A 64,292-nucleotide genomic window follows, 5' to 3' on the forward strand; every position below is an offset into this window, starting at 1 on the left:
GGACCATTTTGAGCTCATGTAGGTATTGCATAACACGAATACATCTTACACCTCTCTAGTTTGCAGTGGTGCAATTAGGTTACTGTCCCACTTAAAAACTGCTCTGGAAGCCAGTGTCCTGCATTGTTCTGTCTCATGATATTTCCATGGCTTTTTAAATCTCATCATAAATATTGAAGATTTTACCCTTCTCTGTGCCTCCTAATTCTTTTTCCCCTCTGCTGTTGGCCTTATAGTGACTGAAAGTTTTCTTTCACGTCTGAACAACATTCATATACCACTTCTGTTGTCCATAATTTATACTGCATATTTATGTGGTCTGGTATTATTCAGTTTTGCAATCTGAGATGCTGGAGTCCTACTCTTAGAGTCAGTCACACTTAGCTATATTGTAAAAGATCTGTTGTGAGGATACTGTGGTACTTTGCTAATGAGAGGTGGCAACACATTGCCAGGGAAGGGTTTTTTGAAGAGTTTCCTCATACCTACAGCAAGATGCTCCAACCTCTTCCGGCCTCTCTAGTCCTTATCAAAATAAAATGGTAAGTAGGTAGCTAGGGAGTAGTGATGGAAGCCATATTTTGAATTTTTTGTGAAATGAACATCAAAAAAAAATCATGACCCAAGTATGCAAATCCAAAAAGCATAACACTTAAACATCCCCATGATTTGTCAGGACGAAACAAGAGTGGGGCTGTTCTGCAAGAGAAGGTGAGCTAGGAGCCAAGAGCACACAGCAAGGCAGGCAGGACCATGACCGCATGACAAGGACCCCTTTGTGTGGCCTGGTATTATTTAGGTTTAGTGCCCTTTCCCACAGTGCCCAAACAAGATGAGCAGAGCAGGGTCGCTGGCAGCAATAAGCATCAGCCTCAACCAGTGAGTGCTGGACAAGTCTGTAGTGACGAGGCAGGTCCTAGCTTGAGCCAGTTAATCAGGCCAGCAAGGGAAGGTGAAGACCAGCAAGGCACAAGACAGGTGCAGGGCACCTGTGGCGTCACTCAGGCAAGGACCGAGGGCAAGGGCCTGAGCCCAAAGGCAGCCCCGGACAAGACTCCTGACAATCTAGCTGTTTTCACAGCAGCCTGATCCAGGGTTACCGAGCTGTGCCATATAAGAGCTTACCTCGAACACAGCTTCCTAGGATGGGAGGAAGAGCTTGCTGAGCCTGTTGGTGTACTCAGGTCCCTGGCAAGTTTCTGGAGACCATCACTTAAGGCCTTTCTCTTTTACCTTGTTGGTCCCCACACTCCACAGCTGACCTGATCGCTCTAAATTGGGGCCCTGTCACCATGGTCTGGCCCAGGAAGCACTGGGGATCCCCTCCCCTTCTCCGCAGCAGCACACAGCTGTCCTCTTCCAGCACTATCCAGCCTCTCATGCAGACCCCTTCTGTGACTGTCTGCATTCACATAGCTCTAGTCTCCTCTGGCACTTTGAAAGGGAGAAAGAGAGGAACATTCCTTGCTAGAGGAGAGGCAGAGGCAGACTGCTCTGAACCCAGTCCCTCTGCAACTCCAGTGCTGGAGTAGAGGAGCTAGGCAGATCCTCTTTCTGCAGCCCTGGGAGGACATTGTCAGCAGCACCACAACGTCAGTCTGGGCCATGCTGGTGATACCAAGAGGAACACAGGACTAGAACCTGAGATCCTGCTGGGTTGCAATAGTTTTGCATTTATTTGATATCATAGACATTTGGAATTGCAGTATAACCAGCATATCCCCTATCACTAGCACACAGAAGGTAGATATGTGAATCGGTACATAGGGTATACCCATGTAGTTTCCTCACTGAGTTCCAAACTATATCTCTGACTATGCTGAAAATCTACAGAAAAATAACGTCTAGCTCACCAATACACATCTGTGCTACTGAGGCCTGATAAGTTTTTGCCAGGTATCATTCAGAGAGTACTCTGTCCCTAGATGGAGTAGATAAACGCATTCCTCACAATTTATATTACTAGTTTGCCATTCTCTGGCCACATTTTTGCTGTGTAAGTTATCTTAATTTTGCAATCAACAACGGGAGAAGAGTTCTCAACCAAAACCAAAAATTAAATGCATAGAAATATGAAAAATTAGAGCTTCACAACATCTTTTTCTACTGGTGTTTATCATTACAGATAATACATAACGCTTGTGACACTTATGGAAGGAACACGGAAGATAAGACTGGTGTGTCCTAAGGGCAAGCAGACTACGTAGTCAGTGGAGTCTCCAGTGACTTAAGTTGTAACTAGCTAGATAACTTCTAAAAGGTAGTGCTGCCCTGCATACAAATTGTTTGAATGTATTATGAAGCATTTAAGGACATACTCATAGAAGGTTCAAAAGAGGAGGAAGACACGTGGGAGAGATGATGATTATAATATACAATAGCTGACTGCATTGGAGCAGTACACAACATGGCATTTACGGGCATTCGGGGAAGACCTCCCTCCAGCAAAGGTACAGAGGTTCAAAATGGGAATCAGCTAGTAGGATCAACTGGAGACATAGCTCATACCTCAGTCAGGCAGCAGAGCCATTCTTGCTGAGACCTTTTTAACAACCATTACGAACATTAATGTGCATCATCATTAATATGTTCAGCCTGCATACTTAAATGACCTACCACACAGGAGCTATATCATTACATTCCAAGTTACCTTCCTGTGGATTTTCAAATATGGATTACAAGGTTTGTCTCATTTATGGAGGAATTCCACCTTTGTAGAGGAGGCACATGCTTAAAAATACGCAGAGAGGAGCAGCATAGGCCATCCTGTCATTAAAACAATATGAGTTCTACTTTGGACACTGCTGCAGCAGACTCATTGTGTCCTTGTTCACCTCCTGCACTCTGGTTCACTAGTCTGTTTATAGTATGAGTTCTTCAGGGCGGGCACCAGTCTCTCACTAGGTATTTGTACACAGCTCAACGCAGATGGCCTGATGTCAGATAGCATAGAATAATAAATCAGAGCTGCTAGAAATCTTTCCAGTGGAAGATAGACTTCTATTCACCGATTTCAAAATGTTTGTATTTCTTTACTTTTGGAATTTGAATTTCTCAAGTTTACTCTTTTGTCTCTGAAGAGGAGTTAGAAACGTGAAGTACTTAAAATCTGAAAGCGTCTGATATTTTAGCCCCAAACTGGACTAAATAGTGCTTCACAACCCTGTTTGTACCTTTCACATTTGGGGATGCTTAGAGGCTGAAGAGGTCCCTATCACGAGTTATAGCATTCTCAAGACACAACTACAGATCTTCCCCAGCACAGCCTCTACTCAGACTCCTGTTAAAGGGCAATGTAACAACAGAGAAAACCAGAAAATTAATGGCTACCATATTTGCAGCCGTTGGCTACCGTATAGCAGCCTCAGCAGGGGAACACAATCCACCCCTTGAGATCAACTCTGTTGCAAATAAAAACAAAGTTTCCAGAATTACAGTACTGGAAGGGACCATAAGCCCCGGCTCCTACAATCGCAGACAACAATGTAAAAGACTCTTTAGTCCAGAAGGGTTCCCACAAACCACAGAATAATTCCCAACACCCTGTAACAAGCCTACGACCTGTGGTGCAAAAGACCAAAAGCCACGAAGGCTCTAGTGTGCCACAGGAAGAGGGCAGGAAAGATCTGGCTCACTACCAATATCTTTGGCCTCTGCAGAAGCCAGGCTCTTGGGATGTGAAAATTTAGTGACTTTTATCTTGGGTGGTATTTTTTCAATCTGTCAATTGTCAGTTAAATTAATTTTGACTTGTGCCAGATAGCTAAACCAGGCCCCCAAATAAGTCCAAACATTATGTATTTTATTAGGAAAAGAATGTGCGTCCCTATGACTATTTTCCAAAAGGAAAACAGTCTCAGCTTTGCTGTTTACTACTCTGTTGCTCCACAAAGGAACTGTGTATATGTGCACATTAAACACTGATACAGGTATTCATACTACATTAAAGGGTCCTTTCTTGTAAATAGTAAAAAGATAGCGCTTGTCAGCCTATGCTGCAAACTGTATTTGTGGAAACAAATCAGAAAATGTGTCTGAGACACAAACCTGTGATTTTCCTTTTCTATTTTAAAGTTCCCAATTTTGGAGTGAAGCTCATTTTGCCCTCTTGAAATGCCATACGAGCATCTGGTCGGCTTGGTGGTTAGTTTGCTTCTGTGCTTCCTACACAACAAATGACATCCATGGTTGCATATAACCTTAGCACGTATTTTTATTGCATTTGCAAAAGGAAGGCAACAACAACAACGAAAGTTTGGTTCCAGAGAGATATAGAGCCAATTTGGACTTGGCAGGCAAATGTTGCTTTAAAAGTGGCCTGACAGACCTCCCAAAATATAAAGAATGTGGCATCAGAATATGCTGAAATGGGAATTTTGGTTTGTTGCGAAATTAGAGTATATTATTTTCCCTTCATTGCAGTTTTGCTGTCTAGTATATAGACTGTTTTCTTAAAAAACTCTGAATCCTGCTGTTCTCAGTAGGAGTTGCATATTATGGCAGTGCTGTTGGAAGTCTTACTTAGAATGACTGAAATGTTTTTGCAGGGTGTCAACTTCCAAGTCATCATTAATGTTTACAGTCTCAATAGCAGCTTGCATTGCTATAGTAACCCTTAAAGGAACATTCCTAACAGAAAACTAAAATGAAAGGAAGACACATTTTTACCAAACATTCCTAACATAGGGATTGTTCTTGGGCTATTTTAGTAATTTATATTTTAAACAGAGGCACTGTAAAGAAAAAGAGGGCTTTTTACATTAGCAAATCAGTTTTATGTACTGCTGCATGACGGGATGTGACAGAACTTGGATAGATGCCCCTTTTGAGAAATATAACTTCTGTCAGCTCAGATTGAAACAAGTATGAGAAGGGGGTTAAGGAAAGTGAAGTTTCTCGCCAGCAAATTTTTTTGTGAGGAATTGTATGGCTATTAATACCCAAAATAAGTCTACGATGATCTTTTTGTATTTATCTCTAGACCAAGTTGTAGAAAAGAAAGGTATCTTCTAACTATTTAGTGCCATGCATTTGAGAGAGATCACTGATAGCAGTAGTCTATGCTCTATAGCCTAACTTCCTCAGCACGAGCCTCAGTATCTGTGGCAATCATCTTCCCAAGCATAAACAAGCTGTTTTAAACTTAGTATATTTTTATAGTTAGATTTATATAGATGAATTTGTTCCATGTTTCTCTAATATTTCTTAGTGTTCGTCAAAAATCTGGATTTATTTCACAAAGCAGTAGTCTGGCAACTTTCATTTACTAGGAAAATCCTGAACCCATTCAACAAACCATTTGCCTGCTAATAACAACAGTGTGTTCTTATCTTCCAGGCTGTTGGAATGCTACAGCTTGGGAAGGCTGATCAACTCTGAGCATTTTTAGATTTGTCAAATCACAAGCATTTTATGATGTTGCAAATGTCTTTCTTTTAACAGTGTTTGACATCAGCTATGACAAAAGGAAGCACAAAATGTAGTTTGCTTTGTAAAATACCAAACTTTTTGAAAAGCAACAAGCGGAAGCTTTTCATGAAAAAAACCTCTAGCAAACAGGAAGCCTAGAGGAATGAGCACAGTCCGAGAAATAGAGTCATATCCTGATTCTGACTGGTCTTACAAGCACCCTACAAGCTTTATTTAGTTTGAACTCACAGGATGGCTCTGCCCCAACTTTCCTACCAGTCTGAGTAAAGTTAAATGACATAGTCAAAGCCACAAAGTAAGTGAATATCAGAACTTCAAGAAGAGCTCAGGTGTCCAAGATGAAAACGTCTCAAATGAAACAGGAATCATTTTAGGCTTTAAAGCTCAGTGCCCTGAAGAGAAGCCAAAAATGTCTGTTTATTTCAGACTTTCTAGTTATAAAATGAGAATGATGTGACCTATGAAATGAAGCTGTGAACGCTCCATATTTAGTAAAGATCGTATTAAACTAGTTCTGTTTCTTATCTTCTTTACCCAGTACTATCAAGCCTGGGTCTTCAGGGCCCTGGGTAGGGGGCGGGTCTCACAAAATTGATATGAATTACAAGAGTAACAAGGAACACCATTTTTCCCTTATAGGCCAAGCAGCATGACAAAGCTGAGCCTCAGTTTTCTGAATACAGATCGGGAACATCTAATAGAAGTTTGCATAATGTTCCCTTATGTCCTCTTCTGCAAAATAAGAACAAAGATATTAACTCTGGGTGAAATATAAAAATATCTAGGGGGTGGTAAGGATAGGTCAATTTGAACAAAATATTATCAACCTAATTTTATAAATTTTAGAATAATTAAAATGACACATACAAGGGAAGATCTGGATCAGCGCAGATGTTCTCAAAATGCACACCTACAATTCACAGCTTGTGGCTACGTGTCCACTCATGAGAGTTGGCACCATGCTCACAGGTGATGAGTCAGTGCCAGAGACTGACAAACTAAAGAAACACAAAAAGAGAGAGGCAACAGTTTCACTGCATTCCTTATAGTGTGCTACTTACAAGGTGGACAAAGAAGATGAAAAATAGGAACTGCCATCAAAGGCATCAAAGCTACCAAAAGGGAAGTTTCTCACGGAACTCCTAGTAGGAAAAGCAGTTCTAGAAAATCTGGATGAAAGACAACCAGATATTCTTAGCATGGGAGGAAATTCTAGAAAGTTAGGGGAAAGAAAACAAGATGTTTTAAGGTATAAGAGCAGAAACAGTAATAAGAAATGCTAAGGAACAACAAGAAAAGCATGGCTGAGAGGAGAGCACATAAAGAGACTTGATTCTTCTCCTTAAATCATATATCACTTGATTGGCATCTAAATACCCTGAAAGTAATATTAATTTTCTACTAGTTACCACCTTTTCTACCTCAAGGGTGTTAATGGGATTATGAGTGTGGAAGAATATGATTTTCCCAGGGCTCTCTTAGCAAACACGCGAAAGTCAGTGTTCAAGCAGATTAATTTCAGGGTTTGCATAAGAAACTTGAGGTCTAAGCCCAGTTTGGATGTGAAGTTACTTTGTAGTATAAACTACACCTCTGAAGCCTAGTCTCTCTATGTAAAGTTCAAGCAATAAAAGCAATTTACTTATAAAGGGCTCTGTGAACACAAAATACAAATTAGATGCTCTATGCTAGGATAGAATTGGAGCGTATCACTTCACAGAAAGTAATCGGTATGTACTTCATTAGGTTATATTATGTGTTTTTGACTAGATCAGAAGTACAAGGTACATAGGATAGGAGAAATGAGATGATGAACAGATAAACAAAACTATTTAAATCAAAATTCTCCACAGGACTACATTGCATATTTCCACCCTCAAATTTTTTGGGGAAAGTATTTATGCTTCCTTTTGAGTATTCTTATATAAAAATGTCAGGGCTGGCCCTTAAGAATGAAATACTGCTCTAGGAAGTAATAGGTGAAACAGGATGACTTAACCTAGGCGGTAAAAGCTGTGTGAAAGTACACGAACACAGAAAGGCTGTAACCAAAGCAGTCTTCTTTACAGACAGTAGAAGAAATAATTGTGTTTATTTCTTCTCCTGGATGATTGTCCTCAAGAGTGTAGTTTCCTGACTCTGACTATTTCTGAGCTAAATACAAATCTGATGTAAGGAGCTCAAGTAGGTGTACCTGACACCTCTTTCAGGCACTAGTTTATACTTGTTTAGACTTCTTAGATGCATACTCATTTACCTGGCCAAATTCAAAGGTGAGGCTGAATTCTTAGTACTTGGATAAACTTACTTTATCTCAGATTTCCTCCTGCTCAATCTATTTAACAACTGCAGAGCCACTGTTTCAGAATGTAATAGAATCCACATTAGCAAGGATGTCTACACTTGATTATGATACATCTGTAAGTTTTACTACAGTATTGTAGATTTGTTCAGATCTAAACCGTCTACAATGTGTAATTTATGCTTACTCCCCTTTACAGATCATGAGGGTTAAGGACAAGCTGTGAGGCTGATACATAGATGCAGGGAATCGTAAAGCGTGCCAAAGACAGGTTTCAATAAACTAAAAAGCAGTAGGAGCATGTTTATAAAGCTATTCTGACACCTAAAACACCCAGGTGTATCTAGTGGGATTTGCAAACAGAACTAAGCAGGTCAGCCGCCAAACTCCAGCTGACAATCAGTACAAGTTAGGCTCCAGACGCAAAAAGAGGTTCACATGTTTGGATGCTAAGCATTATGAAGTCCAGAAGTCAGGCACCAACTGTGGACTCAAAAACCTTAGCCAGAATATATAACACACACAAACAGAAGAAGCTACAGAAAGTGAACAAGAAACACTGACGAGGAATGCACTTGAAATTCTCCCTCTCTTCTGGGCATAGCACCTCTCCAAGAAGAAATGCACCACCTAAAAATCCTTCCCTGTATGTAGGAATGTACGCATGCATGCATTGTCATCTGGGCCACAGATAATGGCCACGGAGAGAGGTCGCTGCCCTCCTTTTACAGAGTGGCCTCGTAGTTAGAGAAGTCGGCTTAGATACGGGCCTTTCTTCAACCTGAGTCAAACATAATACAGTATGTATTTATTTGACAAGGCAGGGGAATAGTACTCTTTCAGATGAGATGGTATTGCCCATCAGCATATTTTTTTTTCACACAGAATTCACAGTCATTGGTTGACCATAGCAGTGACCAAGCACTGAGTTAGAGCGATAGAAACATCACTGCTGCTTCAGCCAGAATCTGTTGGCCACTGAGCTGAGCAAAGCGCAGCAGAGCCATGTTATCAACACAGGAGCCGTGTAAGCTGCACGCCTTGCCCAGCTTACGTGACATAAGAACATGCCTACCCGCCGTGCCGGCATACATCCACAGTCAGTCCTGAGGCAAAACAGGACTGTAGATGAGGGGAGATATGAAAAACTGCTGAACAGCCCCACAATGTCTCCCTTGTTCTGGAAGCCTGCACTGGGCTGCTGGCTATGTCAGATGGGTAGAAACTCAGGGCTGGAGAGCTGCTGCACTATGATGGCAATGCATGAGCTTCCAGTGCTAAAATTTCCCATCTCCTCCCAAATATCCCTGCCTGAAACATGATAGAGGTTAAAGCAGTATGGGAAGTCATCATTTCTCAGCCAGATATTATCAGTGGTCATTTGCGAATTTGGAAAGGTTAGCTTAAATTGTTATCATATACCACTGAAGGCAATTTAAAATAACTTGTTTTACCTTGCATTGCAACCGGTTAAGGGCACACACACAGCGAGCTGTTGTGCCACAGCTGAGGGGCAACAGCTCTTACCTTTCTCTTACTCAATCGCTTATAAATGGCTGAACATATTTCCAGTTTAAATCCCTGTGGCAGTCTGACCCTGAGAGGACCAAACCTGGGCCTCAAAACACAGGCTTTGGATGAAATAATTATTCAAGTCTGTTCTTGATTCCAGGCATAACTATTTTCAAGACAGGTCTGAGGTCCATTGATGACCCAGTGTTTGGGTACTGAGGCTGTACCTGTGGACTTCATTTCTCAGAGCTTTATGGCTAGAGATATACTAATATGAACTACAGATTTTAATTTAAGATTTTAAATTAGCAAGGATGCTTATTGCTTCAGATATTCAGAGGACTTTATCTTTAACTGAATTTATAAAAAGAAGTGGTCAGCAAGTCCAAGTCACATGAGAAACTTGGCTGAGAAGTCCAAAGGCTGAAGTACAAATTCTTCCTTCATGTTTCCTTTGACATACTTTGCCTTTTCTCAGTTGACAGCAGTGAAGCTTCACTGAAAATCTGCCCTCTAGGCCAGTTTTCCATTAATTTCTATTCCCATATACTTCAAAGTGTGAATTCTCTGAGGACAACCCAAGCATCTGAATAACTATTTAGTTCCTTTCAGCCTTTTTTTACACTGAGACACAAATTTGCAAGTCCTTTAATATTCAGTCACTTATTGTGTGTCTGCAACATCTGTAACAGAGCATTGAAGCTTCCAGGAGCAGACAGTTTACCTTATGGCAAATTCCAAGGCAGTATTTAAAGTTCAAATGAAATTCCAGTATTCAAAGTGGGAGGTTTAAGAAAAAAAAAACAAGTCCTAGGTCTGTCAGTGAAAAGTTTAATTATGGACAAGATGACACATACACAGTAAAGCCCACAAAGGCAGCAACACCGCTGTGGAAGCACATTCCAATAAAATCTTAAAAGATTACTTTAATAATAAACCATGCATTCTTGAGCAAGCCATTGCAGGATTAGCTACCACATTGCTTTGCTGCAAGCAGATTTTTCACAAACTGTTATTGATACTGCTTTTAAGGGACTCATGTTTCTAAAGTTAAAGTTGATGTCTTCTGAAGGTCTCTGCACTTCAATGTTTTTATTTCATTCTGCTACCCCAGTTTCCACCCAGACTGGAATCCCAGTGATCCTAGTGACAGACTGTGGTTTCAGCAGAGTTAACATCCGGAAAAGTAATAGAAAAACTCACTGAGGTGAAGCTTTCCAGCTGCAACTGTGAGATAATTTTAGACCTGCTGAAAAATGACTTGTGTTTGTGAAGCGCTGAGACTGATATTGTTCTGCACAATAAGCAGTTAACGTAAAAAAAAAAAAAAACTTGGGTAGGGCACTGAACCTATGCCAGCAATAGTAAGATCAGACACAACAAATTTGAGAAAAAAAACTCATCATCCTGGAAAACATAGCACTCTCTCTGCTGTAATCTTTTAATAGTCACGCTTAAAGTCATAACAGTCACTGTCAATTTGATTCTGCTTTTACTGCAGTGAAATAAAAATGCTTTTACTTTTCATAAAGCATAAAGTATGCGCTTTAATTCTTTAATTTTTTCAGTGTAGTATAGAAGAAATAACTGAATTCCTGTGGGACTTTCCGCCTAGATTCCTCCTACCTTTAAAAAACAATCCCATTACATATGTTTAATGTAACATTTCTGAATTTTAGCATTTGGCCTAACAATGGGGGACATCAGGGGAGCTGTTTAGTTGAATTACAAAATAGATAGTGTAGTTCCTTAAGGCTTGAGAAGTTTTTTACCCTCTAAGAAAGCTGTAATGTTTTCCAGCTAGTTATTAACCATTTGTTAGTAATATAGTTTTTTTCCACAGAATATTAGTGATATCCCAAGTGCTCATAGATAGTGAAGTGCCTCTTGATATTTCTACACTAAATGTAGTTTTCATTGCACCTCCACAGGGCTGTTAAACTGTTCTCTGTTGACAAGTGAAAAGCATGTTCAATCTTCTAAAATTAAAAAATAAATAGTATAAATCATATATGTAACCATCACTGCCGCTAGTCAAGTACTTCAGAGAAAAGTGCCTAGGCTTTGTGTTAGGCAAAGCACAAATATTAATCGTGCTTACGCCAGCAACGGGCTGGACAGCTTTGAAATTGCTTTGTTACTACACCGTGCTTTAACGAGGCACAATCTCATCCTTTATTTTAGGCAGTCTGTTTAACTCACCTCCAAAAAGTACGCTGAGCCAGGTATTATTCTTTAAAATATATTCTGCCTCAGAACCAAGAAGTTCCAGTCCTGCAGGAAGGTCTTTAGTGCAAGGTATACAAAACAATGTAAAGTGCAATGCAAGCTCTACAAAACCAAAAATGTTAATCACGAATACAACAGTATTACAAATACTGACATGCGCTTAGCCAGCAATCTGTTAGTTGCAGCAAATACCTCTATACCTATGTAGCATGTACTTCCTTTTATGTCTACTAGGCTGATGTGTAAAAATATGTCTCTCGTGAAGCCATTTTGGTTAAATTTAGCACTTCTGAAACGAAAGACTGGAACAGGCAAATGAGTCACAACTATCAGCTTTTGCAACTATCGGCTTTTAGTCCCCTCACGAGCGAGGCTCCTACTGCTTTTGCTATTCCAGGCCTCAGTAGTCTGCCACAAAAAACGTGTACCACACCACAGGAAGAGAAGTATCATGTCATTCGGTAGGTTTGGATGTGACTGACTACCAAATGCATCCACTGGTTTTGAACTCGCAACTTTCTCACAGTGAAAACATTTTGTATTAAATATTTTTCCCTTACTTAAATACTTAAAAATGTATGCCAACGGTATTACAACTGAAGGAAAAAATGTTACTCCTGTCTCTCTTTTTACATTAGGTATCACTGTAGAGGGCAATATCACAGTTTTGAACAGAAATATTTTGGACTGTTATGAGAAAATAAATGTTAGGCTAAGTTTACAGCCTTGAAAAATAAGAAGTTCTGCTACAAGGACAAAAATGTGATTTTTTATCAGACGCTCTTTCATACCAGTTGGAAAACAGCTGTACAGCACTGGGAAACAAAACACGATAGATGTTTGAATAAAGATGAGTGGGAAGTACAAAGGTCAGGTCTGGATGTGACCCAGAACCTGAATTGCACCCACCCGATATTTTGGTTCAGCCAGCCACAGATTTGGGGGAGAGGGGGTGGTGTTTTGGTTTTGGTGTTTTTGCAAAAAACAGCTCTTCGCCTGGGCTTGCATTTTTTAACACCATCACCACATCCACGTTTATACAGACGAGTACACCCAGACACATGGGGGGGCCATGGTCTTAAGAGAGCGTTTCAGGCCCCTCTCAAGGATCCTTAAGAAGCGTAAAAACACCTGGGCGCTTGCGAGCTGCGGGCGCGGCAGGTCTCCGCGCACCCGCACGGCCCCTGCTGCCCCCCGCAGCCTCGCCCGGGCCCAGGTGCCGCTGTGCGGGCGCAGATGGGGCCCCGAGGGGGCTCTGCCCCAGCCCGGCCCCCCTCCCTCCGCAGGAGGAGCCGGAGCCGCGGCTCGGAAGGGGTTAAGGTTGTGAGCACCGACACGTTGAGGGGGAGTAGCCAAGACCAAGCAGCAAAAACATCATAGCACATTCCTGGGTAGTCCTCAGCTGCCAGCATCTGATTAAAACCATATCTCTCGCTGTGAGTGGCTAAATAATCTGAAGGCGAGAGTACAACTGAATATTTAACCGGGCCCTCGCTCCCAGCCAGGCTACCGGCTGCAGTCGTCGGATCATGCACGCCGCGGCACGGATCTAGCCCGTAAGTAGCTTTGCAAGCGGGGCTCGGATCTTGCAAAGCCCCGGGGGGAGGGTTCTGGGTCGGGCTGTCACCGGGGTAAGGGGAAGAGGGGCCGCAGGGGAGGCGCTTTTCCCCGGGGACGTGACACTGGCCGCCGGGGCCGCGGTGCGGGCTCACAGCGCCGGGGGCTCCTGCCGCGGCCGAGCTGCAGCTCCGTCTAACTCGGCCGCCCGGTCTCCCCGGGAGCCCTGCTCCTAAGGCCCTCGTTAGGCTGCGCTTCATCCCTCGAAGCAGTAAGATTTGCGGCTTTGGCAATGCTGGGCCGGGGGCAGCAGCCTGTAAACGCTTGGAGCCCGCTGGGAGCTGCTCTGCCCCAGCAGCCTGGGCTCTGCTGGCCGCGGTAGAAGGAGTGCGGTGGAGAGAGCAGAGATCGGTAGTGTTCTCCGTGCCTGAGCGGGCAACGTGTCCTGGCTGAGATGGGGTGGAAACTGCCTGCATCCTGCTCTGGGCTCTAACAGGGCCGGATCCCTGAGGAAGCTTGAGCTCAAAGCAAAATAAACATGCGTTTTTGTGTGTGTGAAGAGGAGGGGCTGAAGACAAGAAAATTATGTATATAAACACTAAATTTTACATAAATAATTGAGATGAAAGAACCTCTCCTGCAGGAGAAGAGGAAAGGGTTAGGATGCAGTGAAGCATGTTTCTCGTTTTGATGGAGCATTCTTCATTGATTTCATTTTACCTGCTGGTGAATCTCAAGATATGAGCTGTGTTCATAGTAAACAGGTTTAGCTAAAGAGTTCTAGGACTAATGGGAACACGTCCTCTCTCTTGTCAGAGAAACTCTAGAGCTTCTCAGCTGTTGATTTCAAGCCTCTAATGCTCATCCTGTGATGACAGTTAGGCTGGGTGTTGTTCCAAGGCAGTGCCTTTGCTCTGAGCAGTAAAAATAAAGGTGTTGTCACTACAGCTGGACCTCTCCAGAGCAGAGCTTCTCCAGAGGTCTGGTATAAGAACTCTACTCCTCAGTTCTCAAGTAATCTTAGCATGTTTTACTATGGAAGCGTATAACTGGCTAATAAGGTAGGATTAGCTTGAGTACTCCTTCCTGAGGAGGGGGAAGGGTAGGATTAGCTTGAGTACTTCTTGGGAGAAGGGGTAGAAATCCTTCTCATCTTCTCCTGATGAAGTTAGCTTGCCTTAAAAGGCTGTGTTTTAACTCAAAATTCTCCTGTAACTTCCAATCCATTTTGGACAGCCTTGTTTTTCTTTGCTTGTGGATCTGAGAGCATGCAAGCCTAAAGACTTGTATGCTACAGGCTGAGGAACGAGCATAGGTATGCTTAAGGATTGAAACTCCTGTGTAGATAGGTAAAACTGAGATACAGATTCAAGCAAAACAAGGTAATTATGACATTATGTATTCTAGCTGGTTGTGAAGTCTTGTCTGGCACTAGTAACTTGAAAACATGCCTTTGTGTCTGATAAGTCCTCAGATCAGCTTCCATCAGGTGATTATAGGACCTTCCCAGGAGGAAGGTGAGGCAGTACGTGACTGACTGGAAGGCCAAAGCAGAAGCCAAAACAAATCTCACCTAGCTGTGAAGGAAACTTTCTAGAGTGGTCCTCCACCATGTCTATTTAAAGAGTTACTATGGTCATGTTCAAATCAAATGGTTCTTGATGCCTGGTCAGGCTTCTAAACTTCCCTGAATGTCCTGAGAACTTGGTCAAGTCTAAAGCTGTCATTTCTGTCAATATAAACTCACTAGTGTTTGCCTTTGGGGGTGGAGAATCAAGTGATGAGAAAGATGTAAGCGCTAAATGAGCGTCAGGTGACTCCTCAGAGTAGAGGCTTGATTAGGAAGGCTCAGGGTGAAGTGGAGCCAATGACAGGTGTTCTGAGTCTTAAATAGACAAGTTAGCTCTGATAAGGAGGACCTAACAGTGTCTATGTGTAGTCTCACTCCAGATAGTAAGACCAGCAGAATGACAAGTGCTACTCTGCTAGTCTTGTGACTCATGATAACACTTCTCATCTATTGTGGTCTTACTTCAAACAAAGCTGTTGGCTGAGCACCAGCAGTTGTACACAGCACACTATCAGTTAGAAGGATGGGCCAGATGCCAAAAATCTGGCATCAGTTTCCTTCTGTGAAGGTAGAGATGGTTATCCACTCTAATAGGTGCCTTGTGTGAATTTTTTAGTATCTCTATACATCTGCAGTGCACTTCCTACTTTCTCAGTTAGAAGAGTAGTGCTTGTTTGAAGTACCTAGATAACCCAATTATTGGAGCCAATTGACCAATGGATGCTGTGGTTATACTTCTTACGTAAAGCTTTTACTTCATGGTCAATTATGGTAAGAAGCATTCTAAATGGATGAGTATGATATTAAATGCAGAGGATGGCAAAAAACCTCTTAGGCTTGGTCTTTGTGGAAAAAGCAATTAAAGATACTTGGTCTCAGGGTGGGGAGAATCATGGGTTGGTGTTTGGCCAGGATGTTCAGAATTAAAACTGCAGCCTGAGATGTGTAGTAAATAGTGCATAATATAGCACAGTCATTGTGCACTGTTGCCAGGCCTGCAGACTTTTTTTTGTTTTTTCCTATTGGTGCTGTTCTCACATGGTAGATGTCATACTACTGGGACCACTGTGTGGCCAGTAACCTAACTGCTAGGTTAACCTGGTTCTTGGGAATACTTATGAATTATATTCAGCATGGCTAGCTGTGTAAGCACTTCAAAAACATAGAATTGCTCTTACAACTAAGGGATTAAATTCAGCATCCAGAGAAAGCCAGCTTGTTTTGGGAACAGTACTAACAGAGCAATCCTGCCTGCTTTCTAGGTTTCCTCAAAAGAAATAATGAGGAAATAGCAAAAGAATCAAGGCCCTCCCTCCCTAGGGAGGAATACTAAGAGGTCTTAAGCTTCTGCTGTGCAACACAATTGGGCAGTAAGCTACTACTCTCTGCCTTAGGGATGATGGACTCTACAGAAATGTGACTTGGAGTTGTTAAAGGGATCAGGTAGAATATGTTGTCTAAGTTCCAGTAAGTGGTAAAACAAACCAACTTCAGGAAACTGGTTTTGAGGCTGTGCCTGAGTTCATCCAGTTTCTTTATGACCCTTAGACCCTTGAAGTATAGCTCACTAGTGGCAGGTCTGGTCAATAAACAAGATGTACCAGTTCAAACTAGATTAGCTTGTTCATACAAGCTGGCCAGCTGAGTGCTGAACAAAGCATCTTCTCCTGTCCAACTCTTGTCAGCCCAGGTCGATGGGGGGGCATAGAGCATTCCAGTTTCTGCTTTACTGAAGGGATGTGCCTTGCGTGTGCTATGGCATGCTTGAGGGTTAAGTTCCTCAGCTGCAATGCCCTCCAGGCTTTCTTAAGCTTCTAATAAAGCACTGTAGCTGGTACATGTCACCTTAAATCACAAAGCTTTCCCAACACTCTGGGGCCAGTTAAGGACAGTGTGTTGGCCTTGGAGCTGAATTTCCTGCCTCTCTGCCAGTTCATGTTGCATCCTTAAGCAATGAGATGAAAAGAAGTGAAATATTTGATGAGGATTATCTCTCGAAGAGAACCACTAGGTCAGAGAGACAGGATACCAGACCTTTACCCTGCTTTCAGGAGGCTTTGTGACAATATCAACTGGCAACTTGCTCCTCCAGCAGAATATACTGAACTCTCAATGCCCATGCATCACATGACTGCAAGTCTCCTCCTGCAAGAAGTCTATAATATACCTCTCCTGTAGCTGAAACACATAGAGATGAGGCTTTCTCCCTGGGGAGGGACAGGATAAGTAGGGAACACTAAGGATGTAACATTAATATTGCAAGCTACAGATCTAGCTTGCAGAGTAACTTCTGTGCTCCCAATAAACGGGGCTATTTGCCCTTTAAAGGGGGTACAAAGATTGCTGTGTAAGTAGGAAGTAGTTTTCTAGCGCTTTGAATGACAGATCTATCTGCAAACATGTAGCCTGGCCTGTGAAAGGTGAACTCTAAAGCAGGATGAAAGGCTGACACCTGGTCTTCTCCTTGCACCCTTCTGATGGGTTAGGACACCTCATAATCTAACATGAAGATCCTCATTCAGATGAAGAGTTGGAACGTTAGGGGAAGCGTTTTCAGGATTAATTCAGAGTCTGAATTTAGAAGCAATAATGTAAGCTTCCTGTAGTGCAAATCAGAAAGGCATGTGTAAGTACCACTACCTTCAGGTAAACCTACTGCAAAATAGTGATTTTTTTGCAGTAGAAATCTGACTGAGGTCAATAGGACAGCTACTGAACAAGCTGCTGTGTAGTTTTGAAAACTGTATGTTTAGATTTTTTTTTTTTTAACCTCTACTGTAGGTCTTTCTGTACCTCCTGCTTAGATTTGCCTCTTAGTTATCCATTGCCTGTCTTGCTGCATACACAAGAGAACTAAGACCCTTGTAATGACTAATCTTGAAGGCAAGAGTAACCCTTGTAACAAGCAGTGTGCTTCATACTACCAGACTGAGGACTGAATCTGCTGTAGAATTTATCTTTATAAAGCACAAATAGACTCATCAGTCTTCCAGTGATGTACCAGGAACATAACTCACATCTGCTGCATGAGTCAATCCTCGTTCTCTTGTGACCAAGGACTGCTACAACAGCTCGCGTAACCAAAAGTTAGCAGCAGCTGGGGGCTGGGTGGAAGTTTTCAAATATCACCGAAATGAATGCTTAAGGCCAGGTTTCTGGCTATTCATGGGATCATCAGGCTGGTTAAGCACTTTCTGAATAAACAGATAGCAGTATCTGACCCTATGGAAATGACTGTGATCTTAAGCTGGGTGAACTGAAGAATACAAGAAAATCCTGTTTCTCATGCAGATACACTTGTGAACAGGTGGAGAGGGCACTTAAAATTCAGCATAAACTATGCAGAACATGTACAATCTCTCCTAGTACAGTTTGCACACACCCAAACAGCAAAGAAGACTAACTCTGCCAGCACTGGACAGTTGACAGCATGCAGCTGAAATAACCTATGATAACAGCTTCAATATGTGTCAAGTTTCTGCTCTGAGGAAAGGGAGTTAAAAAGCACAGCTATTAGCACAGTAAAGGACTCTTGCCAACTAGTAAGAAGATCAGAAACAGTCTTCCTAGGCAGGAAAGAATTAGGAGTACAGTTGGAAGTGAAATGTTTGTGCTATTGTCTTTTTTTTTTTTTTAATTGGACGTTCTGCATCTCAGGAAAGCATTCACTGCATTGACAAACTGCTTTGCTTCCAGGTTGCTTGGTGTATCCAGTGAGTCTTGACAAATAGCACTGATAGAAAACTAAGCGGTAAGCACTGCAGACACCCTGCCTGAGATTCCCCACCCTGTGAGTAGTCAGGTGATGCTTTCCTGAGCAATAGTTAGAATAGACAACTGAACCTTGGCTCAGTAGCCCTGACTTGCAGGGCTTCAGCACTGGAAACTTGGAGTGGCATGAAGGAGCACTGCTTACATGTTGAAAAGCATGCCATCTTTCTGGAAGATTGATATGAGGAAACTTTTTGTGGAAGCTTCCTTGTAAGGACTGCAGAAATAGACTAGTGACCTTCTGTAAGGATTACCAACTAAATAAATCTGTAAGAAAGGTCAGTCTCTCTAAAAAAAGAGTTTAAGTTAATGCCATTGCTGATGTTAAGGGTGAAGGGATTTTTAATCTGTGGAGTGAATTCATAGTTTGGGATAGTAGGTGTTGAGCATGGGGGTTGGAAAGAGTACAATGAGACTTGTTGCAAGATGCTGCAGGGTTCCCAGAACAAGCTATCAGCTGAGATAGCTGAAAAAATTTTGTCTAAACTTCAATGTCCAAGGATGTCCAGAGGCTGAGCAAGGCTTTCCAAAGGACTATGACAGTGCTAGTTCCCTTCAATTTGAGATGAAGCCTTCTGTGGGCCAGATGGCAATAGCTTATGACAAACACTTTTTGAAGTGAGTACAGTAGTTGCCAAGTTATACCATAGCAAGTTGTTAACCAAACATGTCTTGTTAAACTGGCCATGAGTTCCACTGAGACCTCTACAGCTGTTGTAGGTACACTAGAACGCTGGCAGAAGTACCAGTCTGAATGCATCACTAGAACTGAAGTGGTTGCTCAGTTCCAGCTGCTAACTTAGTGTTTATGTCACTAATTCCAGTAATTCAAGTATGGAGAAAATGGCTTCAAGAACTTTAAGTTTGAATTTTTTTAGGTTTGTTCCTAAACCAGGAACCAAACAACACAGGAGACTAATGCACTGATATCATAAGAACCGACTGTTCTGTTCAGCTATCAAAATAACAATTGGCAGATTGAGTGACATGGTAAGATCTCTGGATAGAGGTTCACAGGCATGATCTTGTACCAACAGTGGTAAATGCTAACATCTCTCTAGCTGACATGATTAACTAGAGTATTAAAGATCCAACCCCTTCTGTAAGGTAGAGGGAAAGGAGCAGCACGAGGAAGGTATTCCCTGAGATGTCCATTACCACGCCGCTGTCCCACCAAGCGGATGAATATTGCCCCTCCCTGTTTCTCATTACTGATAGTCCAGCAGCCTTGACCTTATACAGCATGCCTAATTTTGCAGTGGGTAAGTAGAACTACAGCTGTAGTTTATTCCAGAAGGAAACTGTTGGCAAAGGAGCCCTTGACATAGGTCTGTCTTAATATCTCTGCAAAGTATTGCTCTGTTCTCCTCCAAGTGAAATGGCAGAACATTAAACAGGGCTTAAAGCAAGCTGCATGAAAGAAGTAGGAAACCTAACGGATGTAGGGGGAAGGAAAAAGAATATTTGAGCAGATCCCTAAGTAAAGTTCTAGTAATCTAGAAGTACTCTAGGTTAGGCCAGACAGTTGTCCTGTTGGTGGTGGGGGCTAGCCAAGCAAATGATCTTTCTTTTACCACAAATCAAGTTTAAGTACCTGTGGTCTAAACCAGGCAGCTGAACAGGTTTTTGATTTTTAGACTAAAACCACTGACCTTGGCCTCCCTACTTTCAAAGTACTGCAGAAGAAACTGAATGGTGTGGGGAAACTGAATGGTGTGGGGGCACTGCTAGCCTAGACCTCCCTTGGTGAGGGAATCACTGATAGTTTCCCTTATTAGACAAGCTAGGCTAATGTCCTTTGCAGTTTGTTCTCTTACAAGACTAACCATAAGCACTTGAGTTAGACTTGGCAGCACAGGAGCTTGTATTTTGTTAATTTTCTGGCGAATAATGCCATTTTTACATTCCAGACTCTGCCTTAAACTGTAGAGGAATAGTACCCAAGATGTCTATGAACTCTCTTCAACCACTTTCTTCTAGCATGTACTTGTTACATGTCTATGTGAACAATAAATATTGAATGTAACCCTACCTCTAGGTTAGGCTAATATCTTTCAGGTATGTCAGGATCTAGCATAGCCTACAGCTAACAGACTAATTTGGTTGTCTTACTAGAGGAAGCAAACTAATGGTATTGTTTCGATTAGGTAGCAAGTAACTATAATTTCCCTTCTAAATCATAGTAACCTTGTGTCGTGTTATAGGAGGATCTGTTCATGAACTTCTGTACGCTGTCAGATGCTAGAGCAATGGGTGTTCTAGTAATGAAAAAAAAAATTTAAAACCTATTTTATTCAACTTCCTCGCACAAATGAGCTTGTTCAAAAGGCAGATGTCTGAATAGCACACTCATATTTCTGATTCATTAATGTATGCATAGGGCTACTCAGGGTACTACCTGCACAGCAGGAACTAAGCAGAAAATGTGATACATTCACATCTAGCAAATCTCTGTGCATAGCTGTGACTGTCATACAGGGCTCACATGAATGCACTGTTCTACTTTAACAAGCAGAATCCTGCTAGACAAGATTGTCCATTGTTGGTAAATATAACTAGCTTACAGCTTTGACTCTTGCTAGTCGTTTTATGTATTGCTGTCAGCCTGTGCAGTCTTTTCCTGTGTGCAAAATTGAAGTCCTGAAGCATGCTCACTGAAGTAGAGAGCTTGTTTACCAACCTCCTGAAGACAGCTCTTCTGTTGAGAACTTAATGGTTAGAGACATTTCTCAGGATGCAGTCTGCAGGTCCTGATACAAGCTTCTGGTTAGAAGAATATCCCTAACCTTCAAAGGAAGGGGAAAAGAGAAATGGTCTTGGGGAAGTGTGTTCAATGCTTGTGCTATTGCTGTGCTTCCAGTTACTACTGCTTCCCAAATCCAATATATCCCGTTGGCAGTAAAAGCTACTCTTGTCCTCTCTTGGCCTCTCAGATTCTAATTTGAGGTTAATATTTACATGCCGTAACTCCTTAAGCTGAAACATGTACTTGCAGTATCAAGGGACAAAGAAGGAGCACAGGCTGTGAAAAGGACAAAGTATTAGACTGCTGAGCAGATGTTTAGTTTATTATCTTTGGCTCTGACTTCTCAGTGTTTCTAACCTTGTCTCACACAAGCTTTCATCAATATTAAGGTAATTATCTTTGTCTGCTGTGGTAGATGAGGAAGAAGCCTTTCTGTTCAGAGAAGATTATTGCCCAGCTTTTAAATCTCATGACAAACTACAGCCATGATGAAGACTCTCAATCCATTGTGCAACTACACAGAACTAAATCTAACCATTAAGGGTTGGCAGCACATTGGTGCATTTGCCTCAGCTGAGGGAAATTAAACACTGCTCAGGTCAACTGTGTGGAATGTGCTTCAATCCCTGGTAAAGAACTGATATTCCAAGGATGTCTTGTCACTGGCAACAGCCCTCCTTGTAGGGAGTTTACTGAAGTCTTGAACATCAAAAGCAGAGTCTAAACAAAGTGTTAAGACTGACATTCCCAGGGTAAGTGTGTGAAACTTCAGTACTAATACTTGAATGCATGGTTACCTGACTAGAAATAATAACTTCATAGCTGAAGATCTTCATTGTGTAGAAGGCCTGAAACGGGCACTTTCTTAAGGACTGATCAGTGCTCACTCTTCACAAAACTGTGACTATAGGAAAGGAGGAAGATGGTGAACAATGGCCTGTTAACAATGCCTTTCTAGACTAAAATGAAATGTAAATGGGTGAGCGGAACATGGTGCATATCTACTGATACAGACTTTTCTCCCGGGATAGTAACATCAAGGGGAAATCTGCAGTCTAAGACTTAAGAAACAGTGTATTTAGCATAGTAATTAAAATGGACCATACAATTGTGGAATGAGTAGTTAAGCTTGCTCTGGTGATAACAGTGAACTTATCTACATGGAGAAGATTCAAATACATCATTTACGGTTTACAGACATAGTTGCTGTAGGAAAGATTTTGCTCTTGGCTATGCAAGCGTAACTGAAGGCAGCACTGTCCTTGAGTTAAAGCACTCATATCTCTAACCCTGCCATACTATGCTGGTTGGCTTTATTACTCCTGAATTCTGAGCTTTTCTGAAAAACAGTTCTAGTCTCTTGTTGCCTTACTCAGGCTGCAGGAATAAGGAAGCATTAAGGGACTGAGTACTGCAAAAGGAAGCCTCCAAACAAGAGCAAGAACTATAAATATAAACTTGGCTTATCTTAATAAAAAGTGCTTGTGTGGTCTACATGCTGTTTACATGCATCTGCAGATATGCAAGTAACCAAAGTGAAGTTAAGTGTAGCAAAGACCTTGCACTCTAGCACAGCTGTAACTTAGGTCTAAAGCATAGAACTCAGATTTGGCTGTGGCTGAGGCTCCAGTAGTCCAAAGCAGACTAGATTACTGCTCACTCAAGTCACACATACATATTTATGTAATTTTAGTGAAAATTTAAAGCAAAGTCTGAGGGGATTTTATGTTAGTCTTGACCCTTTAGTTAAGAGGTAGGAAGCAGTCACTTGAAGTATTAACACGTATTAAGATAACTCTTGTCTGTCCCTGCATCCTTACACCTTTGGAGCAAGGGGCTTACCTGCTAGACTGATTCTTAAAAATATTGAGCCCTTCAAAAGGTATGATGGATGACTGTTGTGGCCTGACAGATATCATCAGGTGAGATGAGCTGTGCCAGATCTAAGATGCATGATGGTAGGGAGTTTGTCCTATAAACAAACTGACAAGAAAGTTCTTGGGTTTTCTCCAATTAAAATCTTAACACTGAGAACAGTTGAATCCTTGCAAATGCTCCCTGTCTTTCTGTGGAGAAGCTGAAACTTCTGTGTATCCTTGCTCACTGTCTTCCACCTCAGAGTTTTGTGCAAGCAAATAAATAAATTCTCTGGCTTCCAGAGATTCAAGGCAAACATGAGTGAATAGAGTTTAAAGATAGCAACCTGAAGTTCTGCCACTTTACAGTTGCCAAGGTGAGGTCTTTGCTTGTGCATATTTGCCACTTCCTAGGATATCTATTTGTTATTGTATTTGACTCTAAAGTAAAAGTAAGATGCACTCAGCTCTGTGATGTTGTATAGTCACAGTAACTTCTCCAGCTAAGTCATAGAAGTAGGATGAGTGACAGGTAGGCCTTACGATGCCTTCAGGTTGCTGCTACTTTCCAGAATGGAGCTGGACAGAACATCCTGAAGTCATGGCTCCAAATCCTGGAGAGCATGTTTTAGCTCTGCTTTTGTCCTGTCCATTTGTCTCCACTTTTCTAAATAAGTAACCTTCCAGATGGGAGTGGGTAAATATCTACTGATTCGGCCATAACTCTGTCTTTCCATCCTCTCTCCTTTTAAATAAACGAGGTGAAAAGTAGTCACAGTAGTCCATTGTTCCTTTGAACTTAGTGGGCTGTATTTGGGTGGGTTTTTTGGGGGGGAGGAAGGGGGGCGACTTCTAAGATAATTTGGATATTGTTCAGAAAAGCTGGGTGTGGTGTGTGGTTGTTTTCCCCCCCCCCCCCTTCCTGGAACAGACTTTTGGGTTGCAGCCTAAGGAATTTCTTTGCTTTTACCTATTTAGTGTTATTATCTCAGACTTCCATTACTTACAGAAGCATGAATAAGACTTAATGGCTTCTTTTGAGTATGTTGGTACCATCTTGAATGTTTGGAACAGATCCTAGCAAATGTCTTGCATTCTCTTCCATCCTACTGAGTCACTGCTGGCAATGCTTAAGGAGAATGTAGCAGAATACCTGAGGTGCTATAAATAGCTTTAAAGGGTAAAAAAAATAAAGCTTGACAGATTCAAACATGATGCCAGTACAGCCTGTAGATGTAGGTCAGTCTGATGTACTGATTCAGTATTATTGAATGAAGGTTCATCACCTAATGGCTATAACCTCATGTTCTTTGTGGCCTGAAAAGAACAGGCAGTGATTCACACTCTTTATATGATCTATACTGCTAAAACTTTCAGGCTTTAGTGGGCTTCACTAAAGTGGGCAAAAAAAGGACCAATAGGTCTAACAACCTTTTCTTCAAGGTAAAATATTATGCCTGCCTACTGATTGCTATTTGGATTTAAACCACAGCAAGCACAGCTGACCACCATCTCACAATGTCTACTGAAGCTGAAACCACTACTATCAGCAGCCAGCCTGAGCAGCAGGCTCTACCGAAAACACAGCCTTCAAAGAAGGAAAAAAAGAAAGGTAAGGAACTTGAATACTTCTTCTAGTAAAGTTCTCCTTAAACTTCTTGCACTTGCCTAAAACTAGTATCAGTCTCATTATACAGTGAAAGTAACGCTGAGGTTTCAAGCTGACTGAAGGAATGACTAAGCTAGTAAAATATAACCAGAAGGCAGGCTTTAACCTTTGTAAGCTTTTTCTAGGTTTCTAGTTCTCTAGATTCTTGTTCTACTAGTCAGGCTCAGTGAATGTGGCTGGTGAAAGACTTTGAGGCTGAGGAAATGAAAGGCTTTGGACAAGGTGACTCCTCTCCCAGGATCATCCAGGTAGCTATCAGTCTGAACCTGTGTTCAGAGACTTTCTCCTCAAGAGCAAGTGAGGTGTGACATGCTGCACATAAATACAGTTTCATGCTCTGAGAAGCTAGAGAACTTGGTTGATGAGGATGATTGAAGATCAGATGGTAGACTTCTGATAGGTTAGGTCATGTAAACATCTCAGTACAGAAAATCTAGGTACACATTCCAAATAGGATGGGTATATAGAGAGCAAAACAAAGCAGAAGACTTCTGAACAAAGTTCAGAAAAATTGAAGGAAGAAGGGAATAGCAAATGCAGCTAAAAATCCTGAGTGATTGTTGGGATGGAGGTGCCAGGGCTTGTTGCAGAGCTAACAATGTTGATGGAAAGTTCTAGCACAGGAATTAGCTAAATTTCTACAGGCTAAGAGGAGATGTGACCATACTAGACCAACTAGAGACTAACATCTGAAAGGCTTATTCAACATTCAGTGCAAAAGTAGTACTACTTTTGATAGTGTTGTTGCCTAGCAATCATACTTAACTTGGCTGTTCCCTAGAAATACTTAAGTCTTCTGTCAGTCATGTGACAAATGCTTGTCCTGAAGTCCCCAAATACTAAGCACTGAGCTCCAGTCTTTGAACAGAGGCTGAATTCTGTAAGAGCACTGTGGCTTTAAGGAGTAAAAATTTATCTTGGTGTGTATACACTGCTGGAAGGTCTAAGATTAGAGTAGGTTATGGTCAAGAGACAGTTCTAAATGCATAGTAATAGCTGGTGTCCTTCCTTTTTTAAAAAAAGGCGGGGGAAAAAGGCTCTCAAAGCCGCAACTTAGACCTTTTTAACTTTTCTCTATCTCCAGGATCAGAAAAGACAGATGAATCTCTCCTGGCTAGATTCAAAAGTGATGGTGTAAGATACAAAGCTAAACTAATTGGCATTGATGATGTCCCAGAAGCAAGAGGAGACAAAATGAGTCAGGATTCAATGATGAAGCTGAAGGTAAAGGCTTGAGCTGGTAATGTGAGGAATGTGTTCTGATCTGCCTTCAGAAGGCAGATCAAATGTCACTTTGGCACAACTACAAATATGGTTTAATGGTAACATCAAGAAATGACAGCACTACCCTAGACAGAAGCCGTTTCCAAATCTGCAATGCCTTGCTCAAAGGACAGTGGCCTTAAATGCAGTTCATGCCTCTCTAATGCTTTGGAAATGCTTCATAATGAGTCTCTTGTTATCTTCCATACTGGATATCAAAGCATGGACTTTATCACAAATAACAAACTCGGGTTTTGGATGGGGAGTGGGAAACTTTGTGCACGTTCATATAAGAACCCAAAGTACAAGCTGGTATTCTATGTCAATGGTGATGCTTGGAGATATAGATAAAACCAAAGAAGAAATGAAAAATTCCAAAAGTAGAATCATCTTTGTTGCTGCAAAGCAGAATCCTCACATAGCCTCAATGAGGTCAGGAAGCTGTATTGACCAGGTAAGGATGCTGCTTCAGCAGCAGACTTGTGAACTAAGATAGGAAGCCTTAAAGCTCCTAAACACTAACAAAGGAAAACTAAAATCTGCTTCTAAGGTGTCACTTCTAACGTAGTCAGGCATGTTGCAAGAACAATGTTATTCTAACAGCAGAGTTGCATAGTGGTAACTAGAATAATACTAATACAGGCACAGTAAAGGCTCATGAGAAACGCTAAGGAGGCAAGCTAAAGCACAAAACTTGATGGAACTCTTATCAATACTTCCATATTGATTCTCTTCAGGGAATGGCAGTGGCAGCCCGTTCCCAGGGTCAGCACAAACAGAAGATCTGGGTGAACATCTCCCTCTCTGGTATCAAGATAATAGATGAGAAAACCGGGGTAAGAAATGACTCCATTGTCTTAACGTGATTCCCAAACGTTAGGAAAAAGGTTGTCAAACTTGGGAGTTAGACAAATCTGAACTAGACTGCCTAATGGCATTAGGGAATAGGATCCTCTTTAAGACTCTGCAAGTGGAATAGGTTGTAACGTGGCTGCCTTTCTGGCAGGAGACTATCCTACTGTGGTTTGTCAAAACTTGAAAATTTAAGTCTTAAACTGGAGCCTTCTGGCAATCTCCTTCATCTGGACTATAGAGAAGGGCAGCTGTAGTATCTTCTGCAGTTCAAACAGGTACTTAATTTTTTCCTGATTATAGGTCATAGAGCATGAGCATCCAGTGAACAAAATCTCCTTTATTGCTCGGGATGTAACAGACAATCGTGCCTTTGGCTATATTTGTGGAGGAGAAGGCCAGCACCAATTTTTTGCCATAAAAACAGCACAACAGGTATGGATCTAAGGTGCTTTTTACTTGCTATAGTGTACACACTTAACATCTGATAAATGTCTAGAATTTTACTGGTAGCCCTATGAGATATAAGGGAACATCAGCACAGAAAGATCCTTCCTCTAGAGAAGGGCAATAGGCATTACTGTACAGCAGTGGCTTTCATCCTGTTCAGCTTTCTTCATAGTCCAGAATACTACACTGAAGTAGCCTTGCTTACTGTGGTTAATCTTGCTAAACTTGTCCATCCACCATGGAAGTCATTAGTGAGATAAACTGGAGCTATTGTCATGACTTCCTGTGCAGTGGCCTGATGTCAATGTGAATACTAAATCAGAGTTGAACACCCACAGATTCACCCAAAATTAGTAGGAGAAAGTTAGATCTTCACTAATCTGTTTTCATGATGCTTTCTCTCTGGCAATACTGAAAACCAAGGCTTACTCCACTGCAATAGTGCTTTTAGGACCAATGGATGGCATGTCTCATCCTCCTACAGTTATTTCTTGGGAGGAGTACTGACACTCTTGCGATGAGCTCCCTCCAATGCAGAAGTCTTGTATGCAGAATTTTAAAGCTTCTTTATAAACTGAAGCTGTACATAAGCAATATTATAAACAAGTTACTGAGATTATTATACAGCTTCCTAAATAGTCTGAGCTTTAGTTAGACGTTTATTGTGTATTAGCGACAACTGACCTGAAGAGCCAGAACTCCAAACCAGGAATTTTCTCATCCACATATCGTTGCCTGTGATCTTAGAGGATATGTTGGACGCTTCAGAGTCCCTACAGGTAGGGCTGATAGTGCCATGCTTCAGCAAGGCTCCCTGTTTAGGAAGGTGTTACTAAGCTTGTTTTAATAGCTGATTAGTCTTGTATTGTAGTGGCTTCACTGGAGTCACAGCTCAAGCACTAAAGCCTTCTCTGTGCTCTAGAGGGGAATCTGCTCCCTGAGCTCCTCACCATGAGGTGCTGCTTGCCAGCCTATAAGTTTAGACAAGCTGTGGATGGCTCTTTACTTGTTGTCTTTAACACCCACATTTTTCTAGCTGGGGGCTAAGCAGGACTTCTGCAGCTCTAGACTGCTGCAGCTATACTGTTTGTGGAAGTTAACTCTTGAAATTTCTCTTCATGCAGTTGCATGTCTAGAACCCTTGAGTAAGAACATGATGCTCACAGTCAAACAAAGTGAGACCTGTTCAACAGATCCTTTGATCAAATTAGAGGTGCCCCTAGTGCCTGGACAGGACTTGTCCTACTCTAGACACTGATATAGCTGCTTTATGCCTCAAGCAACGTTTCCAAATCAGTTGAGTAAGATAGGTTAACCTATCACCATCTCGGCAACAACACAAAACACTAGCCAGCTGCTAATAGGTGGCTCAGAATAGGGCCTTCCTGGGCAGGGAATGCCATTCCCTTCTTGTTCACTCTAAATTTTCATTCTGATACAGATATTGTTTCAGACTAGTCTGCTCCACACACTTAAGGCTGTGGCAGTCTTGCCTTATGCCTGCCTCACTGTGTTGTTCAAACCGTGTTTAAATGTAGGGCTAGTTATAAAAGTGTTCTCTAGGTTCAGTGTTAGAGTAGGGGAATGACAAACTGGGATTTTTCTTGTGAGACTCTTACCAAAGAGCTTGGATGTCCTTTGCACTTCTGAGGAAACAGGATTAGGGCTTGCCAGGTGCATGTGAAATCACATGCTACATCCTTTTAGGAAGGTGTGTGGTATCGTGCGTGTGGTGTGTTGTGTGTGTTTGTGGGGTGTGGAGGTTTTTTTTTGTTTTGTGTTTTGTTAAACTAGGCTTAACAGAAGGTACCATAACTTTCCTTGGAGTTGATAACTTCTCTGGGCTGTTTGTGCTACAACTATCCCTGGACACTGCATGGTCTCCTCTATGCAGAGAGTAGATGGTCCTTTAGACTCTTGGTTTTCTTAATATCTCTGAACCTTACTGTTGCACCAATTAGGCGTGCTTGGCTCACTGGACTTCTACTGAAACAAGTTTCAGAATAGTACATAGCCTAAGATCTCTTTTCCTTCTGCCCCAGGCTGAGCCTCTAGTTGTTGATCTTAAGGACCTCTTCCAGCTAATATATAATATGAAGAAAAAAGAGGAGGAAGACAAGAAAAAGGCAAGTAAAACTATACAAGCTAATTTAGCTTCTATAAAAGTAAAGCCTCTTGCAGCTCTGACTTGGCTTGTGGGCTCTTGTGAGACTTGACATTGAAGTCCCTGTCTAGAGCTGGGATTGTTTGAGGCCAGTGATTAGTAGCTCTAACCTTGGCAGTTTAAAGACCTCACGTATCTGGTAAGCTACCCAAAGGAAAAGACTCTGCATGTCCTACCTGACATCTAGATGCTAAAATACTCTTTTCTTCTCCAGAGTGAAGAAGTCAATAAGACTGAGGTAAGTCAAACTTCAGCTCAGCTTCATGTGAAAATGTATGCTGCTGTGATACAGGTAGCTTTGACTTCTTTATATTGCTATAAGTATAGGGGTGACATGAGAGGCCCAGTTCCACTGGAAATAGGAGTAAAAGGGATCTATAGAGTTAATATTGAATAGTGATCTCCCATATGTCCTTTCTATGTCACTTACTCTCTAAGCATGAAAGTCCCTTGCTTAAGGCAAGTTTTGATAGTCTCCTCATCACTGACACTGTTATCCATCTATTTCAGAATGGTAGTGAAGCACTACCTGCTGATCAAGCTGACAAACTGAAACTGGTAGGTGAATCTGTAGAGCGTCATGTTAATACCATCAAGGAGTTCTTATTAAGACATCCACCCCACATTAGGTGGGAAATGCAGTATTTGTGTGTCTGCAGTAGGCCTGCCTAATGCTTAATTCTTGCTCATGCAAGAACAGATGCAAATTCTTTCAATATTTCTGGTTTCAAGGGAGTTGACCAGATGGACTTGTTTGGGGATATGTCCACGCCTCCTGATGTGAGCAGTCCCACGGTAAGTAGAGACTAGCATAACTGTCTTAAAGCTTCCTCTCAAAGCAAAAATGATCCTAATATTAAGATCTATTTCACTCTGTTAGTCCTGTTCTCTAGTCTGAGACATTTGCCTAGCTATGATCAATATAGCTTTAGGACACTAATACAATAGTACCTATTTACTAACTAGAGTAGCTAATGCCACTCTTAACTTATCTGTCAGAGTAACTTGAGACTAGTTGGCAGAGACGCTTCTCTATTGTTAGTGAGGTGTCTTAGAAACATGTACTAGCAGTATATGCTTCTACTGTGGGGCTTATTACAGAAACTCAGCTGAAAACACTTAAAGCTAAAGCTCATCTTAAAGATAAGTGAATCCTTACATAAGTCCCCTAGAGAGGACTCCTGGCAAGTCTAGATGGTGGCCCTAGATCAAGATGTGGCCTTACTCCACAAAAGTATGAATTTGCTTTATCACAACTCAATGCGACACTAAAAATCCTACCAGTTTACTCTAGCGCTAAATGCTCCATTGCAATCAGCAATGATACAATCTGCAATGTTGCAATAGGTGTCACTCCACCAAGTGACTCAAGTCTTGGTGCCCTTCTACTGCCTGCTCAGTGGAGAGACAGAATACTAACTTTCTCCACTTGTGAATACTTTCTAATCTTACTCAGAAGGCAAGACTGTTAACTTGTGAAATCATGTTGCCTTATTGTGACTTCAGCTAGTTAAAACAAAGGACTAGAACAAAGGACTCAATTGTGAACGCTTGACTCCAGCAAAAGCTTAAGTATCATTAGTCTAGAGACTGTAGTCATTAAGCCCTGCAACACAAGGGTCTTGTATCAAACTAAAAGATCTTAAAACTGATACTTTTAACACTGAGTTTCTGAAGCCGAGCAGCTTTGATTTGATGATGGCTTGCAGTGCCTGTCTTGCACTAAGCTTGGTTTCACAAGCCATATAACTTCATACTGATCCAGTGTTTGCTGTCAGAGTCAAGTATTGGGTGCCAGGGTCTTTCCACTTACAGCTATCTTTCTTTGAACTTCTGTACTATGAAGCAAGTCCATACATAAAACTAACTTTATTTTTCTTTCTGAACAAATAGGAAACTAAAGAGATTCTGTTAGTGGATCTAAACTCTGAAATTGAGACCAAACAGACTTTTACAAAAGAGGATCTCTTCTTGAATGGCATCACAACCTCTCTTCCACAACCAAAGCCACAGCCACCTTTCTTGCCTGAAACTTCTTTTTCTGCCAATCTCAGCTTCTTTCCCACACCTAATCCAGACCCTTTCAGTGATGATCCTTTCGCACAACCAGACCAATCTGCACAGCCTTCATTTGATTCTCTAAAATCTGCTGATCAGAAGAAGGAAAGTCTGAGTACCTTGACACCGGTGGGTAATGGTGCTTCAAATGGTGATATTGACTACTTTGGTAAACAGTTTGACCAGATTTCTAATAGAACTGGCAAACGAGAAGCACTCACAAGCCAGTGGCCATTTGAGAGTAAGCCGCCTGCAGCAAGAACCCCAAATGGGGTACCAGAGAGAGAACAGAATGGCTTTCTTAAAGCCCCATCAAACCTGTTTGTGGAAGGGTCTTCCAAAGGAGTATCTCTGCAGAATGGAGTAAAGCTGGATTCTGAAAGCAATATCCAGCTCATGTCACATGAGTCTATAACAATTAGCCCACCACCACAAAGTACCAAGCCAGGAAGAGGAAGGAGGTCTGTCAAGGTGAACAATCTTCAAGTAATTAATGGTGAAATGCATGCCCTTAGAGAAGCTGGGTGAAGGAAGCTTTCATTTCTCAATGCTATATTACTGGCTAAGCAGCTTCACAACACAACTACTACTCTTCTACCTACCATGCTTTTTCTAACCTCTCTGCAGCCATGGTATCTTCTAACTTTCATGAATGCTTCATAGTAGCTAGAATCACTAAATTATATATACTTTTTTCCTTAATGCTGCCATACTTCTGTAAAGGTCTGGTAAGTATTCTGTGATGTATATTGATACTTGATATAATGCCAGAACCTGCTATGATAGTTGTGTGCCTGTCTACCTGTGGTTCCATGAGAATGGAATACTAGTACTAGTTTACTGATACCTCTGTAGTTTCACAGCATCTGCCTACTGAAGGCCATCTTGACTTGTCTGACTAGATGGCAGAAGTGGCTCCAGGTCAGTTGCATTTCTCTTGCATTTCTCTTGCAGTGCAAAGCTTGGTTAGTGGCCGTGATACAACTGCTATGTACCATATAGACTGAAGCAACTTCAAATAATTACAGCTTTATATCTGCAAGGGATATTGCAGACTGAGCAGGAACGTTCATATGGGAGTGATGCTTACTAAGCTAGCTCTTTGACGGTCACTACAAGTCAATAGTAGATTATGCCCACTTAAATACCATGTATATTAATACATGTTCAAACTAAATGGTGAGGTTTCAGACTTCTGTGCTTGAGCTCTAAATTGAAGCTTGCTGCCCTGCAGTAGCTGTCACAAAAGCTTATGTAGTTCCAGACTAGAGTCTTGATCTTGCTAGCAAGTGCCTGGCCAAGCATTCTCACAAAAGCTTTTCTCTTTCCAGACTGCATCAAGTGACTTGTTTAGTTCAGACTTGTTTGCACCAACTACAGAGAGCCTTGGTTTGACTTCAGTGGCACAGCCAGGAACTGTGCCAACTAGCCCACTGGACCTCTTCAAAACAAGTCCTACCACAGCGCCTCCACTGGCTGGTCTAGGTTAGTTCACAAAGTGAAACTTGCTCTAGTCTGATATCTGTTGATATCAACGTAGTGGTTCTAGTTCCCCTTTACTTCATGTACAGTGCCTAACCCATGTGATTTTTTTTTTTTCCCTGTCTACTCTGGACTCTATACATAGTCTGTGAACAGAACCCTAAATTCTGCTCTCTTAACTGGAACTGGGCTTTTCTGGCTTAAACTTCAAGGATAGCTTGCTACTTCAGTTGCACAAGATTCAAGTGTGTCAGGTCTTAGTGTTATAGACTTACCTGGCAGTAATTGTACAGTAGATGCTGCTAGGACTAAGTATGCTCTTATTGCTTGTCTATCAACCTCAGGTCCATTAAGGACTGAAATGGAGCTGAGTAAAAGGTAGACTTCTCCTCTCCCTCTTGCCAAATGCCTCCATTTTCAGTGTAAAACAACAGATTTTTGCAAAGAGCATATGCTGGTACCCACAGTGGAATCAATACACTTCTGCTTAGAGTTCTCAGGTTGCTGAGCGCTGTGTAACAATCTTCCTCCCAGGTGGCTTGCCAGTAACTTCATCCCCATGGAGTGCACAGACCTCTGCCTTCACTCAGGCTGCATCAGTCTTTCCTGGATCTATGATGCCTGCTCAGCCTACAGGATTTACTCAACCACTTGCCTTTGGTACTCAAGCAGTGTCAAGCTGGAACCAGCCAGCATCTTTTGGTCCAGCACCCTCTCAGTCCCCTGGTCTGTGGGCACAGCCAGCACAAGTTCCATCTACTTCATGGGCACAGCCAGCTGGTGCTGTAAATCCCTTCCAGAGTAGCGTATTCCCACCTTCAACACTACCTGCTCAGACACCATCTGTACTGCCTTCCATGTCAACAACTACTAGCCCGCCTCAGCCACCACCTAGAACTGCACCTCAGAAGGAGCTATCCAAGAAAGAGAGTGATGCCTTTATTGCTCTGGATCCACTTGGTGATAGAGAGATGAAGGATGTCAAGGAAATGTTCAAAGACTTCCAGCTGACAAAGCCACCTGCAGTACCAGCAAGGAGAGGAGAGCAGCAAAGCCTTTCAGGTGCTTCTGGAGCTTTCAGCAGCTATTTCAGTAGTAAAGTAGGCATTCCTCAAGATAGTATAGATCATGATGACTTGGAAGCTAGCAAGCTGTCTGCCAAAATGACTGGTAAAGTCTCTCTTCTGCTTGTATAGCTGCTCAGGGAGTAGGATGGCTGACCACTAGCCCTGTCTGATGTAACTAATAAATCATCTTAGTCCCTGAAATGGTGGATTCAAGGATTATTTCCCCTAGTTTTTTTTTAAAAAGCATAACTTGGAGCAGTGGCCAAACACTGACACCTAGTGCCTAAATTACTTGACTAGGCCGTGCAAGTAAACTAGGTCTGCACAGTGTTAGAAGTAGCGTCTAGCATAAATGCGCTGAACTAAAAGTAAGACACAATTTTTGGACCACTCAAAGCAATACCTACTAGACTAGCTGGGGTGTTGCTCTACAGACAGGGCTGAGTACTTGTCTAAAAGCCTTTAGTAATGCAGCAGTATGTTTCTTCTACCTAGAACCTCCAAAGCCTGTTCCCCGACAGAGCGCTCTGCCAGCTGATGGCCTGTTTGAAAGTCAACCTAAAACGGACGTTTTCAGCACCTCCTCTGTAAGTAATAAAAAGCATGGTTCCCTTCATGATAGGGAAGTCTGAGGGCCAGTCCGCTCTGGTTTTAGAGGCCAGGGAACAAAATATTTTGCATATCTGAGGCTAATATGTAGTCTAGTGAGGCATTACTTGGAATCGTGCTTTGTTAGCCTTCTTGCGTTTGGCTTGGATTCATAGCCAGTTTCCCAAGCTGGGAGGCCCTACTGGGGAGTCCTTAGCTCCTGTATTGTGAGCTGCTTCTAGAACAGACTGTAAAATAACATAACTGCAAAAGGCATACCTTGATTGTGTTTACCTCCGCAGAATAGACTGCGTGCAGACTGTGTAGAGCTCTCATTCAACAAATGGGAGGTTCCTACGTTTGGTGTCCTCCAGTGGAAGAAGTGGCCTAACCACATCACTCTGGAACACGGCATTTGAAGCCCTGAATGGAAACTCTGGAGTAATTCCAGAATGCTGACTTATGGTATTTAGTGTTTGGCTAAAATGGATCTCATCATGACTATACTGGCTCAACTCCAAATGAGTGTTCATTAAGTACACGTGGCCTTTCTAACAGATACCTTGCCTCAGATTAGTAAATAACTGCCAGCATGGCTTTAGACTGTGTTTCTCTTATCAAAGCAGTATATTTGGTACTCGCATAGCAAGCACTCTGGAGCATCTTTCCAGACAGTGTTTTGAGCAGGAACTAGCTGATAAAACCATGCAGAGTAAAACTGGTAAAACTTGAAAATCTACTAATAAGCTATGGTCTTTCTCTTAGAAGGAATCTCAGAAACCGCCTTCCGGTCCATTTGGTGATCCTTTTGGCAACCCATTTGCATAGATCAGGTAAGTCTTCCACTAATAAGACAACCTTACTTTGTTTTCTGAACTTTATTCAGAAAACCTGTGCCAAAGAGCTGCCTAGAAAACAACTATGCTGGCTTAGCTTGAATGCCCCTTAGGAAGTACTGCAAGCACTCACCCAGTGTGTAAAAACACTTCTGCTAGAGTACCTCTACTCAGCTTCTTCCTAGATTAAACCTAATCAACATCACTTTTCTAGAAACAAGGATCAAAGTCTTCTGTGAACTTAGATTTCAAGGCCACAAGAGATTAACTTTCCTCAGTGAAAGAAAATGTGCTGCAGAACTCCAAGGGTCTGAGTAAATTCCTGCAGGTATCTCTTTAGTGCAATGTTATCACACAGTGCACCATATAGCTGTCTCCTAAATATTCAGATTTTATATGCAAAGTGAGAGTGAAAACGTAAGTGTAGTTATGAGAGCCTTAGTCATTGAAGACTAATGTAAGTCTGAAGATTTTTGATTTGTTTGACCGAAGAACATGAGCTGCCAAACTAGCAATTCTAGTCCTATTCCATAGTAGCTTTTTCCCCCTGAAGTACTCTGTCTGGCTTCTAACAGAAGCTCGGTGTTGGTTTTTATCGCTTAGTTTTCTTCTCTTAGAAGCTCTAAGCTTGTTTAAGTAGTAAAACTATTACTTCTAACCTTAAGTCTTTTTCATCATACTAGGCATAACCAGAAAAGGACAAATGGATTAACTGGACCTCTTCTCAACATGACTTTTCTACTTGTTTCATTTTGCTGTCTGCCACTCTTGCTGCTGTTCCACAATGTCTGTAATCTAAAACATGTCCAGGTGAATTGAAACATGAACCCTCAAAGAACATGCTGTGAAGGTGATTCAGGGCAAAACAAGTGGGAAGTTGGACTCATGCCAGACATCCCAGTTCAAATTGGTGAATGGTAATTTTACTTTAGTCTTGGCAGTCTTCCATGGAAGAGCTTAGCAACACTAAGTCATGCTGTCTTGTAAATCTGGTCACCTCAATTCCTATTTCTGTAGCACTTACTGTCCTATAATATAGGAACTGAATGTACCTGGGGAAGAAATGCTGCCCTCACATGAGGGAACTGAATTAGTAGCTAAAATTCCACATCTTAAACAACTAGGTCAGTTGCATGTTACCACAACAGCAGCCAGTTGTAAAGTTAGGTGGACACTACTCACTTCTAATTGGTGACTGGACATATGACTTGGTCTCTGAGCTGCAAGGAGGTTAGAATGTATGGTAGGAAAAAATCCAATACTTGCCTATTCACCAAATAGTAAAACTAGCACTCCACCGTAAGTGTATAATAAAGGGACTATAACCATGGGGCTGTGGAACTCTGAGCAAACTTGGTCTGTAACAGAACTCCTAGGGTCCCAGGGTACTGGAGGTCTATGCTATAGAGTCAGATAAGCTGAAGCACTTCCTGCAGAGCAGCCAGGTCGTCATGGACACTAAATACTGTCTTGGTGCTAATATGGCATTATTTTTCAGGGAGGGAAATCTACTTGGATACTTTTTTTGTTGGTTGGTTTGCTTTTTTTGTCTTGAGGTGGCTTGGCAGATAAATGGAACAAGCAGATAGGCTTCTTGCTTGTACTTCAGTGAATGTCCCTGATGTTGCTCACTTTGAGTTGTCACACAATGTAGTGTGGCATGTTTCCAATATGTTAGAAAACAATCATGGCTTCACTCCATGCCTAGATTCCTTGTGAATAGATAAACCCCCTCTGTGCCATTAATGTGAGGTAGTCCTCCATCTCTTTGAAAACAGTGCCTTTTCTAATGAACCTTTTCACTAACAGACCTTAAATCAGTTGTTTTATAACTGACTGTAACAGCTACTTTCTTGGCCAGTGGTGATGGCTGATGTGTGAGTCTTTCTGTTCATACTAAGTATAAACTTGAAACAGTATTGTTAAATGCCTAAGCAGCTGCTGAACTGGAGAGCTATAAAAATCAACTTGAAGATAGCCTTAGTACCCAATTCAGCCAGTCATACAATTTGTCTTGTATATAAACCTTCTTTGCACTTTCTGTAATGCAAAAAAGCTAAGAATTATTTGTCCCAACTGGAAATGCAGAAACTTATGGATGTTACACTGTTATAAACTGTAGTATCTCAAGTGATGTTACTTTAATGACATTAAAAAGAAGCAACTCTTCATAGCAAACGAATGTAAGTGTGGCTGTTGATTCTGTCCTGCAAAATTCAATCCTGTGGCCTAGCTGACGCTAGGAGTTCAGAACCTGCTAAGAATTGTTATTTCTGTCTTGTGCTATCTTACCGCAAGACTTAAGACCATGCTATAACTTCTTGCGTCAGGCCTGTTAAGCACTTGCTGCCCTTCAGTAAAATATACAATCCCAGCTCTGAGTGGTCTCCTAGGCTGACTCACTCTACGAACAGTAAGTTTTTACTAGAAGTTCATCCCATTAGCCCATGGCCAGCTCGAGTTTGTCAATACTTCTGAGTCTAAAGATGCCCTCTTGTCCCATTCTGCAAGGGTGTGGAAGCTGGGTGCTTGTCTTCATAAACTTCATTCCTCCCATTCAATGTAAGAGGTAACTGATGCAAGGGGAACTAAATTAGAAGGGGGGAATATTTAGCTCATTTAGAACAAATTTCCTAGGTTTTTAAAAGAATATGGATTAATTCTTGGCCATTAAACTTACTGTTTTAATCTAGGCACTAGTACTGGATACAGACTCTTAGTTGTCAGTTTGACATCTAAGACTAGAATACAGAACCATTTGAGCTAAGCATCTAAATGAGTATTTGGCTAGCCAAGCTAAAATTAACAGCAATACTATCCCTTTGTAGGGAAAATCTACAGTCTAGCTTAAACAACTGTTGCAGAACTGAGTTGGATTAGAAGGACCTCTTAAAGGCTGGTCAAAGATGCTTGCTGGTTTGCTAGCTTAGTTTCCATACCTGTTCACTTAGTCCCTCTCTTTACCACAAACTGTGAATTGTACATAGCATCACTTGTAACATTGTAGTGTTTCATGTAAAACTGCTTCAAGTGTATCTAACTGTTCTGGACTCTCCTTCAACATAGCTTAGTGCAACTGAACTCCATAGATTAGAATTGGGGCAGCAACAGTTTTGCATTCCTCTAAATTAAGTTATCTCACGTTAAGAATTCATTAGGGAAAAACACTGCCTGCTCCCTTCCCCTTAAAGGTAAGGGTGGGGACAGAATTAAAAGTAAATTTTGGATCGGCTCATAGCATTGTGGAATATCCTTATGCTATATGCTACATGATCATTTTAAGATTTGAGTCTAGAAACAGCTCTTAACTGCTAAAAAGCAGCTTATTCATGAGTTAAGTCTTGTGACTGTGTCCAACACGTGATGCCTTAAGTCTGGATTACAGTAAACTGCTGAACAAAAGTGCCCTCTAAAAAGCTATCCTGTGGTTTAGATTTTTTGGTAACAGTGAAAGCTAGGAGAGTTTTAAGCTTCTTTGAAACAAAAACTGTATGCTGTTCTCTTGTATTGGCTTTATTTTAAAAAAAAAAAAAAAAAAAAAAGCAAAACTTTATTTCTGCAAGCCTCAATAGGAGGATTCCAAACATGTTAGAAGCTGAATTTGTTCTTGTAAACACTTATGGACTATGTTTCTTATGCAAGTCACTGAAGTAACTGCTTTTACTAGCCGGTTAACTATCCTCTAATTGAGTAGAAAATGTCTTTGCCTGTACTTAAAACAAATGTTTTTGTTTACTAGTATATTTTACTTTAAAACTCTTTTGTGTTATTTCCTGGTCTTCACACAGAAAAAGTGGACTTTAGAGTGCTTACCGTAAGTCAGTTCTGCCAGAAACTACTTTTTTTTTTTTTTAAAAAGCACTGCTTTGTTTGTTCTCTTGGTAATAAATAACAAAAAGAACAAATAAATAGTTTCAGATTCAATTATGACAATTCTTCTCTACTCAGCTGCAAAATGAGAAGCATGCATGTTATTCTGCAGCTTATGCCTGTACTATGCACTTTAGAAGTGGCTGCCTCCCTTCTAGGGGAAAGCAGAAGGTAAGTGTCCTTGGTCTTTTGTAGGTCTGTGTTTTCCAACATGGAGCATAAGGCTTATTTGTATACCCAACTAAAAGGGAGAACTTTTGCTGTCTTTCAAGAGGAGTCAAATGGAACTGGTTTATCCACTTTTCTTACTTTATGTCTATGGGGCACAACAAAGGGGGCTGAAAGCCATTTAAGTTATCTTCTTGCAGGAAGGTGGAGCTCAAACAGTGGTCTTCTGTTGCATGTTGAGGGTGAAAGTATAATCTCCATCTGCCTGATGTCTTTCTGAAGATGTGCAATTTTCTGCTGACAGTACATATACTAATATCTCAAGTCTCCTAGACTATCTCTGTTTCTTTGGGAATATAACTCTCTTTCACTGCAGTATCTCTAGAAGGAGGAGCAAGGGCTTAGCCCCTACAAAAACATCATGTGAAAACATAGGAATAGCTACACAGCCTGAAACTGGAAATCTACCTAGTCTGTATCACACTTATGAGACTGGCTAGTACTAAATGCTTTAAGAATAGGCAAGAATCTCATAATAGACATATGCAGTGCAAGAAATTTGGATCCTTCTGCATAAAGACTTAAACTGCAATGTGGCATAACACTTTATGATGATGTGTGAATGCTGTCTGAACAAGCAAGTGTTGCCTCATGTGCATGTGTCTAGGCCTGAGGGTGACTATTGACGTTGTCTGAAGTACCCGAATGGACTTGGTAGAAGAGCTTTCAGAACTGTAGTATTTAATGCTTCCCTTTCATCTTGGTATTTTGATAATTCTTATGGCTTGAGCATTTAAATTCTATTACAGCACAAGTCTGACACATTCAATTAGAAATAATCCAGCCAGAAGAGAGAATTATTGCAGAATCTATAGCAGGTAACATGGGCCAAATGCTTGACTATATATCATACCAAAGTCTATGCTGGTGCATTATGGCACTAGCAATTATAATTGGTATAAATATATACCTTCACACGATGCTATCACATATCCAACTCAGAGCTATGCCTTCTCTGCTGATCAGTGCTAACCATTAAACTAAGCCTTTTCTTGTGTTCTGTTTTGTGGCAGATGAACAAAATAGCTGTCTATTTTGAGGCATAGATCACTAATAAATCATTCATGAAGCTGACTGGCATGAAGGTGTATAGTGTTGTGCAGTCCAAGACAAGGTGCTAGGAATTCAGTGCACTGATTGTGAAATGGTTTTTCCTTTCTGAAGAACACTGCTCCCACAAAACTCCCAAGTGAGGGTTAGTAGAGAAGGTATTTTGATTTTTCGCACTTGTCTCTGAAGGTCACACTTGTCTCCCAGCCACTGTTTTCAGTGACAGTGACATTCTTCAGTACCTGAACTGCTTTCAAGACTTCTCTTATTTAAATCATTAGCCTTAACATCTCCCTTTTCAGTAAGTCAAGCCATTCTGCCTGGGTTTAATGTACAGGTTACAAACTTGCCAATTTTCCCAAATCTTCCCCTTCTCTCCCTCCCCTCTACAAATGACTTTCAGTAAAACATTCTTCCTATATGTGTTCCTTGAAATTTCAAGGAAAATCTGAAATTTCAAAGCTGACTCTACAGCAAATCATAGGAACCTTATGCTATCGAGGGGATGTGTTGCTCAGTTGGGTGGCATATGTTTTTACTTGAATACAAAAGTTAGCATCAGAAGACCATCTTTGGCTTGTAGAAAGACAGTTCATTTACACTGGATAAACCCAATTCAGCCTCTCCTTCCTGGGCCTTTTGCTCCAAACCCAAAATAACGGAGAATTTTTGGGAGCTGTATTAGCTTTGGGCCAATTCCTCCTTTAGGTTTTCCTTATACACACTGTTCTTTGTTTACCCTTCTTACCTTTTGCAAGAGGATTTTGGTTGCCTTTTTAAGCTAATAGTTTAAAGGTTCAGAAGTGCATTTTTTAAGGCACCTAAATCATTGAAATTTATAGGAATGAGATATAAAGTGCCTTTAGAAATCCTACTAGGTGCCTAAAAAATATCTTTGAGGGTTCCCACTCCTACTATGTTAAAGGACAACTGGTTCATCTTCTCCCTAAAATACCAGAGTAGGTGTTGTTACCCTTCAGAGTTTAGTCTTAAATCAGTAAGTAAATAGAGATCATATATGCAGTAAGCTGTGCAGATACAGGAAGTAATAAGCCGATTTCCCCCCATTTGCAAAATCAATAGAAGGAAGAAATAAAAATCTACTGATGTTACCTTTGTGCTGAGTTGCAAAAATATGTATTGGAATACTGTACAGCAGCTTTTCAAAGTACTGTCTGCCTATTATGATGCTGTAGTAAATTGTAGTATTGTTGGGAGTATTTGTAAGATAAACTTTTTATAGATAAAAGAATTGTGTTTGAAGAGGCCAGGGAGCAGTTGGGCTACATCAAACTTCAAATATGTTATGACTTCCTAGAGGTTAATACGATTGTAAAATCATGAAAAAGCCTAGGATGGAAGGACCCTCCGGAGAACATCTGGTATGAACTTCTGTTGAAAGCAGGGCCTTAGATTCGGTTGTCCAGAGTCCTGTCAAGCTGTCCCGAATATTTCCAGTGAGGAAGATTCTACTTCTCTTGGTAACCTACTCCAATGTTTAATTGTTCTCATGGTGATGAATTTTTTTTTATAGCCAGATGGCATAATCCCCCGAAGCAACTTGTATACGTTGCCTCCATCTTCTGTGTAACTCTCTTCTAGGACAAAAAGATTCTAAAATGTGGTTTCCTCTTTCCCCTACCTTTTCTCCACCCCCACCAACCATCCAGTTGTTGTTATAACACAAGGTAAGTGCATCTCCAGTGCAACTTCAGGTGGATTTAGAACTTCAAAAAAATCTGTATCAGTTCCCTAGCTGCATCTCCTTTGTTATCCTGCTGTATGTATGCTTAGTCTCTGAAATACATGCACCTTGCAGAGTGTTTGGAGATCTGTAAACCTCACAGCATTGGAGAAAACAAGGTAGCCACTAAGTGTGCATATGAAATCAGGAGAAGTTTCAGATTAAGAGTACCCTGATGAATCTAATAACAATCATATATGGTCAAAGTAGAGCCAGCTGATCCATTAGGCTACTTCTGACAGTGACCATTAGAGAATGCTCGCTGAGATTCATAAGAAAAAGGCAAATTTTCATTGCACTACTAACAGTCAATAGGTTATGGATTTAGGTGCTTGGAGTCCAGCACCCATTCAGTGAAAGGGAATTCTGGATGAAGTGGACTTCTGACATGATCAGATCTGGATCCTGAGCCAGCTACCTCAATACCTGGTGTTTTGCATACAGCAAAGCTTCACACTTCCCTACTGGCCTAGAGCTTGGAAGATCCCTATTGTACGTAGAGAATTTTTCATTCCCTATTGTACGTAGAGAATTTTTCATTCCTTGCTTATCTCATTAGAATCCCACATTTTGAAGGCAACATCCCTAGCTTAAAGTCAAGAGAATTCTGGGAAGAGAGTTGTTTAGAAGCAGCAGGCAGGCAGCACGAGTGCATGATATGGGTGGCTCCAGGAGCAGCTACTGTGCTTGTTCACTGGTAGTGTGACAGCAAAAAGCCTGAAGCATATGAGTCAGGGTGAGTTGGGGTTGCACAGCAAGCATATGATCACCAAGCTGTTTAAGATTCAATGGCTGGAAAGAGACAGGTCAACTTAGTGTCTCAGTAACAGCTTACTATGTATTTAACCTTAACATACAATAAATGGTAATGAAAGGCTGAACTGACCGGTGTATCTTCTTTGGCCAAACTGCAAATTTCTCAATTTCATGGAATCGGGTTATGTTTATTTGGTCACCTGGTGTATTTGTACAAGGGAAGGGGGTCAAAGAGTGCAGCGCAAAGCCCTGCCGGCAGAAAAAGCGCATACGTCAGACTAGCGGAGCTACAGATTTACCAACATGCTGGGCTCAGCAGAGAAGGTCCCACTGTACAGCAGAGGCCCTAGCATTAACCTGCAGGTGCAGAAATAGTTGCCATGCAGTGGATAAATATTCAGCTTGTAAGGCCAAAACTGAATAAATTAGAGAGTAAACCAGGCACGTTAGACCCTAATGCTCCCTTACTCCTCTGTTTTACAGCATTCTTCCCTGTGAAGATAAGGTCATCTGTAAACTACTGGCCTTGCTTTTTAAAATGGACTAGTTATCTTGTAGTGCATCAGTTTTTAATGTCTATCTGTGGTACTTTCAAGAAGCTGTGTTTTTATGAAATGATGCCCTTTTACTTACTGAGAGACAGGCGTTTCATGGTATTTCAGGCTGGGTATCAAAATGAGGAGTTGCTCTAGAAAATCTAGGCCTTTGACAGAAACCTAACTGGTGACTCTTTGAACTCAAAGCTGAAAAAGTAATTAGTTAGCTAAACACTTGTCTGTTTTTTTCCGACTATATATGTTAGCCTATTAATAAATAGTGCTTTTATTTACGAGCCTTCTTTCAATTCAGGAAAGCATTTAAACTTTTAATTATTTTTAAGGGCCACCCTATTAAAGTTAATAAGGTCAAAAAATTAAAAAGATGTATTGTAGTGCTTTAACAATTAGGGATGTGTTGCTCGATCAGCACCTACCTCTAGCCCTAAGTAGGGAGGACACAGCTTTTGCCTTATAAAGGAACTACGGACTTTCTCCGTGTATTAGTGTTTCATTTTATTCAATTCATGGCATAAAATGATCCACCAGAAGCACGTGAGTATGCACAAAGATCCAAAAAAGGAAATGACTGGCTTATTAAGTGTTTGACTCTTTTTTTTTTTTCTTTTTCCAAATAAAATTTAATTTTAAACAACTATGAAAGAGTTTAACATCAGGCAGCTGTTTATAAATCGAAGTACCACATGTTGCTAAAGAAGTGAACCAGGAAACAGCTTGAAGATGCTCACAAAACATTCATCTGTGGTTTAAAACCAACTCAGGTGTGATTTTTAGTGTACTGCCCAGGACTGTATTGGAATGTTTTGTCTGACAGCTCTTCCGAGAAAGCTTTCCAGAGGGGGACAAGAGAACTGAATGCTCCATCCCCGATAGATTGTAAGCTGAGCAGCTGGAGTGAATGGGGGCCCTGTGACCCATGCACATATCAAAGGGTAAGCTATAGCTGTAAGTCTTTGTTTCAAAGCGACAATCACAGGGACTTTATCTGCTTGCCTTTTGCATTTGGGAAAATATCAGATTGCAGCCCTTAATACATGCCAAATGTACGTTCATGATTTGATGAAACTCATAATCATTTGAGACCTGAAGCTGTAGCAACAAGGGAAGACTGCATCCAGTGTACAAAACTGGTCAAGCGTTCTCATTCAAAATGTTTCATTGATGGAAATAATCTTTTTTGGCCATGGGAATGTTTCTATGAAGAACCTTAATTTTTAATACGTGTTTCCATTTTACATACAAAGTGATATTTTTGTCAAAATCAGGTTTTTTGTTTTCTCAGGGAGTTCTTTCTATGAAAGTTTAAAAATACAAAACAGTTCCTTGTTGATGATATCATCATTTTGCCTCATGAAGTTGCAAGAATTCAAAGCCCCAAACAACTCTACTAATTACTGGTGCCCCAAAAGTAGGTAATACCTACTGGTGACAGATAAAAACGCAATGACTTGTAGAGCTAGAGTTACAAATGATCTATATTCATGCAAATCTGTGAAATCCATGTGAAATTATCAGACTAAAATCACCTTCTTCTAAGTACAGGCTTCAAAGCATATAAAATATGATGCAATTTCCTCCTTGGTTTTCTTGTAAACAAAAGAGTGGAAAATAAGCATCGCTATATGCTTGCTAAAACATTGTTATTAATTAAATGTTGCTGTACAAGTATTTACTCCTCAACCAAAAATCCCACCAAAGATCCTTTGTTCTGGAAAGTGCAAAGTTCAGCTGGAAATCCCTCAGTTCTGGTATTTCTTCTCTCCAAGCAATGTTAATGCTGTTACTTATCTTTCAAGTTTCGCTCTAGAAGTATTGAAAAATTTGGACAGTTTGGAGGAAAATCATGCCTGGAGGCTTTGAGAGATACACAAAGCTGTAAAACTAGTCGAGTCTGTCCTGAAGAACCAGAACCAGACTGTGGTACTGACTTTCAATGCAATTCTGGTAGGTTTTGTTTTCACATCATAATGAGATATGCAATAACTCAGCAAACTACTTTTAACTTAGTTCTATGAAGAAGCTCAGTCAACGTCCATCGAAGTCGTTTAGCATAAACAGAACAAGAGATGCATGCTTCAGTGCTTTGCTTGTTGGGGATAATTCCCTGAAGCCATGCTGTAGCACTAAGGTTTAAATAGAGCCCCTAGTGTGTATGGAGGTGGGTTGCAAAGCTATGAGGCCGAAATCAGAGCATGAAAAATGCTTGAGAAGGGGTGCATTCCCCTCTTCTCTCCTAATAATTTGTGTTTGTGTTTAAATTCCTTTCCTGTTTTTTCTGCTCCATGGCTAAAAGCTGACTTACTATGAGTTTCCTTCCTTCCAGCATACTAATTCCACCTGGAACAGAACCCTTATGTTTTATGAAAAATCACTGGGAAAAATTAGAACTGAAAGAATTCTGACAAAATGGTTATGGAGGTTTAAGTGACCACAACAGAACAGTACACCTCTGCTGGAGATCAGAATGCCTCTACATCCCAAATAAAGTATAAATTTGTAGATCCATACATGCATATGAATTAATGTAACTTTCAGGACTCATCACAAATCAAAATGAAATGTTCATGGTAATAAACCAATCAATACAGAAAAGGAAAGATGCTAGGTGGATTTCAAGTCCCAGGCCATTGTCAATATTGTCTGCATCTCAAATACTTTGAAGTCTAAGTAGAGAAAGAAAAATTACAGAATATATGCTTAAATAGTAGTTCAAAGCCCTTGCGTGGCACTCTACAGACAAGGTAGCTGATGGGAGTAAGTTTTTTTTTGTTTTGCTAGGGTTAAATATACCCCCAAATCTTTAAATCACATAGGAAAAAAAAATGAGTCTCTGTAAAACCTGCAGTGAAACCCTACCTGACCTCAAAGTAATTAATATTTCACTGTTGCTTTAGAACACAATTTACGATAGTTCATGTCCTCCTAATAGCAACAACTTAAGCAACTCAGAAATAATTATTTGTTGATATTGACTTATTATTTTCCTGTATTCTCATAATACAATTTTAAAGATCTAATAATCAAAGATGCATACAGAAACAGTCAAAGGAAATAATAACTTTCTGCAAATGATAGCAGTTCTGCTGTCACTTGGTTTTCTTAGCTATCCCAGTAAGCTAATAAGGCAATTTCATAGCATATTTTTTTCATCTGAAGGATGCGTGCAGTAGGATTCTAATTCCTTGTGATCGTAATGAAAGTATATGTCTAAGAGGAAGATCTCAGTAAATAAGAGCTGGGGGCGGGGGCGTAGGTGGTATTTAAAGTCCATCTTAGAAAATAAATGATTCATTCAATGTTTTATGCTTTGCTTAGGTCGATGTATAAAGCAACGTCTTGTGTGTAACGTAGATAATGACTGTGGAGACTTTTCTGATGAAGATAACTGTGAGTCAGACCCACGATCACCATGCCGTTATCATGATATTGATGTGTCAGAAATTGGCAGGACTGCAGGGCAGGGGTACGTAATGAAGATACATACTGTTAATACAGGGCCTTGTGAGGGGTCTAGGATTGTCTCCAAAGCCAGCTGGAGTAGACTGCCATTCCCAAAAGTGAAATCTGAATGATGTTCTCATTTGTATTTAGAAACACTATGTGACTTTGGAAAAACACCTAACTAAGGTTTTCTTTTATATACATTGGGAGGATAAAATATTATTCCAGACTATGGATACTAAATAAATTATTAATTGTTATGTTAATAACATATATATATATATATATATATATATATATATATATATAGAAATGACATGTTTATGCATACAATGTTTATACATAAATATAATCTTTATATTTAAACCATTTTTTCAAGTGCTCTTTCATAAAGAATTAGTCATTCTCAGTTATGTCACTTACATGCATATTTAAGAGGTAGAAAACGTATCTTGATGATTTTACACAACACACTGCATTACTGCAACAGCACTGTGCCTGCAACTTTTATTCAGTACTGAATTCTTCACTTCCCCGGGCCTTTTTTGTTTATAGGAGCTCTCCCCATTAATCTAAATTGAACATTCATTTTTCTGTTCTCAGACTCTGATGAATTTTTTACTTTAAAACAAAAGTAGGACACAGTGTATCCACAAATTGAGTAATAAGGAAGCTATCCAAACTTGAACAGACCAAAATAAAAGTATATCACAGCACCACCTTGTGTTTAAATGAGAAGGATACATCATCCATTTCATTTTGATACTATTGCACGAGAGCCAAAATGCTGCCTTTGTAGCATATGAAAGTGAGCTGGGTACTTAGGCATTTTTAGAAGTAGCTACTTTATTATTTCTAGTATAATCTATTACTTGTCTCATGAGAAAATGTTGTATAGACGTGCAGTTGTGATGATGACATCTTTGGTGAATTGATAAGCATTTTCTACACTCCATTAGGTATATGAACACGTATCATACATAAATACTGTGGCCCCTGGAAAGTTCTCAGTGTATGAAACAGACACAGAAAGGTAAAAAACAATATGCAATCCCACAAGGAGAAGCTGTTTTTAAAAGTTTCTCTTGTACATTGGTACATAAGCATATAGAGCTACAAAAACAATGTGCCCTCTTTTCTGGATTTATTATGATCCAAATTTCCTCTCACCTGCCCCAGAAGATTCTATTACTCCACCAGGTCACTCCCTGGGAGAAGAGATCAAAGCTAGGAGTGGCTGTATATTCCTTCTACAGGTTTGATGCGTCTAGTGTACTTTTGATATTAAAGTTCCTGTCAGCAAACAAACTAATATGAGTTACGAAAAGATAGGATGAAAATAGCTGTTTAAATGTCCATTTTAAACCTATAAGGAATGACTCCTGACAAATACATTGTTTAAGGAGAAATTGTTTCCACCTCCTTCCAATTCCAAAGGTTCTCACTGTGCTTACTGTTAACTATCTATCATCTTATTTGTTTGTTAATTTTTCATTCATAGTCCTTTAAGTGCTTTACAAAAGATGCATTATCTCCACTAAATGGATGAGAAAACATGTACATTTGAAGCAGCTTGTTGTGGTGGAATATGGTTCTCCTGATCACCAAAGATTCAGTTCCCCAGCTATGTTCTGTCTCTTACAGAATATGACTTTTCTGGTCATAATACTACTGTCAAGAGGCTATGGGTGCTGACACCTCCTTTTCTGAAGTGTAACCTCGCTTGTGTTTGTTGTAGAATCAATGTTTTAGGGATGCAGCCAATGGCCAGTCCGTTTGACAATGACTTTTTCAACGGCCTTTGTGAAAGAGTGCGTGATGGGAACACGCGGACGTACTACCGCAAGCCATGGAACGTTGGTGTTCTCATTTACGATGTAAGTCCTTCTGCGCAAGCTAGGATGTGTTTAACTGAAGCTGACTCCACATATCTCTTGAGTCACCTCAGGTGGTCAAAGCTCTCTAGCATTAAGCTTTTGATAAAGTTCAGAGGGCAACAGGTTGTGTTATCGTTTGCATTAGCAATTAAGCTCACTTGCTCCAAATAAATTTCCATTGCATTCAATGATGTACCTGTGCATAGTAAATGAAAGTGTCTTTCTAGAATGTTTATAATATGGATGGAAGGGAAAAACAGTAGATGGGGGAAAAAAAAAAAAAAAAAAAGTTGGGTATCATATTCCTTTACCAGGTACCTTGAAACTTTTATTGCATTTTCAAGGGCGCACAAAAGACTGATAAAATGGCAGGAATAACATCCTCTGGTCCTGCTTGGGTTTCTTGATCTGTGATGACTTTCTCTATCCTAGGGAGGAAAACTAATAGACCCTTAGAGATTCATACGATGATTTCCCTGAGGCTTTCCCTGAGCACCCAAATGCCGATGATCATAGAAATCTCAGTTTCAGCTGTGTCCGAGAAAGCAAACTAAGTATTATATTTACCAAATGTATTGCCTATTGCTACAAGGATAAACTTCAACTAGACTGTCCACAAAATGAACAAATCTGACCCAGAGATCATTGCTCGTATTTGATTTTGATGCAGAATCTTTTTCAGTTACTAAAACTCTATGTTCTGCTAAAATATGCAAAAGAAAACAACATTGAAAGAGGCATTATGAATTAGCCTTTGTCTGCTGTAAGTAGGCTAAATTAGAATTCTAAATCATTTCAGAGGTTGAGACCTATTAATAAATCTTGTTTGCATTCTAGCAACAAGCTGGAGACTATTATTCCTTAAACATAAGAGAACTGTTGACACAAATAAATTACACTGACAGTATGACATGCTGAGACTTAACACTCACTGAAACGTTTTCACCACAGCTTTCTGTTTACTTTTTCTGTTTATTTCTTTCTGTTTACTTCTGTTTCCACTTGTTAGAGCTCTAAGAAAAGATTCATGCCAAAACCCAAAACTGAATATTTCTGGCTTTTCCCCACAGCTTGCAAAAGCAGAAATAATTAAAATAGAATGGGGGGAGGACACATTGTCATAGTTGCATCCGATGAATAGTCCAAGTTGAGCTATGGTTTTTGGTAAAAGGTGGTTCTAGGGAAAAGAATAGATATTTAAAAAAAAAAAAAAAAACATGAACACAACAACCGCATTTCTGTCATAAAGGCAATTTCTGATTGGTATGGTAATTTTCTGAAATGTCACAAATTATTTCAGCTTTATAAATCTTTGGGAGATTCTTTACTGCTTATGTCAAACTAAATTTAGGTGCTTCCTCAGAGTCCAGCTTTTTGGCTAATTTTTTCCACTGAGTTGTGGTTTTGGATATTCAACATGAGATGCCTTGAACAAATCCACGTTTTATATGCTGGCTGCTCAGGTGTTTTGGAAAACAAAACAAAACTTTAATGTTTGACTGCCCAAATACTGTAGAAACTCAGACCACTGGTGATGATACTTTTGAAATCATAGTCCCTTACACAGATTATATGGCTTCCAGCTGTCCCCCACTGGAAGGCCAGTCATACCAAGCCACATTACCAGCAACACGGCACAGTCTGCAAGTGACCTGGGAATGCTCATGTTGGGACGCACACTACAGTGTGTCCCCACAGGGGATACACAATTTGTCTAAGGAAAGGCCAGCAAGACAAAGTTTTCATTGGAGAAGTCATCTTTTCCCCATATGGAGACACCTCTGTGTGGCACTTCCACTGGCTCTCAGTGTCTTTCTTGCATCTTAATATCATGCGGCATGTGATGCCTGGCCACAGAGAAGGGCAGAGGCCCTGCAGATGCCTTAGATGAAAGCCCCATGGAACAGGGGGAAGGAACGTAAGAGAGAAGTAAGGCATATGTGGTTCTGTGCTCTGTGCCCAGCACTTGGCAAGTGTGATTATGTGTCCAGAATATGAAGTCTGAGGTGTTTTTTTCTTGATCTGTGGAGAAATGAAAATTAAAAACCAATAGAAGATGCTTTTCTTCCATCCAGGAAAAAAAATCATGTCTTTTTTAATTTGTGAAGGTCCTCCATTTTAAAATATAGATATGCTGCCATTAAGGCATTGTGCTCCTGTTTACTTCTGAAGATGAGACTTCCTGCTTGGATTCCATCTCCTTTTGGACAGCATCATCTGTCCACATAGTGAGGGATTTTTTCCATAACAGTTTCTGGCCACAATGGAGCTTAACAGATGCAGTCAGTCTTGGGAGTCTGGATCTCAGGAGAGGCTGAATACACAAGGAAACCACATAAAAACCCCCATGGGGTTCTGGGAGAACCAAGACAAATCAAATTATTGATTTAGCTGAATCACATTCTCTAGCTGAGTCAAATTATTTTGAGTTTCAAGCATTTGCTTTTTCAATTAAAACTGAACATTTCCAAGGAGATAAACCAATAGTTTAGTAAAGGTTGGGATTTTTTTGGTGGAAAAATAATTTTCCAGCTCAAAAGGCCATGCAGCCTTTATTAATTAATGCCTTCTGTGAAATGACTTTGTTATTCAGAAAAAAAAAAACTCCGCTTTTTGTGTTATTCTGTTTGTTCAAAGACAGCCCAACTAGCCTACAAAGTGACTCAGGTTTCCACTCTTCATGCTCATCTGCTGTGTTCATATTAGCACCTGTTTTATATATTTTTTATTGATAACATAGATGAAACATACAACTTTAAAGTGCTTCATAGATTTTCTGTTACTGCCTTTTTTAACTACTCATGCAATCTTTTCATCATCTTTTCTAAGACAAAAGCAGACAAAACCTTCACAGCTGAGTACTATCATGATCGTGCAGAAATGATCCTAGAGGTTTACATAGAAAAAGAAAGAAAATTTAAGGCTGATCTGTCTGTGAAATACACACCTACTGAAGGAAGTGACAAAGATACTGTAAAAGGAAACTTCAAGTATCATTATAGCAAGAATTCAAATTTAAGTTCAGTCCTGCAAAGCACCACAGAAAGGGTAAGTTTAATCAAACTAACATGTTTAATGTAGTGGTTTTACAGACACTAAAGTTTACATAATGCCAGAATAAAGCATATTAATCTTTCTAAATATTCTAGTTGCATACTACTTTTCTGGCATTTATTCACAAAAATGAAATACTGGCAATACTAGGATTAAGATTTCAGAGGTGGCTAAAAGCGTAATTAAATCTAGCTTATTCTTTCTACTGTTTCTGCTGACTAACAGTAGAAACACCGTTCACCCTCATCTCATCTCAGAGAGATCTCTGGCCCTTCCTAATGTCATCCTGATTAGAAAGCAGCTCTGACCTAGTGCAGCATGGACAAATTAGATCAAGTCCTGGGGTAAAAAATTGCCAGCGAGTAGACCTGAAGTAGGTAAGCTTGGACAAGCCAAATAGATAGAATAATAACCCAAAGGTCAGACCTCTGCTATTTAAGTACGGCTATACTAATAAACTAGCCTGCTCTAAAAGGCATGGACATTAGCACTGGCATTTGATTATTTGCCTTGTTTTATTAACGCATTGCCTGCCATGATTTGGTCTGTGCCAGCTCTACTGCTCTCAATGCCAAGCAGGCTGCAGGGGACCACAGAACCAAGGGAATGTTCCCGGTAGGCAGTCTGGACAACGTAAGCAGATTTTGGGGGTGCACATAAGCCATGCCTCTCCAGTTGCCATTTGAAACAGAGGAAAGGCCCTATCCCATTTTATTTACCAGTACAGAAATAGCCTTAGCAGAATATATCTGCCTCAATTAATCCCATCTTTCCAGTTTCTTGTTAGCCTTTTTTTTCAGGATACCTTCAGAGACCAGGAAGGAGATCATGTGGATTTAATGGAAAATTAAGATAAATTTTATAACTGGTTAGTTAAAATAATGCTGAATACATACATACTAAATAGAATAATGCAATACACTGTCAGTGTATTGATATGGGTTGTTTCTTGAGGCAGAAGCCAAGATATAAAAGCATTCATCTCTACAGACTCAAAAGATTTGGTCCTGTATCTCAAGATACATTAGGCCACTTATAGCCTAGTGACCTGCAATGCGAGTTCTGGCTTCAAATCCTTGCTCTGAGATCACTTCAGAAAATGAGTCAGAATCTGTCACCAGCAGAGGTCGATCATCGTAAACTCATGTTGCTGCAAGTTAGCGTAACAGGAATCCCTGGCCTGAGAATCCTAACAGGGCTTAGGGGTGAGTTAGAGCATGGAGCAGCCTGGGAACATCAGGAGTAAGAGATTTTGTACGTGCTAGTGGCAGAAATATTTGCACCCGCAAAAATTTCCTCACCGAAGTTTAGATGCCTGAAGATTTCTGCCATTTCTAGGCAGCAATTAAGTGGGGAGTTGAAGATCTCTTAAATGTCACCACCTCATGTGATGGTCAGTTGCTAAATCCTTCTTATTTACTTCCTATTAGGCATGACTGTAAAGGAACCCACATAAGTACTGTAGATAAAAATGGAGTTTGGAAGGCTTGTGTTTGTTTACCGCCCTAAGTGTTACTATTTCACAAGACGTCCTGTATTATATGCAGCAGACAGGTCTTAGTTGAGACTATGATATAAATTCATCAGCAGTGTAATTTATGACTATATAGATTATGAAACCTCAGGTTAGAATGTAGGTATAGGTCACATGCCTCACAGGGTTTTTTTCCTGACTAATTTTCATTTTATGATGCTGTTTCATCTTTTTATTTTTTAATTGGAGCGGTGCCCTTCATTCGGGCAGTCTGAGAATAACAGAGAAGTGATTCTAAAAAGAGAGAACTTAGTTCTGTTCTAATTACAAAGGCAAAACTCCAGCTGAACTCAGTGTGCCGGAACAGCTTCTATTATCTGGCAAGCCATATCGAATTATTTTTCTATGTTATAAAATTAAGTGAGGAAGACGCTTTCTATAGATAGAGTACTTAGAAGACCCTGTCATCAAATAGATCACAAAGGGTTTACTGAAATTAGCAAATGGAGAGCTTTGCAAAACTGGAAAAACAGAAATTAGCTAAAGTTCTTGCTACTTCCTCAGTTAAAACACTAGATGACATTTTAGAGAACCTACTATTTCATTTAAACAACTTTGTCCCTGTTCCAAAATGCTAGATTGAATACAATGTTCAAAAGTGCTACAATTTCTTTAAAAGTAAAAAGAATAGATTTTCCTGCTGTAGTGCATTCCAGAATCTCACTCTCATCTCCTGCTTTCTTCTCACTGGTGTATTCAGAAACAAACCTTCCTGCATGTAAAAGGAAAAATTCAGCTTGGAAGATTCCAAATGCGAAGTCGTGATGTCCGTCTCACAGACAGTTTCCTTGATGATCTAAACTTTCTGCCTGCTGAATATGATAAGGGGGAATATTTCAAATTCCTGGAAGATTATGGAACTCACTATGCAGTCTCTGGAGCTGTGGGAGGAAAATATGAACTTGTATATGTGCTGGATGATTATAATATGTCTCAATCAGGTATGCATTCTACTGGCCTAGCTCTGGTATGCCGATTATGACTGAGTCTCCAGCCACACAAAGAGATGGATGAGGACAGTTTCATGTATATATGGAACTTTACTGAGGACAGCACAGTTCCATGTGTGCCATCAATGGCATCAGTACAGAATTACACCAGTTCAAGAGGTGAAAGGGTCTGTCTTTGTATCTTCCAAGATTTTTTCTTGCAGGTCTGTATTTTAAGCATGTCATATTTAAAAAAAAAAAAAAAAAAAAAAACGAAAAACAAAGAAAAATCATCTTAAATAAAACTATTCAAAATATTCACAATAATTAGTGGTGGGATCTGATTCACAAGAGATCTGCAATGCCTAGGAAATCTGGCGAAACCTTAAATTCATTTTGCCAGTTGGTATCTCCTTGTGCTGCAGTCACTCTGAGTATGGCAGTGGCATAAAATAATGGATAAATTGAAGAATTTCCCAGAAATCACATGGTGGAGTTGACCATGTGGAAACTATTTTTACAGACTTTAACATTCACACTGGAATTTTCCTTACCCTGATTAAGATAGGAAAGCAGTAACTTAATCCTCCCTTGTGCAGTTCAGGCACATGTGGTTTTGTGATGGGTTTAAGTGATCATTCTGAAGCTGATTTTGGAGGTCAGAAAATAAACACCTGTTGCGTGAAGCATTAACAATAGTCGTGCCATATAATGTTCAAAATATTCCGAGGGACATGGGACAAAGGTGTCACTTACGGATTGTAGTATTATTCCTTTCAACATCTGGAGATTATACTGCTCTTTTTTTAAGACCAAACTTAAGCAAAATTCCCTCTGAACAAAGGGTAAAGTTTCAGATCAAATGCTTGAGTTCAATAGACAGAAAAGATGTGCTGGACGTAGCAGAGGATAGAGGAGGACTGGAATTTAAGGCAGAGGAGTGTACACAGGAGACTAGTGGCGTTGATTAAGTGCATGGGTAAAAGGAGTGAGAAAACAACTTGCCTGAAGTTGGGAGACAGAAGCTGAGAGAATTGAATAATTTAACACATAAAAAGAGGAAATGATAAGCAGAAAAGAAAGACAAAATGTCTACTTTCAAGTAAAGGAAGGAAAACATAAATGAGTTTTTGGAGGGTTCTTAGCATTTTCCCAATTACTGTAGATCTCACCTGCCTCAGTGTAGCCACTTCAAAGGCAATCAATCACCCTCAAATTCATTGCATGGAAAAGGAGAAAATAAAAGAGAAATGGGAGAAAGAAAGCCATTGGAAACATTTCCAATAGCCTTGAAATTTATCCTAGAAGAATAATATAATTACATTCTTTACGGTCATTCTGTCCCTGTAATAATCACCTAATTATTTCCACTTGCAGGTATCACCATAGAAGACGTAAAAAAATGTCTTGGCTATCATTTAGATGCCAGTGTAGTATATAAAGGATTGAATGCCAGTCTTGATATTAATGATAATAAATGTGAAAAGATTAAGGTGAAGGACAAATGTAAGTATATCCTTACATTTTGTTTAAGCAAAGATGATAGCATTTTATTCCCTGTTTATAATAGATATAGTGATTGCAGTTAAGAAAAGGACAAATCCAGTAGAGGTGAAGCTGCTGTAACTGCATGCCCCCACCCAGTCAATCCAGTAACAAGGCTGAACATGTATTTCTAGTAGGCACACATACGCACATAAACTCACAGCCAGCCACACAGATCAACACAGACAGAAACACAGCACTCACAGAAACATAAATAGCAGCTATGGCCTCATCCTGTCCCCCTCTCTGGCTGATCAGGATGAAGGTCTGTTAGTAGGAAATATATTTAAATATAGACAATATGGATTCCTCCAGTAGCTGGCCTTAGACATTCAATCTATCCAGTAACTAGCCCTTGGATCCTCTTGTTGTGGATTGCCTCACACACACAGACAGATACAGATACAGGCGCGCACACACACCCACACAGGAGCAAACAGATCTCAGTTGACCCCCACACCTTAGGGTCTCCAGTGGTTGGTCTGGACTCCCAGTAACCCCAGTAGCTAACTCCTCGAGTTGTCTGATTTATAGAGAAACACATGTATCCAGCCCAGATTTATGGCCGCATTGATACTTCTTGGCTCCCACGTTGTTTATCCTTAATGCTATTAGTCCTAGACCTCCTAGACAGTAAACTCCTTCAGTCTGCAACGCAATCCAGAGAGCCTCTCCTGTTGACTCAAGGTGTCATCCCCAGCCCATGGAGCTGATGGCTCACCCCAAACAGCCCTGGGAGGTGCAAGGGCTCCAGTCCTCTGATGAGGTTACTCAGGTTCCCTTGCCTGTCATTGTTCCTCTGCGCTCCTTTGTGTGTGTGGAGATGAGCCTTTTATCAGATAACAACCGCAAGAGGAAAGGAGTGAAGGGTTTGCTGCTGAGCAGGAGAGGCAGTTTTGTCAAGCTTGTCTAGCGCTCCTCTATTCTTATGTTTTAATTATGAAGTGCAAGCTCCTACTATTCCAATTCCTGCCCTTTTCCGGTCCAGCTCAGAAAATACAGTAGTATTACCTGTATTATCTTTGGCTTGTTATCAAATGGTAAGATCTCCATAACCTATCTTATTCTGACCTACTAAGTCTTTAACCTTCAGGTACAGGATTTTCTGATTTAATTGCAAAACAGAAGATTTCCTCCCACATAATAACTGCAAGCAAAGACAGACAGACAGATGACCACTAAGTGAAGGGTTCTTCTATCTCTTGTCACTTTAAAGAACTGGACTAGTTGTGCTGAAAGGACAACTATTCTTCAAGTTGTATGGATATTAAACTTCCTTCTCTTCCTCTCTGCCTTCTTTCTACAGCACAATATAAAGATAGTGCCGTCATTGACGATGTCATTTCCTTAGTTGATGGAGGGAAGATTGATTTTTCAGTTAAAATAAAAGAAATGTTACTGCGAGGATTAAAAACAGTTGATGTGGAGGATTACATACAGTGGGCTAAGTCATTGGTTGATGCTCCAGTAGTGATACAGCAACGGGTAAGTACAGTCTCTTCTAAGCTGGGTCTCTTGCAGTTTCAAAGCTTTTGTTGTGAGATGGAGGTGAGTCCCTAAGTTTATCATTAACTTCAAAGTATTTTCTTCATCTTGACAGATTTAGCCTTTTTCTTCAAAAGCTTACTTTAGTGATGTTTATATCAAAAGGACTCAGAACTATGGAAAAGTCTGTTATATACAGCCAATTTTCTTCTACAGCCTTCTCCAATACATACGCTTGTTCCAGTTAAGATGAGAGATGCCTATCTGAAGAAACAAAATTTGGAAAGAGCAATTGAGGACTATATTACCGAATACAGTGTGTGCAAATGTGAACCTTGCAAAAACGGAGGCACCGTTGTGCTGGTAGATGGAGCCTGTACATGCATGTGCTCTAGCAACTTTAAGGGAATTGCTTGTCAGATTCCCAAATCTACACTAACTAAAGGTTAGTAAATATTTCAGATAGATTAAAATGAGCACGCTTATTAATATGAACAATATCCAGACAAAAAGAGCCATCACAAGACATAAGGATGTCATAGTACTCCCTTATATCTCTTTCTGTCAAATCCCATGGGTAGATAGTATGGAAGTTAGTGTAAGTTACCAAGATCTTTCCATGAAGAGGGCACTCATTAGAGTTTTTTGTCCCACATACATTGTTGTGTCTCGGAATGACACCCCCAATCAATTTAAGCAAATAGGAGCATTACTGAAGCATGGTGAAGTAATGGTACAGAACCAAGGCTGTAAATTGAGTTCAAGCAAAAGCACACTCGCAATGCCATAAAGTGCTTTATCTACAGTTTCCTGCAAAAGCACCATGCTTGCTAACACATGATCACGTTTCATAACTACTCTGCTAGCTTACTGTTAGATTGATCCACGAAGGGGAAGAGGAGATGAATGCAGTTCTCATTTGACTGTATAAAAGATTTATTATGCAGTTAATTCTTTCCGTGTGGCCAAGTTTTTGAGGTACAGGTGCCCAAAATATTTGATACTCCAGCAGCTTCCTAGGGTGACAAAATTTTGAAACCTCCAGGCACTTAGGCAGTGCTGCTGACACAGAGTTTTCAAAAGTCAGGTCTGTGCAGATGGGATGTAAGCTAGAAGATGCAATGGTCTGTACGGTCACCATAGCTGAGAAAGCAAGAACTGAACTGTGGTCCACCTTGTCCACCCTCAAAAAAACCTCTAATTTATGATATCTCTGTTACTGCACAGAAGGCAGAGAGATGGTGTACCAATCTTAGTATGGTGTTTTAATATTAGTTGTCACGGATGGAGGCTGGAGCTGTTGGAGTGCCTGGTCCACCTGCATGAGTGGAGAAAGCACTCGAACTCGTCAGTGTAACAACCCTGCCCCAGAACCTGGTGGCAGACCATGCCAAGGAGAAAGCATTGAAAAACGGCCCTGTGGTGAAGTAAAATAGTTATCCAGCTCAAATCAGGTAAGCAGCCTCTCTTAGGTACTAATGCATTATTGCTGTTTACAATAAATGTTTAGCCAATGTTCTGGGGGTACTCCAGCGACAACAGTGAAGATGTGACATGGATAAGCCTGGTTACATGTTTCATTTAAACCTGTGACTTGAGATAGTTTTTAAAAGCAGCGACCTTGTTGCTCCAATTTGTGAATGGCTATATTTGTATTTGATCGTCTTGATGAGCAACATTATATCACAGAACTTTAGGAGAAAAATGACGTTCTGGATAAAAACAGACTGAAAATCTGACCCTTGAAATCCAGATAACACCTCTAGTCAGACTCTTCATCAGAAAATTTATATTTTAGGGAAAGGGAAGAGACATATTTTCAACTCATGATATAACAGACAGTTTGGGAGTTTGAACTTTCATATTTGGTAGATACACTTAGATCCACCAGGCTGCTATTACAGCAGTTTTGAACCTTTTGTGTCAGAAGAAAATTGGGGTTTTAGAAAATGTTTAGCAACAAGGTTTTGTCGATTTTTGTTTTTAAAACAGCACTCCAAAGCAAAGCAAAAAACAAGAATTATTCTAAGGACTGACGCTCCAGTTCATAACATGGCAAGGTGGTCTGAATTTTCTTTATCTGCTGAGCACAAGAGGCTTGCGTGCCCCATGGATGTGAGAGTAAAAGCTTTCAGGCCCAGAGGAAGTGTTTGGGTTGTAGGCTTGACAGGTTACCATAAGTTCCCTTTTCCCCACAAGGTCACAACAGGAAAACAGATGGCAAGATAGCGAAGGTATCTTGTGCATGTCATCATTGAAACATCCTGATGATAAGCCATGCAAAATGACCTCCACCTGGGCCGAAGATATGTGTCAGAAGAGTTCTTCTGTGACAGCTCTGTCTCATCTTCAGTAAAGTTCAACTATGTCCAATCCTCTACTTGTGAAGCATCCTGAAGAAAGCTTGGCCAGTAGCACATGCTAGCACTCAGGGAACCAACTGACCCTACATCAGAGAATTACACACTGCTTTCAATAGCACCTCATCTCCAGGTTGTCAAAGCTACTCTTTCCATAAGTTATTTCAGGAGTTGGAAGAATATGATGCAGAGCTGAAAATTCATGAGTGACATGAGGAAGACAATTATAAGAACTAGGGGACATTAAATAAAACTAGCAAATGGCATATGCAAAACACACTGAAGAGTGGTCCTTCATAGAGAGTACATAACAAAAGTAAATACGCATTTTAGAAAACTCAGGACAAATTAATGCAAGGCTCTCAAACATGCAGATAATGATGCTAGCTCAGGAAGACTCTGAAGTGTCAGTTTTTGGGGGATGGGGGAATATTCTGGGGAGGTATTTCTGTGTGTTTCCCTGTTCATGTACATTCTTCCCCAGACCTCTGCCTGCTATTAGTAACAGGATATCAAGTTAGCCTTTGATTGACACAGTACAGCTGGCCCTGTTTTAAAAAATCTCATGAGCGGCTTAATTTTATTTCTGCAATATATCACAGTCATATTTATATTCGGCCACAGTGGTAAATACCATGATGATTATTCATGACAAATACGTATTCAGATATGTTTCCTCCTGTATGGCACAGCAAAAGCTCTTTAAAAAAAAATTAATCTAACTTTGGCTCCTGAAATATCAGACATGTCGAGCACTCACTTTTCCAACGGAAGCCAGTGGAAATCTTGTATACTCAAGGCTTCAGAAAGTCATAATATGTGTTTTAATTTATTCTTCAAAAAAGATAGGGGAATCATGTTCCTAGCAAGCACTTAAAATGTTGAACAATATATGCAAATGTTTGATTGTGTTGCAGTAACTATATGCTATCACTTCTTCACTATTCTTTCTTTTTTTTTAGAAAACAATAATGAATTCCAAGCCAATTTTACAAATCAAAATTCCTGCTGGCCAGCTAGCTATCCAAGAGCAATGGAACACCATGATTTACAAGCATCTGCAGCTTAAATGATCACTAATCAAAACAAAGTAATGTATTAATAAACATTTTAATGGAGGTGAACTGATGCAGTGGGTGTGTTCCTTCTTTTATTTGCCTGCTGCTGTCATTAGAACATGAATTATCAGTCTTTGTTATTCACTAGCATAATGGAGCTCCCTTGTCAAAGGTTTTCTAATAGTTCTGTGTGGTAGGTGTTTTCAAGCCCATTTTCAAGAATTCAAATCCAGTGTAAATATCAGAAAAATATATAGTAACTTCAGCTGACTGATGGTATATGATTAGTAAAGAATCTGGGAGAGTCACTGCTCTTCACGAAAATGCGCTTGTGGATTTATTTCCATCCCCATATGTTTTATGTCTAATTCAGACCCTGAATCACTGCTAGTTTTAAAGACATTCAGGCTTACTAGAGTTGTTACTCCTCCTCCTCCTTAGAATGTTTGCTGAAAAGCTTGATATTGTATCTTGTATAAATCAATATGTTAGAGATTTTTATTTGAAATTAGAGGTACATCACAAAGGGATACAGGAGTTGTATTACTAGCCGTATTTTTAGCAAAATTTCCAATGAAAACAAGGCTGAGGCAATGGTACTGTCTTTGCGCCAGCTTTTCAGTCTGCCTCAATAACTTTTTAACCTGCTGGTCAACTGCAAGAAAATTTGGTTGTGGGTGGGGAGGGAGGATAATTCTCAAAGATAAAAAGTTTCTAGAATTTTCATGAAAAAAGGCAGCTAGGTTAACTAGACAAAAGGAAATCAGTGTCCCTATTTAAGAAAAGACATTACTGTGAACTGAACTATTCACCTAGACAGCAGAAGACCCACATGGAAGCAAGACACAAGAAAACAGATTTATTTTTAAAAGTTAGGAACTGACGTATATAGATCTGAGCAATTTGAAAAAAACAAGAATGGTAGAAGCCACCAGATCAATGAGATCAGACCCTTGCATGCATGCAGTCCATGTCTGGAAGAGTCTCCTGGAATCTTCATTCCCTGCCTCCTGCCCATCACAAATGAATCTGAAAACTCTTAGTGCCAAACACTAAATGCCACAAAAGAAAGCAGGAGAGCAGGAGTTCCCAAGGCCCCTTGGTAAGAGACCATTTGAAAAAGGAAAGACTACTGATAATTGAAGAAAGTGAATCATATCCTGTGCTACAGAGGCAGACTGGAAAAGGTGTGGTTCCTGCCGCCACAAACTGTTCCCTCCCAACCACAAAAAGGGAAAAACGCTTAATTAGCATTCCCAAGTGTACAGATGGGATTTCCTAGATGAACAGAGCACCTCTGTGCCTAGCACACCTGCAGTCATCCTGGACATTTCAGAAAGCACCAGACTTAATGCACGTGTGCTTTACCACACTGGGCACCTGGAAAAAAGCTGTTCTGGGTGGAAGATCTGATGCTACTGCCTCAGTGTGTGAGCAACAGCAACCTTCATCAAGACCAGAGCTACCAGATATGAGGAAATCCCTAACGGATAGAGCAAGTCCTCAATAGCTGAACATGCAAATATTCCTATTAAAAAAAAAAAAAAAGCAGGGGGTGGGAGAGGAATGCCTAGGGAAACCTACCATAGCACTAGATATAAACCTCAGTGTGACCAAGACATGCTGACTAAGTTCCCAAGTGGCTTTCCAATACAGTTAGTATCCCTCATCTGACAGATTTTGTTCCTAATCCTCCCTACACTCTCATAAAATCTCTTTCATAAATTGCTCATATAGCATCCTGGAACCTTATTGGTCTCTTGCCTCTTCTCTGCTCTTTGAAAGGTCATTCTTGAACTTCACTTCCGTAAGTAAGCCAAAATTTTTTCTAATTCCCACTTCAAATGTACTCTCCACCCCTTTACACCCTTTATTTTTTAGTATAAATAATCATTATTCCTTGATAAAGGATGAAAGTCCTCATCATATCCCCTTTCATATGCGCTTTATTAAGCTAGACAAGTCAAGTCCCTTTAGTATCCTTTAAGAAGCCAGGAAGTCCTTTCCCTACCCATCCTAGGAGACTTTACCTGCACCTGTTTCTGTTTAAATTCATGCTCACTCAATATAATCATCTAGAGCTGCACACAGTAGTCTAAATAAGCTCTCTTCAGTGCTCTGTGCAAATGCTTTTCCAATACTTCTTGAAAATCATGTGTCTACTAGGCCCTAGAATCACATGAACTTTTTACATGTCTATGTCATGTCAGTGACTCATACTCATTTTCAGTCAATGAATGCATTCAGATAACATTCCTCCACTGCCTCTCCGGCTCAAAGTAAAGATTCTTGTTCTTAGCCCTAAGTATATGGCTTTATTATTAAAGTTCAGCTTGCTTCCTACATTTCAGTACACAAAGTCGTCGTCTTCTTTCTGTGTGATGACCTGATTCTCCCTAGTGTTAGTAGTACCATTCAGTTTTATCACACTAGAACAGGTCCAGCTCTTAGACCAAGATTCCTGAAACAAGTAACAAACAGGATTAATCCCAAGACCTGTGCCTGCAGAACACTGCTAGTAATCCCGGTTAAATTCCTCTTCTGCTTTTAAACTAATACTACTTTAGCCAGCACCTTATCTACCTTGAAATCATTCTGACAGTCTTTGTCCTCTCCCCAGTTCCAACACTTAAAAGTAATAAAAAGACATTATATAAAACACTTTGCTTAAATCTAGATAGATTAATTTCATTACCTTTGCCTGAAGTGCCAGTTAAAATATTTTTAAAAGGATATTAAATTATTCAGTCATAATCCATCATTAATGTAACCTACTGCTAATGTAGCTACATATACCTGATAGTCTCGCTTTCAAATCGTTCATTCACATCTATTCTATAAGAGTTGTATAATACTGTTCTTAAGCAAATAAACCTGCAGATGCCCCAGCAATTTTATGCTTTTTAGAAAATAGGCAATATGTTTGCTATTTACCACTACAGGTATCTGTAGTGGTATTTGCTGTTATCACTCTTTTGATCTATAGTTTATTTGAATAGTCAAAGTTGAATCGAAAACCAATGGTTTGGGGCTTGTAATGTCATGCAGCAATGCTTTCAATGCTCTAGTACTGAGATTATGGGGAAATACTGATTTCATCACAGAATGAAGTTTATGTCTTGCTTGTGCCACAGATGTGATATTTTCCTTTATTTTACTATCAATCATTTGCATTTGTCCCACATTACTTCATATAGATAAGCTTGCTTAATGAAAAGTCACGTGAATTTTTGTTTAGTAGATGGACAATACCCAAAATTCTTCAGTATTTCCCCTCCCTCTGCATCTACTGTGTGTGTGGCTCCTCTCTTTCCTTCTTCCATCTCTTCTCATTGAGCTTGCTGAAGAATCTCTGTTTTAGCGATCTTAATTTTGACTCAGCTCAGTGAGATTTATGGCCAT

The 64,292-nt window shown here is 40.4% G+C and overlaps 2 protein-coding genes across 5 annotated transcripts; both read left to right on the forward strand.

The window, feature by feature from the left end:
* The first annotated feature begins 12,550 nt into the window (after positions 1-12,550).
* LOC138064465 (disabled homolog 2-like) lies at positions 12,551-37,584 on the forward strand. Of its 4 annotated transcripts, none has more exons than XM_068927220.1 (15): positions 12,551-13,029; positions 24,466-24,585; positions 25,727-25,866; positions 26,643-26,741; positions 27,061-27,192; positions 29,250-29,333; positions 29,586-29,609; positions 29,882-29,929; positions 30,104-30,166; positions 31,265-31,900; positions 32,761-32,914; positions 33,446-33,973; positions 34,474-34,565; positions 35,332-35,399; positions 36,086-37,584. In XM_068927220.1, the coding sequence occupies exons 2-14, from the start codon at positions 24,492-24,494 to the stop codon at positions 35,392-35,394; spliced, it is 2,157 nt and encodes a 718-aa protein (XP_068783321.1). In that variant the 5' UTR covers positions 12,551-13,029; positions 24,466-24,491; the 3' UTR covers positions 35,395-35,399; positions 36,086-37,584. The 4 variants fall into 4 exon arrangements, with proteins under 4 accessions (XP_068783321.1, XP_068783323.1, XP_068783324.1 ...); XM_068927222.1 differs by having other exon boundaries at positions 35,335-35,399; XM_068927223.1 differs by having other exon boundaries at positions 31,265-31,558.
* Positions 37,585-39,295: 1,711 nt separating this feature from the next.
* LOC104147798 (complement component C9) lies at positions 39,296-58,926 on the forward strand. Its single transcript, XM_009680667.2, has 11 exons — positions 39,296-39,443; positions 44,422-44,539; positions 45,404-45,551; positions 46,923-47,070; positions 48,787-48,925; positions 51,755-51,973; positions 54,214-54,454; positions 55,820-55,948; positions 57,294-57,472; positions 57,689-57,917; positions 58,748-58,926. Exons 1-11 carry the CDS (start codon positions 39,358-39,360, stop codon positions 58,906-58,908), a joined length of 1,797 nt encoding a protein of 598 aa, XP_009678962.1. The 5' UTR covers positions 39,296-39,357; the 3' UTR covers positions 58,909-58,926.
* Positions 58,927-64,292: the final 5,366 nt, after the last annotated feature.

The sequence above is a fragment of the Struthio camelus genome, chromosome Z (assembly GCF_040807025.1).
Source record: "Struthio camelus isolate bStrCam1 chromosome Z, bStrCam1.hap1, whole genome shotgun sequence".
Taxonomy (NCBI): Eukaryota; Metazoa; Chordata; class Aves; order Struthioniformes; family Struthionidae; genus Struthio; species Struthio camelus.

Excerpts from the sequence above, each read along its gene's own strand:
- LOC138064465 (XM_068927220.1), top strand. The coding sequence starts at position 24,492 with ATGTCTACTGAAGCTGAAACCACTACTATCAGCAGCCAGCCTGAGCAG. Across the intron at positions 32,915-33,445 it reads GCCTCCACTGGCTGGTCTAG|GTGGCTTGCCAGTAACTTCA; the intron begins GTTAGTTCACAA and ends TCTTCCTCCCAG. Across the intron at positions 34,566-35,331 it reads ACGTTTTCAGCACCTCCTCT|AAGGAATCTCAGAAACCGCC; the intron begins GTAAGTAATAAA and ends TCTTTCTCTTAG.
- LOC104147798 (XM_009680667.2), top strand. The coding sequence starts at position 39,358 with ATGAGAAGCATGCATGTTATTCTGCAGCTTATGCCTGTACTATGCACT. Across the intron at positions 55,949-57,293 it reads GATTAAGGTGAAGGACAAAT|CACAATATAAAGATAGTGCC; the intron begins GTAAGTATATCC and ends TTCTTTCTACAG. Across the intron at positions 57,473-57,688 it reads CAGTAGTGATACAGCAACGG|CCTTCTCCAATACATACGCT; the intron begins GTAAGTACAGTC and ends TTTCTTCTACAG.